General features: G+C 47.2%; 2 protein-coding genes across 2 annotated transcripts in view; both read left to right on the top strand.

The window, feature by feature from the left end:
- The window catches only part of LOC147114340 (dead end protein homolog 1-like), a 16,083-nt gene extending 12,500 nt beyond the window's left edge, over positions 1-3,583 (top strand). Inside the window, exon 5 of the mRNA XM_085995988.1 lies at positions 2,162-3,583. Coding sequence (XP_085852114.1) covers positions 2,162-2,226 — 65 coding nt within the window. The 3' untranslated portion in view covers positions 2,227-3,583. The remainder of the gene's footprint in view (positions 1-2,161) is intronic.
- An 18,668-nt stretch (positions 3,584-22,251) lies between these two features.
- On the top strand, positions 22,252-65,012 carry zmat2 (zinc finger, matrin-type 2). The gene is made up of 6 exons (XM_085995987.1): positions 22,252-22,376; positions 40,912-41,005; positions 46,485-46,608; positions 48,584-48,657; positions 53,808-53,953; positions 62,367-65,012. Exons 1-6 carry the CDS (start codon positions 22,359-22,361, stop codon positions 62,508-62,510), a joined length of 600 nt encoding a protein of 199 aa, XP_085852113.1. The 5' UTR covers positions 22,252-22,358; the 3' UTR covers positions 62,511-65,012.
- Positions 65,013-71,841: the final 6,829 nt, after the last annotated feature.

Here is a 71,841-nt window from a genome sequence, read left to right as displayed (position 1 = left end):
ACTGGCAAAAAAAAATTATACTTTTGGTCCACCGCCTTAATGGTCTAGGGGGAGGGGGAGAAAATGGAATAGACAGTGAAGAAGTCTTTAAACCTCTGAGTCAATGAGGGACTTCAGTTATGTGGGGAGACTGGAGAAGCTGAGATTGTTCTCCTTTGAGCAGAAAAGGTTAAGGAGAGACTTGATAGAGGTGTTCAAACATCATGAAGGTTTTATTGGAGAAACTGTTTCCACTGGTGGGTGGGTCGGTAATCAAGAGGACACCGATTTAAGATAATTGGTATGATTCAAACATGACTGAGTAACCTCATTTATCTTCTGAAGTGTTACAGCATATAGGGATAGGTGGAGGCCATTCAGCCCCTCAAGCCTGCTCTGCCATTCAGTTAGATCATGGCTGATCTGTCCCTGTACTCCATTTAACCTGTCTTTGATCCATAACCCTTACCTAATGGAAACTGGCATTCCGAGTCTGGAAAACTCCATTTGACCCAGCATGCACAGTCTTTTCGGGGGGGGGGAGGGGGAGAGAATTCCAGATTTCCGCTACTCATTGTGTGGAAAAAAGGGACTTCCTGATTTCACTCCTGAATGGCCTGGGTCTAATTATAAAATGGTGCCCCCTTTGTGCTGGATTCACCCACCAGAGGAAATCAATCCTCTGTTTCTACTCCATTAAATCCTACTACCAGTTTACACACCTCAGCCCCCCCTTGACCTTCTCGAAGGGGGCTGGAATACAAAGGGGAGGAAGTTGTGCTTCAGTTGCATAGCGCCTTATGCCAGGTCCCTCCCCCTCCCGGAGTACTGCGTTCAGTTTTTGGGATATATCAGGAAGGCTATATTTGGCCTTTGAGGGAGTTCAGCTTAGAGGGTTAAATTATGAAGACAGGCTGCACAACTAATGGTGTAACATTTGCAATTTTCCAATCCAGAGGTACAATTCCCGAGAGAGCTTTGGAAATGCACCTGAAAGTTCCCCACTTTTTTGCTTTAATACCCAATGGTGGAATCCCGTCAGGTCCTGGAAATTTGTCTTATCTTAAGTCCCATTATTTTCTCCATGACCAGTTTTATACTTGTATTAAATCCAATAAATTGCTCCCCTTGATTTATTTTTAGGTCCCCTTGTACAGCTAGCATTTGTCCTCCTAACTGAAAATGGATAAAATATACTTGTATTTTAACAAACCAGTCATTATTTATTTTCCATTATAGTGTTGTCCACATCTATTGTTAATGGGCCCACATTCCCCTGTACCACTTTCTGTCTCAATATATTCATAAAAATTTTCACTTAGCCTTGATATCCTTAAGTTTTTTTTAAAATATTCTCTTTTTGCACCTCCTTTGACTTTCTTTGTTGCTTTTTATAACTCTCCCAGTCTGCTGGATTTCCAAAGGTCCCTGCATTTGTGTAAAAGCTTTTAGACCAAGTTGCTGTTGAAACCTGGAGACTCCTTTTATAATGCTGCTGTTGTAACCAGGGAGCAAATCACTTTCCTGTAAAATCAGTATGACCCATTTGTGAATTTGGGTCGACACTGGTTTTAAGAACATAAGAAGCAGGAGTAGGCCAATATTTCCTCCCCCCCCCCCCCCCCCCCCCCCCCCCCATTTTTATTTGGGTGCGCGGTCCCTTTCGCGCATGCTCAAAATTTCACATTTGAGAAGCCGGTCCTGGGCCGCGCGAGACTGCAGTTTGAGGGCATGTTGGAGCAGGCCATTTGGCCCCTCGAGCCTGCTCCGCCATTCAGTAAGATTGTGGCTGATCTTCGACCTCAACTCCACCTTCCCGTCCGATCCCCGTATCCCTTGATTCCCCTAGTGCCCAAAAATCTATCGATCTCTGTCTTGAATATACTCAACGACTGAGCCTCCAGAGCCCTCTGGGGTAGAGAATTCCAAAGATTCACAACCCTCCGAGTGAAGAACTGTCTCCTAATCTCAGTCCTAAATGGCCGACCCCTTATCCTGAGACTGTGACTCCCCTGCCAGGGGAAACAACCTCTCAGCATCTACCTTGTCGAGCCCTGTAAAAAAAAATTATACGTTTCAGTGAGATCACCTCTCATTCTTTTAACCTTGTATGGAGAGAGACAGACAGAATAATGCATCCTTCTACAGTACATGCTATTAATGGTTTTTATTTCCATTATAGGTCATTCCATGGGTTTTGATGGCTTTAATCTCCCTGCTGCTTCAACTCTGGAAAACCAATTCTGAATGATTGAGTTTTACTGTGAACTACACCTGCACTTTTTGTTTTTTGAAATCTTTCACAAGTTTATTTATCACTGTTTGTTTAAAAGTATTTAAAGTCTGTGTTTGGTAAGTTTACCTATTCGTTGCGAGCTCTTCCGAGATGCTTTTTTTTTACGCTTAACCGGAATTGAGCGAACTTTGTTGAGCTACAGGTTTTGTACCAGCCGATGCCATGATGTGTTTGCAGTTTTGTAAGATAAAATTAAAGGTGAATAAAAGTTCACCTACAATGTGCCGATAAGAAGTCTTCGACAATTTAGGCAATGATTTCGGACACAAGAAAGAGACGTTGTTGCAGAATTTGTCGAAGAACTTTTCATTGAAGTCTCCCGGCATGTCTGAATTCTTGTTCCTAACTCGGTTTGACAGTGCCCGTCATCTACAAAATCTGACTGAACTGCTAACAATGGAGGATCTGAAGTATTTATAACTACCTCAAGTGCCTTTTTCCTCCCAGCGTATAAAAAGTGCCTAAGTTATAATTTGCAAGGGTTTATAGTTATTATCCAGTAATTCGAACTGAACTGACCAAATTGAGTAGTAATATTGTTGTAAGTTCTGTAGAAGGGTTTCGACCCGAAGCGTTGACTCTGTTTCTCTCTCCACGGATGCTGCCTGGCCTGCTGAGTTTTTCCAGCGTTTTCTGTTATTTCGGATTTCCAGCATCCGCAGTATTTTGCTATCGTAATATTGTTGTGCTTATTTCTAGCTTTGGAATTTAGTTCTTGTTTTACCGGGAATGTAAAATTTAGAAGGATTTCTGTTCACTTGTCTTCAGGGAGTTGCTGCATTTTATGTGTTCGCTGTAAGCGTAACATTATAAATATTGCATGGCGGTCCAGCGGTTATATTTTTAAAAAAAAACTTTATTTTTGATGTTTGGATGTGTGTTGCCTGATGGGACCTCGCGTGCAAGAACCTAAACGAAGCGAGAATGGATTAAGGTTTTGCTCCCGAGGTACGCATGTGATATTTTTCCGTGTCTGGCTGAGGAGCTCAATTTAGTGGGTCATTGGGAAGCAGTGACCCATTAAAAAGGTCTCTGGGATGATCCAGAGTTCCAGAATTTTAGGGCTGTGACCATCTCCAAAAGATTTTCATGAGATGCTCTTTACGGTACAGTGCGGAGGAGGAATCGACGGTTATGTTTTTATGGCTTGCGTGCAGGAATTAACATGGTGTACCGCCTGCCATCTTTCCAATTAATGGCTGTGATACGCTGGACTTTTTAACATGGGGAGTGGCGTAATCTCTAGTTAGTTACTTGGTATTTAACGCAGCGGCCTGGAATAACCGCATTGAGGCTTTAAAGGTTTTTTTTTTAAAATAGCCGCGAAGCTTCAACAGGTTTACTCCCCGGTTACCTCACCAGTTCTACCGCCATTTGGTACTTGACAATTATTCACGTTTATAGTTCTGCGCAATCAAGAGGGCACGAGCCAAGGTTTCTGGGGTGGTTCACAGCATTCATTTGCTGTTCAGCCATTTATTGCTGTCTGATTTCTCTTCAAACCCAACCGCACAGCACCCACCACTCCCACATCTCTTTTACAGGGGAGGGGGACAACTGTTCTGAAGGATGATGGCTCATTTATCATTTGACCCAGACCTGTTGAGTTGCACATTAGAGCTGCATTGAATCTCGTCCCAGTGAGACGCCATTCCGACTACTGCCTGTGCTGGTCTTGTGAAAGTAAGACTTGGCTTAAAAAGGTTTATTTGTCTGCTGAGGTTTTGGTCACTTTTTTGTTTGGCCTAAGTGGATTTTTTTTTTTTCATTTAATTTGCAACGTTGTGGGAAAACTTTTCAGGTTGACTGTGGTTTTTTTTTTTCACGTCCCGAGTTTTCTTTTGTGAAAAATTCTGTCAGAAGAAAATGTTGACTTTATTAAAACGATATGTTTCAAAAAGAGCTGTCTCTTGAGTTATGGTGAAGCGTTCCCGTGTGACCCTCTTGCAGTATCCACCTGTGTAAAGAAACCAAGGAAATGCTGGGTGGGAGGCCAGTCACCGTGGAGTCCAAGTGTCATAGTCTGCCTTCTCTCTTTAGAAGCAGACTGTCATAAGAACAAGGAGCAGAAGTAGGCTATTCGGCCCTTTTGAACCTACTCCGCCATTTAATAGGATCATCTTCTACCTCATCTCCACTTTCCTGCACTATCCCCATATCCTGTGATTTCCCTTAATATTCAAAAATCTATCGACCCCCTCTCTTGAATATACTCAACGACTGAGCCTCCACAGCTCTCTGGGGTAGAGAATTCCAAAGATTCACAACCCTCTGAGTGAAGAAATTTCTCCTCATCTCAGTCCTAAAATGGCCGACCCCTTATTGTGAGACAGTGACCCCTGGTTCTAGACTCCCCAGCCAGGGGAAACATCCTGCATCTACCCTGTAAGAATTTTGTATGTTTTAATGAGATCACCTCTCACTCTTCTAAACTCCAGAGAATGTAGGCCTAGTCTACTCAATCTGTCCTCATAGGACAATCCCCCATCCCAGGAACCAGTCTGGTGAACCTTCGTTACCCTCCCTCTGTGGTAAGTATATCTTTCCTTAGGAAAGGAGACCAAAACTGTACACAATACTCCAGGTGTGGTCTCACCAGGGCCCTATATAATTGCAGTAAGACGTCTTTACTCTTCTATGTTACTCAAATGTTATAACTCACCTCTCTTTAGAAGCTGACTTGTCCTGCTGTGTATTTCCACCACTTTTTGTGTTTAGTAATTTTTGAAAAAACACGCATTTAACACTGATCTCCTGAAACTACAAGAATAATAATGAATGAAACTAAAGGGAGAGTGTGAGAATATAAGAGGTTAAAAGTGGGTTAAGGAACGCCAAGCGTGGGCATAAGGAAACAATCCTAAAACCATCAAAAGGAACAGCAAAGAATTTTACAAGTCTATCAGTGAAAAAAAAAAAATCATTAAAAGTGAGAGGATTGTCAATTTGTAGAGTCACAGAATTTTACGATACACCAGGAGCCCATTTTTAGATGAGACGATAAACTGAGGTCTGCCCTCTCGGGTAAACGTAAAGATCCCACGGCACTATTTTGAAGAAGAGCAGGGGGAGTTCTCCCTGGAGTTGTGGCCAATATCCCTCCGTCAACATCACTTTTTAAATAAAAAAAACATTATCTGGTCATTATCACATTGCAGTTTGTGGGAGCTTGCTGTGCGCAAATCAGTTGCCGTGTTTCCTACATTACAACAGTGACTACACTTCAGAAAGTACTTCATTGACTGTAAAGTGCTTTGGGACATTCATGCCTGTGCTGGCTCTGTGAAGAAGCTCTCCAATTAGTCCCACTCCCCTGCTCTTTCCCCATAGCCCTACCAGTTTTTCCTTTTCAAGCATTTATCCAATTTCCTTTTGAAAGTTATTATTGAATCTGCTTCCACTGCCCTTTCAGCCAGCGCATTCCAGATCAGAACAACTCACTGCGTAAATTTTTTTTACCCTTGTCTCCGCCTCTGATGCTTTTGCTGGATCTTGTAAATGATGATTAAAAAATGGTGGAGGTATTTTATAAGTATATTGCATCGGTCTTTGCTAAAGAGAAGGATCTCCGAGAGGAGGTGAATCTGGAATTGGTTGAGTGCTATTTTGATGGCTAAATGGAAAATTTTACAGAAGTTAAGTTAAAGAAAGACCAAGCCTGTCTTCTGCCCCTCCTCAAAAACGAGCTCTTCGACCACCTCCACTAATTAATCTAGTATTGCTCGGCATTCATTTCCACTTCTGGTGAAGAGCCTCGGGCTGTTTATCACGTTAAAGGCACTATCGGCAAAAGACAACTTCTCATTTATCAGGACTCAGCCAGGTAAGTAGTAGGGTCCAAGTGAACGATTTGTCAGCTGTTACTCAGTGGGTAGCTCTCTCGCCTCGGAGTCAGAAGGTTGTGGGTTCACAGTCCCACTCCAGGGACTCGGCACACAAATAGCCAGGCTGACACTCCGGTGCAGTACTGAGGGAGCGCTGCACTGTCGAAAGGGCCGTCTTACAGAGGAGATGTTAACCCGAAGCCTTGCTCTCAGGTGGACGTAAAAGATCCCATTGTACTGTTTCGAAGAAGAGCAAGGGAGTTAGCAGCAGTTCCTGGCCAGTATTTATCCTTTAATAAATATCACTAAAACAGATTATCTGGTCATTATCACAGTGCTGCGCGCAAATTGGCTGCAGCGTTTCCCTACATTACAACAGTACTTCATTGGTTGTAAAGCACTTTAGGACGTGCTGAGGTTGTGAAAGGCGCTATAGAAATGCAAGTCTTTTTATTAGAATGGGCAATTGGCTCAGTTGGTACCACTATTGGCCCCACGGGATGTGACCATCGCTGGCAAGGCCAGCATTTATTGCCCATCCCTAATTGCCCTTGAGAAGGTGGTGGTGAGCCGCCTTCTTGAACCGCTGCAGTCTGTGTGGTGAAGGTACTCCCACAGTGCTGTTAGGGAGGGAGTTCCAGGATTTTGACCCAGCGACGATGGAGGATCGGCCGATATACTTCTAAGTCAGGATGGTGTGTGTGTGACTTGGAGGGGAACTTGGAGGTGGGGGTGTTCCCATGCGCCTGCTGCCCTTGTCCTTCTAGGTGAAAGAGGCAGTGGGTTTGGGAGGTGCTGCCAAAGAAGCCTTGGCGAGCCTTGGTATTGCTTTACACTAGTTGCTGGAACTGAAATGAAGGATGATTAAGGCCAGGGACAGTGGTTAGAATGTGGAACTTACTGCCACATGGAGTAGTTGAGACGAAAAGCATAGATGCGTTTAAGGGGAAGATATAAAAGTGCATTTGGGAGAAATGAATAGAAGGGTGTGCAGATAGGTTGAGAAGAGGGGGTGGGAAGAGGCTCTTGTGGAGCATTTGACCTGTTTGGCCAAATGGCCTGTTTATGTGCCGTACATTCTACATGAATGCTAGGTGATGGAGGTTGGTGAAGCAGGGTCATTGGACTCATCAAGATTCACTCCTTTGAAACATAGAAGATAGGAGCAGGAGTAGGCAATTTGGCCCCTCAAGCCTGTTCCGCCATTTAGTGAGATCATGGCTGATCATCCAAATTCAGTACCCGGTCCCTGCTTTCTCCCCATACCCCTTGATCCCTTTAGCCTTAAGAAATATATCCAACTCCTTCTTGAATACATTTAATGAATTGGCCTCAACTGCCTTCTGTGGTAGAGAATTCCACAGGTTCACCACTCTCTGGGTGAAGAAATAACTCCATCTCAGTCCTAAATGGCCTACCCCTTATCCTTAGACTGTGACCCCTGGTTCTGGACTCCCCCGCCATCGGGAACATCCTTCCTGCATCTAGTCTGTCTAGTCCGGTTAGAATTTTATAAGCTTCAATGAGAACCCCTCTCATTCTTCTAAACTCTAGCGAATATAAGCCTAATCGACCCAATCTCTCTTCATACGTCATTCCTGCCATCCCAGGTATCAGTCTGGTGAATCTTCGCTGCACTCTCTCCATGGCAAGAACATCCTCAGATAAGGCAACCAAAACTGCACACAATACTCAAGGTGTGGTCTCACCAAGGCCCTGTACAACTGCAGCAAGACATCCTTGCTCCTGTACTCAAATCCTCTCGCTATGAAGGCCAACATACCATTTGCCTTCTTAACCGTCTGCTGCACCTGCATGCTTACCTTCAGCGACTGGTGCACAAGAACACCCAGATCTCGTTGCACTTCCCCTTTTTCCAATCTATTGCCGTTCAGATAATTATCTGTCTTCCTGTTTTTGCCACCAAAGTGGATAACCTCGCATTTATCCACATTATACTGCATCTGCCCAAACACCCAACCTGTCCAAATCATACTGGCATTTCTCAGCATCCTCCTCACAGCACACACACCCACCCAACTTTGTGCCGTCTGCAAACTTGGAGATATTACATCTAGTTCCCTCGTCTAGATCATTAATATATATTGTGAATAGCTGTGGTCCAAGCACCAATCCCTGCGGTACCCCACTAGTCACTGCCTGCCACTCGGAAAAAGACCCGTTTATTCCAACTCTTTGTTTTCTGTCTGCCAACCAGTTCTCTATCCAAGTCAGTACCTTACCCCCAATCCCATGTGCTTTAACTTTGCTAATCTCTTATGCGGGACCTTATCGAAAGCCTTCTGAAAGTCCAAATACACCACATCCACTGGTTCTCCCTTATCTATTCTACCAGTTACATCCTCAAAAAATTCCAGTAGATTAGTCAAGCATGATTTACCTTTTGTAAATCCATGTTGACTTTGTCCGATCCTGTCACTGTTTTCCAAGTGCTCTGCTATTACATCTTTTATAATGGACTCTAGCATTTTCCCCACTACCGATGTCAGGCTTACCGGTCTGTAATTCCCTGTTTTCTTTCTACCACCTTTTTTAAATAGTGGGGTAACATTAGCTACCCTCCAATCCATGAAATCAGAATCACTTGTTCTAGTTTAAAATTAACCTATTTTAATGTATCTCACCCTTAAAGGTAAACGTATGCTAAATAGTCTTGCAATCCATATTTATTTTTTGATAGATCAATCTGATTGCTAACTTTTTATTACAATATTGACAACAATGGTTGGGGATATTCCATGTCTCACTGCAAAGTCCATCTGCCTCTGGCTTCTCTTCCTGGAGATTAAGAGAAAGGTTTAAGTGTGGAACGCTGTCACCGTTAGCAACAATGTTGATTGTTGCCTTTATCACTTCTAGACTCGCCTTCCAACTTCTCAAATCGTTTAAAACTCTGCGCCCTGAATCCAGTCCCATACAAAGCCCCATTCCCGTTGACGTACATTGTCTCCCAACAGATTGAATTTAAAGTTTTTGTCCTTGTCCACAAATCCTATCCACCCCCCCCCCCCCCCCCCCCCGCCCATCATATTGTCCTCTTGACCTCTCTCTGTTGTCTCTCTCTCTGGAGCGCCTTGGGATGTTTTAGTATATTAAAGGCGCCGTTAAAGGCAGCCTTCAGTCGCCTGAGGAAGAGAGTGTTTGAAGACCAGGACCTCAAATCCGGCGCTAAGCTCATGGTCTACAGAGCAGCAGTGATACCCGCCCAGCTGTATGCCTCAGAGACATGGACCATGTACAGCAGGCACCTCAAAGCACTGGAGATGTACCACCAACGCTGCCTCCGCAAGATCCTGCAAATCCACTGGCAGGATAGGCGCACCAACGTCAGTGTTCTTGCTCAGGCCAACATCCCCAGCATCGAAGCTCTGACCATGCTCAATCAGTTCCAATGGATGGGCCACATTGTCCGCATGCCCGATACGAGACTCCCAAAACAAGCACTCTACTCGGAGCTCCGGCACGGCAAGAGAGCCCCAGGTGGGCAGAGGAAACGCTTCAAGGACACCCTCAAAGCCTCCTTGAAAAAGTGCAACATCCCCACCGACACCTGGGAATCCCTGGCCCAAGACCACACAAAGTGGAGGAGAAGCATCCGGGAAGGCGCCGAACACCTCGAGTCTCTTTGCCGGGAGCAAGCGGAAGCCAAGCGCAAACAGCGCACCCACCCGCCCCTTCAACCACCGTCTGCCCCACCTGTGACAGAGACTGTAGGTCCCGCATTGGACTCATCCGTCACCTGAGGACTCATTTTTAATGTGGAAGCAAGTCATCCTCAGTTCCGAGGGACTGCCTAAGAAGGGAGAAGAAGAAGATAAATACAAGTTGTTGAGCGGGACCAGAGGCAGGAGAGGCGGGGATAAAAGGAGCGGGAGCGGAGGAGAGAGAGCAAAAAAATCAAGGAGTGATGTCACAGGACAGCAGGTAGGTGACTGGTGGGTGAATATTACTGTTTTTTTTCTCTCTAACCTAGGAGAGTGGTTTAAACTAGGACCGGGAAACTATAACGTATTGTATTACATTCATAGCTTAACTAGTTAAACTAATTAATATAACTAAAATAATCATTGAATAAAGACTTTAACTAATTAAATAAATGAAACAAGGCTGGACTAAGATATGGCAGGGCAGGTTGTGTGTCTGGACTGCAGTATGTGGGAGTCTGTGGACAGCGAGACTGTCCCGAGCGAACACTCCATCTCGAATCTCTCCGGCTCAATGTTATTGACCTGGAGGGCAGGATTTTCATTGGGCCGTGGAGGCGTGTGGGGAGTTAAAATCTTGTAATCGGGGGGCACAAACCCATCCCGCCTCCATGCCAGTTTCAAAGGAGGCGGATACCCGAGCTGTGCTGGGAGCCTCCTCCCCGAGGCAGGAAGGGGATTAGTGCCAATTAACTGCCTGTTAACAGGCAGTTTTTAGCCTAATCCCTATTTTTATTGCTGAAGTGTGGGATTCCCGACTTCTCCAAACCACGCCAAGTTAGCGAGGCGGACCGTCGGGCTGAAGGACTTGGAGGGTTTGAGATGTCCAGTGTTCAGGTGAGTGATGGGTGCATGAGTGCAGAGGTAAGTGTGTTTGGTGTGTGTAAAGTGTTTAAAGAAGTTTTACTTACCTTTACAGCCTTCCTTCCTTCAGATCTCAGGAGGCCCTCATCTCACCGGCACAGAAAGCAGAATGGCCGCAAGCTGTCATAAGTTGCAGCATTCAGTTTTCTGTTCTGGAGAGATCTCTAAATCAGCCTGAGAGGAATGAATTAACTTAGAGTACAGATTGTCAGTGTTTGACAGCTTTAAACAGCTGTGAAATGCTGATATTTCATCTGTCAAAAGCTCTTGACAGATGAAATGTCAATCTGTGATGTCACCTGTTGCCGGGTGGCCCTTAATTGGCCTGCTGAGCCCGCTGGGCAGGCTCAACAAAGTCAATCAAGTGAAAATCACGTGGGTTGGTCATAACTCGATGGAGGCGGGACTACAACCCCGAAAGTTGTAGTCCCGCCTCCTACACGCCTCCAGCATCAAAATCCAGCCCGGAGTGTGAGTTAGAGACACTCCGACACATAAGGGAGGGGGAGGAATTTCTGGACAATTTTATCCAGAATACAGTCACATCCCAGAGGAAAGCACAGGTTCAGGAAAGGGAGGGTGTGACCATTAGGGAGCTGGGTGGTAGGGATTTAGGAGAGGTTGAGAAGGAGGTCCCGCAGACACTGGTCCTGTCCAACAGGTACGATGTACTCACTACCTGTGAGGACATGGAGAAAGACTGCAGGGAGGACAGCCACAATGCAGACCAAGGCACCGTGGCTCAGAAGGCTGTCCAAGGGGGGACAGAGCAGAATAGAAATGTGGTAGTGATAGGGGTCTCTATAATTAGGGGGATAGATAGCGTCCTCTGCAGCCAAGAACGAGAATCCCAAAGGGTATGTTGCCTACCCCGGTGCCAGGGTAAGGGATATCTCATGGTGGCTGGAGAGGAACTTGGAAAGGGAGGGGGTAAATCCAGTTGTCGTTGTCCATGTTGGAACAAACGACATAGGTAGGAACAGGGAGGAGGTCCTGCTGAAAGAGTATCAGGAGTTAGGCTCTAAATTAAAAAGCAGGACCTCGAGGGTAATAACCTCTGGATTATTGCCTGAGCCACGTGCAAATTGGCATAGAAACAGACAGATCAGGAGAATTAACACGTGGCTAAAGGGCTGGTGTGGGAAAGAGGGGTTCCTGTTCATGGGACACTGGCACCAGTTCTGGGACAGGAAGGAGCTGTACTGATGGGACGGGCTCCACCTCAACCAGTATAGAACCCGTGTCCTAGCGGCAAGGGTAAATAGGGAGGTGGCAAAGGCTTTAGACTAGTAAGATGGGGGGAGGGATCTACAAGAGACGTAAGCAGCCTAAATATAAACAAAACAGGAAAAGTGAGCATAGGAAAGAATAAAGTAATGGAGGACATTGATGGCAAGGGAATAAATAGAGTTATAGGACAGGAGTCTAAAAAGTTGGTTATACATAAAGTGAGAGGAAATCCTATTAAAAATGAGTTAAACTGTCTGTACAGCAATGCACACAGTGTCTGTAATAAAACAGGGGAGCTGGAGGCAATCATGCGTTGCAAGAAACGAGATACAGTAGGGATTACGGAGACATGGCTACAGAAAAATCAGGACTGGGAATTAAACATTGCAGGGTATAACATATTTAGATAAGATAGAGAGGGAAAAAGGGGGAGGTGGAGTAGCTGTACTTATTAGGGATAACATAATGGCAGTAGAAAGAAGTGTCGCAGCTATCAGCAAGACAAAAATAGAATCCATATTGATAGAGATAAAAGATAATAAAGGATTAATCACACTAATAGGCTTAGTCTACAGATCACCTAATAGTGGAAGGGAGGTGGAGGAAGAAATATGCAGACAAATTAGGGAAATTAGTAAAAAACATAGAATAATAATCATGGGGATTTCAACTACCCTGATATTAATTGGACAGAAGAGGTTGGTAAAGGGGATAAGGGAATGGAGTTCCTACAATGTGTACAGGACTCCTTTCCAACCTAATATGTAAAAAGTCCAACAAGGGTGGATTCACTATTGGATCCAATAATGGGGAATAAGAACATAAGAAATAGGAACAGGAGTCGGCCATTTGGCCCTTCGAGCCTGCTCAACCATTCAATGAGACCATGGCTGATCTTCTGCCTCAATTCCATTCACCGGCCCTATCGCCATATCCCTTGACGCCCTTACTAGTCAGAAATCTATCGCGCCCTGTTTTGAATATACCCAATGACTGAGCCTCCACAGCCCTCTGGGATAGAGAATTCCAAAGATTCACCACCCTGTGTGTGAAGAAATTTCTTCTTATCTCAGTCCTGAATGGTCTACCCTTTATTCTGAGACTGTGACCCCTGGTTCTAGGCTGCTCAGCCAAGGGAAACATTCTCCCAGCATCCATCCTATCAAGCCCTGTAATAATTTTGTATGCTCCAATGAGATCCCCTCTCATTCTTCCGAATTCTGAATGAACCAGAGCAGCTAAAAGAAGTTAAAGTAGGGGAACATCTAGGCAATAGTGACCATAATATAATACACTTTAAGATGATAAGGACATAAGTATGATGAAAACCAGGTTAATAGATTGGATAGGGGCTGATTTTGAGGGGCTGAGAGTAGAGCTTGGGAGGGTGAAATGGGCGGCGGTGTTGGCAAGCAACGATGAAGAACAGCAGTGGGAGACATTTGGGATGGTGAAGAGCAGAGTACAGGAACAATGTGTTCCGCTGGGGGGAAGGAGCAGACTGGACACTGGTGAGACTCCATGGATGGGTGGAGCCGTGGTGGAACGGTTGGGGGGTGGGGAGAGAGGTGTGCAGTTAATGCATGGACAGCGGGGGAGTGCATGGTAGGGGGGGGGGGGGGGGGGAGTGCGGGGAGATTGGGAGAGAAGTCAGGGGAATGGTTGGGAAGGCAGGGAGGATCTGTGAAGTTGAATTGTCGGGGAGCACAAGAGAAAGTGGTGGGGTATTTTGCAGGCACATCGGAAGGGGAAGGAGGGTTGGGATGGGAGGGGGACCATTGGGGGGGGGGGGTGGACGGGATGGTGCCACGGGTGGCGACGGAGAGAGGGCAGGAATGTTGAATGGCTATTTTGCTTCGGTGTTTGCCGGGGAGGTGCAGCAGGTGGACAAGGCATTGGATGATGAGATTGGTGTTGAGATGGGGGCATTTGGAGTGAAAAGAGGGGATATATTGGATGGACTGGTTGGGCTCGGGCAGGATGGAGCCCCTGGTCATTGATGAAGCGGCTGAAGATGGTTGGGCCTAGGATGCTGCCCTGAGGAAACCCTGCAGCGATATCCTGGGGCTGTGATGATTGACCTCCAACCACCACAACCATCTTCCTCTGTGCTAGGTATGACTCCAGCCAGTGGAGAGTTTTCTCCCCCGATTCCCATTGACTTTAGTTTTACTAGGGCTCCTTGATGCCACACTTGGTCAAATGCTGCCTTGATGTCGGCTGCAATGAGGTCGGGAGCCAACTGGTCTTGGCAGATCCCAAACTGGGCATCAGTGAGCGGGTTATTGGTGAGTAAGCACCGCTTGATAGCACTGTCGACGACACCTATAACTATAATAACTAGAGAGTACAGCAGTTTGTCAACAACTAGTTACACAAACTGTTAAATCCGTGAATCTTGAGGTATGGTGTCCGTTAGTAAATAGAGAGAGACTGCAGAGGAACAACCAACAGGTGTTTACTGGATGAGGGTTACTCTAAACTAACAGTACAGATCCCTACTCAGGGTTTATATACAGGTGTGGTCACTGCCGGTACTACAGTATACAGGAGCTGTAAAACGTAGTTCTCCCCTTAAAGGTACATACACAATTCCCTTTTAGATTAACAGTACCATAACATTCATTTAACAATTAACACTTTTAACATGCAACATTAACTGAAAATAGTCCATTTATAAATTCAGTCATTGGGGCGGCTTCCTGATCCTTTCTGGATAGCGCCTTTCCTGAGTGTCTTGCTCTTGGTGCGGAGGCGATTCTGGCCCCGTCGTCGGTTGGTTCATCAGCTTCCGATGCTACTGTTTCTGGGGTAGATGCTACCTGTATGTTGGGTTCATCACCAGGTGCGCGAGACATGGGGTTGACTCGTTCCTGTGACTCTAGGATCTGGTCAACATGGCATCTCACAATGTTCTCCCCAACATCCACTGTGTACATTAGTGGCCCCTGCCGTGTGCATATCGTTCCTGGTTGCCACTTCTCTGTTCGGTAGTCGCGGGCCAAGACTGATTGCCCTACATTGAAGCTCCTTGTCGGCTTCTCATTGATGTGCTGGAATTACTTATTCTCAACATCTCTTCGTACATTTGGTCTGAGCAAATCCAGACGAGATCTCAACCTTCGGTTAAAGAACATCATGGCCGGGGTCTGGTTGATGACTGCATGTGTCGCATTTCTGTAGGCTAACAGGAAATTGTCCACTTTATGCTGCAGCGAAATGTCGTCATCACACATGGCCCTTACTGCCTTTTTAAAGGTTTGTACGAACCTCTCAGCCAATCCATTTGTGGCTGGATGATACGGGGCGGCTGTGTAATGCCTTACCCCATTCCTTTTCATAAATTTCCAAAACTCTTCGGACACAAACTGTGGTCCGTTATCAGAGCAAATCTGCTCTGGCAAGCCGTTCCTGGCAAATATGGTCCGTAGGACTGCAATCGTTTTCTCCGTGGTGGTGGAGGACATTTTGATCACCTCAGGCCATTTTGAGTGCGCATCCATGGCTATTAAAAACATTGAGTCCATGAATGGACCAGCAAAATCAATATGCACCCATTGCCATGGAGATGAGGGCCACTCCCATGGGTGTAGAGGGGCATGTGGTGGTGCATTTTGGACCTTCTGGCATCCTGAGCAGCTCTTTGTCAGGTCCTCGATTTGCTGATCAATTCCCGGCGACCACACATAAGCCCTAGCAAGGCTTTTCATTTTCACCCCTCCCAGATGGCCTTCGTGAAGCTCATTGAGCACTCTCTCCCTTAACTTGGGTGGAATTACCACTCGGGATCCACACATCAAGGTCCCCTGGCATACTGACAGCTGTTCTCTTCTGGATGAGAATGCTGGCAACAGTGAGTCGCCATGTGTTGGCCATCCCTTCACCGTCAAATCATATACCCGAGACAGTGTCGGGTCATTTCGGGTCTCCTTCTCTATATCCGCGTTAGTTACTGGCAAGCGTTCAATTATAGTCGAATAAAATATTTCGACAGGGTCCACTGCTGGTGCTTCCTCCGCAGTAGGCAGCGGCAGGCGTGATAGCCCATCAGCGTTTCCATGCTGTTTCGTGCCCTTATACTCTATTTCATATTGGTTCGCCCCTAGAAAAAGGGACCATCTTTGTAGCCGTTGCGCAGTCATCACCGGAACGCCCTTCTTTGGATTAAAGATGGAGACAAATGGTTGGTGGTCAGTCAGCAAGGTGAACTTCTGCCCGTGCAGATAGTGGTTGAACTTTTTCACTCCCCACACTAGGCTGAGGGCCTCCCTGTCAATCTGGGCGTAGTTACGCTCGGCTGAGGTTAGTGACCGAGACGCAAAGGCTACTGGCCTCTCCAAGCCGTCCGGGAATTTGTGTGACAGCACCGCTCCAATACCATAGGGTGATGCATCACACGCCAACCGAATTGGTAGTGCTGGATTGAAATGAGCCAACACCTCTTTTGATGTGATCAATTCTTTGCACTTCTGGAAAGCTCGTTTACATTCGTCATTCCACTTCCATGGTACCCCCGTTTGCAGTAGGGTGTTCAGTGGGTGTAGTACTGTAGACAAATTCGGCAAGAACTTATGGTAGTAGTTCACCAGCCCGAGGAACGACCTCAGTTGTGACACATTTTCCGGTGCTGGAGCCTTGACTACTGCCTCAATCTTTTCAGGGGACTTATGTAACCCCTCTTCATCAATAACGTGGCCACAATACGAGATCTGCTTCTGGAAAAACTCGCATTTGTGGCGATTTGCTCGGAGCCCATATTCCTTCAATCTAGTGAGCACCTGCTCCAGGTTGGCAAGGTGAGCACTGTCATTTTCGCCCGTGACCAGGATGTCGTCCAAATAACACTGGGTCCCTGGAATCCCTTGCAGGACTTGATCCATTGCCCTTTGCCAAATAGCCGGAGCTGATGCTACCCCGAACACCAGCCGGTTGTATTGGTAGAGACCTTTATGAGTGTTGATCGTGAGGTACTGTTTCGAGGCTTCTTCTACCTCCATTTGCAGGTACGCCTGGGCCAGATCAATCTTAGTGAAGCGTTTCCCTCCAGATAGCGAGGCGAAAATATCTTCAATCCGCGGAAGCGGATATTGTACCATGTGAAGGACTGGGTTCACTGTCACCTTAAAGTCCCCACAGATGCAAACCTTCTTTGGTTCCCCAGGCGTATTACTCAACGACCTCTTCATTACAGGAACGATGGGTGTAGCCCACTCACTCCAGTCCACTTTGGACAGTACTCCAGAACGTTCCAAACCTTCCAGCTCTGCTTCGATGGCTGGGCGGATCGCATAAGGCACCGGTCTGGCCTTCAAAAACTTTGGGCTCGCATTTTCCTCTATTTTGATCGTCGCTGTTATGCCTTTTAGTGTTCAGAGTCCCTCCTGGAACACTTCTTGTGCGTCAGTTAGCATTTTTGACAGTCGTCCAGGTGTGACGTCGTCATCCTTTTTGGCATCTACCGTCAGTGCTTGTATGGAATGCCAATCTAATTGTATCTTCCGGATCCATTCACATCCTAGTAGTGGTGGTCCTCCATCTGGCAATACGTATAGGTCCATTTTTGGTGTTTCCTTGCCGTTGTATATCACGTTCACCCTTATTTTTCCTTTGCGGTAGACTTTTTGCCCCGTGTACGTCTTCAAGACAATCTCTGTATCTCTCAAGGGTATATATGAGAATAGCCGCTTGTAGTCCCTTCGGTTTATGACTATTAGGGCTGATCCGGTGTCCAATTCCATTTTCACTTGGACTCCGCTTATCTTGAGCGTGACCCAGATAGTTTGGTGATCCTCCATTTTGGTTACATTATGTAGTTTCAGACAACCCAGCTCCTTGCTTCCGAAGTCTGTATCACTTTTCTGTTCGTCTGAACTACTCTCCGTCACCTTATGTACCTTTTTGTACTTCTCCTGTGGAGATTTCTTGCTGCTGGTTTTCTTTCCCGACCTGCAGACTCCTGCTATGTGTCCTACTTTTCCACACTGTCTGCACACTTGGTCCTTGAACCAACAATCCTTATGGTCATGTGTTGTTCTGCCACAGCGATAGCACTTTACTGCTCCGTATGACATTTCATTTGTGCCATTCTCTTGCGGTCTCCGTTGTATCTCTGCAGCGCCCCGTGCGGCTGCTTCGTGTGATACTGCCATGCTGAAAGCCTTGTCCAGTGTAAGATCCTTTTCTGATAGAAGCCGTTTCTGGGTTCCTTCACTTTGAAGCCCACACACAAACTTGTCCCTTAAAGTATCTGCTAGTCATAGAAACATAGAGATAGGAACAGGAGTAGGCCATTCGGCCCTTCGAGCCTGCTCCGCCATTCAATGAGATCATGGCTGATCTTCGTCTGAGATCATAGCTGATCTTACCAGTTCAGTACCCCGTCCCCGCCTTTTCTCCGTAACCCTTAATCCCCTTAGCCTTCAGAAATATATCCAATTCTCTCTTGAAAATATTTATTGAATTAGCCTTCACAGCCCTCTGTGGCAGGGAATTCCACAGGCTCACCACTCTTTGAGTGAAGAAATTCTTCCTCATCTCTGTTTTAAATGATTTGCCCGCTATTTTTAGACTGTGGCCCCTGGTTCTGTGCTCCCCTGCCATTGGAAACATTCTCTCTGAATTCAGCCTGTCCAGGCCTGCCATAATTTTATATGTTTCGATGAGATCCCCTCTCAATCTTCTAAACTCCAGTGAGTACAAGCCCAAACTATTCAATCTCTCCTCGTAGGTCATTCCCGCCATTCCAGGTATCAGCCTGGTGAATCGCCGCTGCACTCTTTCCATGGCAAGAACATCCTTCCGCAGATGGGGCGACCAAAACTGTACACAATACTCCAGATGCGGTCTCACCAGCACCTTGTACAGCTGTAGTAAGGTATCCCTATTCCTATACTCGAACCCCCTTGATATGAAGGCCAACATACCATTTGCCTTCTTAATCGCCTGTTGCACCTGCATGCTCTCCTTCAGTGACTGGTGCACAAGAACACCCAGGTCCCTCTGCACTTCCCCATCTCCCAATCTATTGCCATTTAGATAATAATCCACCCTCCTGTTTTTACCCCCAAAGTGGATAACCTCGCATTTATCCACATTATAGTGCATCTGCCACGTATCCGCCCATTCCCCCAACCTGTCCAAATCGCACTGTAGCCTCCTGACATCCTCATCAGAGCCCACCCCTCCTCCTAGTTTAGTGTCGTCAGCGAATTTGGAAATATTGCATCCAATTCCCTGATCCAGATCATTTATATATATTGTGAACAGCTGGGGTCCCAGGACAGATCCTTGCGGCACCCCGCTGGTCACTGCCTGCCACTCCGAAAACGAGCCGTTTATTCCAACTCTCTGTTTTCTATCCGCCAGCCAGTTCTCTATCCACGTTAATACTTTGCCCCCAATCCCATGAGCCTTGATTTTGCATGATAATCTTTTGTGTGGAACCTTATCGAAGGCTTTCTGGAAGTCAAGGTACACCACATCCACTGGCTCTCCCCCATCTATTTTACCAGTTACTTCCTCAAAAAATTCCAGCAGATTAGTCAAACACGATTTACCCTTTGTAAATCCATGTTGACTCTGTCCGATCCTTTCCCCATTTGTCAAGTGCTCCGCTATTTTATCCTTAATAATGGACTCTAGCATTTTGCCCACAACCGATGTAAGGCTTACTGGTCTATAATTCCCTGCTTTCTCTCTACCCCCCTTTTTAAATATTGGGGTAACATTAGCTACCCTCCAATCCACGGGTACTGTTCCCGAGTCAATGGAGTTCCGGAAGATGATCCTTAGAGCATCTGCTATCTCCAGGGCCACCTCCTTAAGTACCCTAGGATGTAGTTTATCAGGCCCCGGGGATTTGTCGGCCTTCAGTCCCCTCAACTTACCCAACACCATATCCCTAGAGATACTAATTTCTGTCAGCTCCTCCCTCTCATTAGTCCCTATGTTTGTCGATATTCCTGGGAGGTTATTTGTGTCCTCCTTTGTGAATACAGAACCAAAGTATGAGTTTAATTGGTCTGCCATTTCCTTATTCTCCATTATATATTCTCCCGAATCGGACTGCAAGGGACCGACTTGGGATTTTACCAGTCTTTTCCTCCTGATATACCGATAAAAGCTTTTGCAGTCTGTCTTTATGTTTGCTGCAAGTTTACTTTCATATTCTATTTTCCCCTTCCTGATTAATCCCTTTGTCCTCTTTTGCTGTATCCTGTACTGCCCCCAATCTTCCGGTCTGGTGCTTTTTTTTGCCAGTTGATATGCCCTTTTTTTTGATTTTATGCTGTCCCTAATTTCCCTCGTTATCCACGGTTGAGTCACCTTTTTAGGTTTATTTTTATGCCAAACCGGTATAAACATGTTCTGGAATTCTTCCATTCTATCTTTGAATGCTTGCCATTGTCTATCCACTGTCAATCCCCCCAGAAACACCACCCAATCAATCTTACCCAATTCCCGTCTCATACCCTCGTAATTCCCTTTATTTAAGTTCTGGACCTTAGTCTCTGATTCAATTTCCTCACTCTCCATCTCGACTGAGAGCTCGATCATATTATGATCGCTCTGACCCAAGGGGCCTCGTACAAGAAGATTGCTGATAAGTCCCTTCTCATTGCACAATACCCAGTCTAAAATGGCCTGATCTCGAGTCGGCTCCTCGACATATTGGTCCAGATAACCGTCCCGAAAACATTCCAGGAATTCCTCCTCCTCAGAATTTTTACTAATTTGGGTAGTCCAATCAATATGTAAATTAAAGTCACCCATGATGACAGCTGTGCTCTTATCGCACGCTTCTCTAATTTCCCTTTTTATGCCTTCCCTCACCTCCATATTACTATTTGGAGGCCTATATATCACACCCACTAACGTTTTCCTCCCCTTGCTATTTCTCATTTCTACCCATACAGATTCCGTTTCATCCGAGTTAATATCCTTCCTTTCCATTGCATTAATCCCCTCCTTTACCAGCAATGCTACCCCACCTCCCCTACCTTTTTGCCGATCCTTCCTAAATATTGTATATCCCTGGATGTTAAGTTCCCAGCCTTGCCCACCCTGCAGCCACGTTTCTGTAATCCCAATCAAATCCGTCAATTAGTCCCGTTACAAATTGGCAGTGTTTCGATAGCTTGCGCAGTTCCGTTAAATACTCAGCATTACTTTTGTCTTTATGCTGGTTCCTTTTGTGAAACTTAAATCTTTCTGCTATCAGCAGCGGTGTGGGATTTAAGTGGTCCTGTAGGATTGTCACTATGCTTTCAAAATCCTTTTCCACTGGCTTCTCTGGGGTTACTAGGTTTCGCAGTAAACCATACGTTTTTGCACCCATGGAATTCAACAATACCAGTGCTTTCCTGGCATCAGGCACTTCATTCGCCTTGCAGTACACTTCTATGCGTTCTACATATGTCGCCCAATCTTCGACTTCATTGTCGAACGCTGTGACACTGCCACTCTTCGGCATCCCTGGGTGTGGTTAGACTGGTAAAAAAAAATGGCGTCTCCCGTGCTCTCCCTTCTTCTCCGCTGCGGCTCAGCCTCTGAACACCGGCTGCGCGCTCTGCTCACCCCTCCCGCGCGCCTCTCTCGCCGACGCCGCTCGGGCCTGAACACCGGCTGCGCGCTGTGCCCTCTTACCCCTCGACGCTGCTCGGCCTTTTTCCCAAGCCCAGCTCTCCACAGCCTCCTCTGCGATGCTGAAGTCTTCTCCGGATGGCCGACGCCCGTATTCCTGGAATCGGCCTTCTTCTACAGAGTTGCAGGTAGGTTTGAATCCACTCGTCGCCACTGTTAAATCCGTGAATCTTGAGGTATGGTGTCCGTTAGTAAATAGACAGAGACTGCAGAGGAACAATCAACAGGTGTTTACTGGATGAGGGTTACTCTAAACTAACAGTACAGATCCCTACTCAGGGTTTATATACAGGTGTGGTCACTGCCGGTACTACAGTATACAGGAGCTGTAAAAAGTAGTTCTCCCCTTAAAGGTACATACACAACACAAACGATAGCAAAATACTGCAGATGCTGGAAATCCGAAATAACAACAGAAAATGCTGGAAAAACTCAGCAGGTCAAAATGTGTTTTATACAGTAAAGCAATTCATAAAACCATCTTTTAAAAGGAAAGAAACAGGGTTAAGGTTCTGAGGAAAGGCCATCGACCTAAAACTTTAACTCTGTTTCTCTCTCCACAGATGCGGAAGTTTGACACCGGAACGGGTCCTCCCACTCCTGCAGGGGGCGCTGTGGTTTCCGAAAGGGTCCTTGCAGTTGTCGGGGAGACTCTTGCCGTTTGCTTGGTGTCGTTGGCGCGGTTTACGGCAGAGAGGCGCGGCCGCGGCCCCGCTCGGTTTACGGTAGAGAGGCGCGGCGGGGAAGGTTCCGCACGACAGTTTTGCGGCGGCGACCGGACAGGAGAACGGAGCGACGATGGCGTCGGGGAGCGGGGTGAGTGAGTGACCGGGTGTGGGGAGGGTAAATGGCGGCCCGGGCTCTGCGATGGGCCGGGGACTCGGGGCCTGAGAGCCTTGGACTGCGGGTTAGCGCCGGGCCCAAGGCCTCGGGCAACATCCACCGGGACCGATAAATGGGGAGGGGGCGATAGATGGAGGGGGGAGATAGATGGAGATGGAGGGGGAGATAGATGGAGGGGGAGGGGGTGATAGATGGGGGGGATAGGGGGAGGGGGTGCTAGATGGAAGGGGAGGGGCGATAGATGGAGGGGGAGGGGGCGATAGATGGAGGGGGAGGGGGTGATAGATGGGGGGGATAGGTGGAGGGGGAGGGGGGGATAGGTGGAGGGGGAGGGGATGGGGGGATAGATGGGATAGGGGGAGGGGCGATAGGTGGCGGGGGTGGAGGGGGAGGGGATGGGGGGGCGATAGATGGGGCTGCCAGAAGGGAGCGGAATAGATGGGGGACAGGGCACGAAATGGACAATAAATGAGGGGGTCTGCAGCGATGTGCCCTGTAAATTGTGTGTGCACGGTCCCTTTAAATTTACTGGGCTCCATCTTTTCCAGCGGCAACGGCTTATGAGCGGTCTGTGCGGGACCTCCCGGTTGATGCACGACTGCGCAGCCAAGGGGGAACATCGGCAGGGAGGGAGGGGAATGGAAGGTGATCGAAGGGGGAGGGAGGCTGCAGGAAGGGAAAGAATGATAAATGGGTGAGGGGGCTTGCAGGAAACGAGAGGGAATAAATGGGAAGAGAAATAAATCGGGGAAGGCAATAAATAAGGTGCGGGTGATAAAGGGGAAAGGGCCACGATTAATTTTCTTTGTGAAATGTTATCAGGAAAGGCTCACCAGGCTTGGGGTTCTTTTCTCTCGGAGTGAAGGCTGATATTATGAAGGGGTTCGATAGGGTAGACGGAGAGAAGATGGGGGTGGGGGGAGTCCTAAACTAGGGACCATAAAAATAAGATAGTCACTAATAAATCCACTAGGGAATTCAGGAGAAACTTCTTTACCCAGAGAGTGGTGAGAATGTGGAACTCGCCACCACAGGGAGTGGTTGAGGCGAATAGCAGCGATACATTCAAGGGGAAACTGGATAAACACATGAGGGAGAAAGGGATCGAAGGTTGTGCTGATGGGGTGAGATGAGGAGGGTCGAGAGGAGGCTCGTGTGGTCCAAATAACCTGTTTCTGTGCTGTATGTTCTCTGTAATAACCATGCTATGGAAAGGCAAATCATTGAACATTTTCAGTTTTTGAATTATTTGTGTGATTCGAATGAATCTCGTGCATTGTTATTTATCACATATACAAACGGAAGAAAGAACAAACTTGCGTTTACATAGCTCCTCCGGACGTCACAGCGCTTCTCCCTCATTACTGTTGTCGTGTTGACAGATACGGCAACCGAGTAGTGCACAGCAAGATCCCACAGAAAAAAAATAGCCCTCAATATGTAAGTGGGGGGGTAAAAGGTCAAATGTACCCATGTCAACTTCCGTATTGATGTCAAAAAATGATACTTGCAAGGAAAATGAAACTTTTTTTTGGTGGGGGGGTGCTGGGGGGAATCCCAAAAGGACTCCTGAGCCTAGTTTTTTTTTAAAAAGAGGGATTTCTTTTGGAAGTGAAGAAATGCTCAGGTTTATCTGTAAATATATATCGTACTCGCTGCGTTAATTGCAAGAAAAAGATAATTTTAAGGGGCGTGATGTTGAGATTTGGCTTCGGCCCCACCCCTTAGTTGAAGGGTTTTACCATCGTTCCCGCTAAGCTGCACGGCGGCGTGGGCGCGTGGCGGTCTGGAGGTCCCACACAGGTCGCTCACCGGCTTTTACATCGAAGAAGCCGTGCGCGAGAGAAAATTAGAATGGGCCGCGCAGCCAGTTAAAGGGGCTGCGCACCTAAAATATAAAAGTTAGAGGGAACGTTGGTTTTAACCCCTTGTATTTAGATGGTGTAAGGCTGAATCCTTGAGTTGTGCGTCAGCAGAATTCAACAAGTATCTTTTGTCTCAGAAGTTTGAAAAAACAATTAAGCACATTCCAGATTTTATCATCCCCAACTCCTGCAAATCGGAAGGTTTAGGATGAACATGTAAATCGGTTATTTCACCTGCCTTGTAGTTCCCGGCACGGGAATTTTTCACAGAAGCTTAGAGAATGTGCGAGAGTATTCTAAAATTCAGGAATGCAGCTTTGCAGTTAGATTTTGGAATTGTCCGGTTAAAAGCAGCCCGCTTGATCGGCTCCCGCCCCCCCCCCCCCCCCCAAACCACCACCTTAAACATTCACTTCTTCCACCACCGACGTACCGTGGCTGCAGTGTGTACCATCTACAAGATGCACTGCAGCAACTCGCCAAGGCTTCTTCGGCAGCACCTCCCAAACCCGCGATCTTACCACCTAGAAGGACAAGGGCAGCAGGCGCATGGGAACACCACCACCTCCAAGTTCCCCTCCAAGTCACACACCATCCTGACTTAGAAGTATATCGGCCGATCCTTCATCGTCACTGGGTCAAAATCCTGGAACTCCCTCCCTAACAGCACTGTGGGAGCACCTTCACCACACGGACTGCAGCGGTTCAAGAAGGCGGCTCACCACCACCTTCTCAAGGGCAGCTAGGGATGGGCAATAAATGCTGGCCTCGCCAGCGACGCCCACATCCCGTGAATGGATAAGTTTAAAATAAAAAGTTGTTTGGTGCGGGTCAGCCTGAAGCAAGTAACAATCCAGTTAATTTCAGGGAAGAAAAAGTTTGACTGCAAACATGCTCACAACATTCCAAAGGTTTTTGACTGGAAACGTGCCCAGCCTGGAGGAGATGATCCTGCAAATATTGTTTTTTGATTAAGGCTCAATTTGAGTGTTGCTGCGTTTTCAGCTGCCTGTTTACTGCACGGTGCGTTCTCCCTCAAAACAAGCTGCATTACTCAGACAGATCTTGATAAGTTTAATGTTGTCAAGGCAAGCTAGACGTTTTCTATTTAAAAAAAAAAAAAAAAAAAAAGTTCTCCTCCTATGGGCACTGATTTTCAGGGAGTGTCCAGAGGAGAATGTCCTTCCTACATAGATACATAGAAACCTAGAAGATAGGAGCAGGAGTGGGCCATTCGGTCCCTCGAACCTGCTCCGCCATTCAATGAGATCATGGCTGATCATCCAAATTCAGTACCCTGTTCCTGCCTTCTCCCCATATCCCTTGATCCCTTTAGCCTTAAGAAATATATCCAACACCTTCTTGAATATATTTAATGAATTGGCCTCCACTGCCTTCTGTGGTAGAGAATTCCACAGGTTCACCACTCTCTGGGTGAAGAAATTCCTCCTCATCTCTGTCCTAAATGGCTTACCCCTTATCCTTAGACTGTGACCCCTGGTTCTGGACTCCCCGACCATCGGGAACATCCTTCCTGCATCTAGTCTGTCCAGTCCTGTTAGAATTTTATAAGTTTCAATGAGATCCCCTCTCATTCTTCTAAACTCCAGTGAGTATAAGCCCAATTGACCCAATCTCTCCTCATACGTCATTCCTGCCATCCCAGGTATCAGTCTGGTGAATCTTTGCTGCACTCCCTCCATGGCAAGAACATCCTTCCTCAGATAAGGCGACCAAAACTGCACACAATACTCAAGGTGTGGTCTCACCAAGGCCCTGTACAACTGCAGCAAGACATCCTTGTTCCTGTACTCAAACCGCCTGCTGCACCTGCATGCTTACCTTCAGTGACTGGTGCACAAGGACACCCAGGTCTCGTTCCTGATCTGATAGAAAGCAAGAAAAGAAAGACATACATTTATGCAGCGCATCTCACGACTCCCAAGACGTCTCGAAGCGATTTACAACCAGTGAAGTACAGTGCAACCAGTACGGTAGAAGAGTGGTTACGTTACTGGACTAGTAATTCAGAGGCCGAGACTAATAATTCACAGAACGTGACTTCAAATCCCACCATGGCAGTTTGAGAATTTGAATTCATCTTTTTAAAAAAAAAAAAAAAAAAAAAAAATTTGAAATAATAAAACTGGGAAAAGTGACCATGAATCTGCCGGATTGTCGTAAAATCCCAACTGGTTCACTAATGTCCCTTTCGGGAAGGAAACCTGCCGTCCTTAGCCGATCTGGGCCGATCAGCCCCACCCCTACATGGTTGACTCTTAACTGCCCTCTGAAGAGGCCTAGCAAGCCAGTCAAAGGGCAACTAGGGATGGGCATTAAAGGATGACCGTGCCAGCGATACCCGCATCCCCGAGAACGAATCATTAAAAGAAACCCGAGGAATGAGTTCACAAAATTAATGCAGGCATCACTGGGGTACCAGTTTGTTGAACAGTCGGTTGAATATTCTAGGATGATCTGAGATTCAAATATTTTTAAGGATTTAGCAGATGAGGGGAGCATCCTGTGGATTTTAGTGGTTGAGGAAATGCGAAGTTGGGGCTCAGTGGTTTTGTTTTGGTCATAAGTGCCTGTCTTATCTCTGGGTTTATTCGGCTGCTACGCACTTGGAAAGAAATTGCACTTAAGACAGCCACGCTCCTTGTGTTTAATTCATTTCGTCTCAAAGTGCTCTTGGCAAGAACCACAAGTAACTGTGTGTCACACAGCACAAAATGCTCAATTTCCATCACCCATCGTGTGGAAAAAGTGCTTCCTGATTTCACGCCTGAATGGCCTAGCTCTTAATTTTAAGATTGTGCTGCCTTGTTCTGCTATCTTCCCCCCCAACAACCCCCACCAGATGAAATATCTTGCCTGTGTCTGCCATGAGAAGGTGGTGGTGAGCTGCCATGAGAAGGTGGTGGTGAGCCGCCTTGAACCGCTGCAGTCCGTGTGGTGAAGGTGCTCCCACAGTGCTGTTAGGGAGGGAGTTCCAGGATTTTGACTCGGCGACGATGAAGGAATGGCGATATATTTCCAAGTCAGGATGGTGTGTGACTGGGAGGGGAACTTGGAGGTGGTGTTGTTCCCATGGGCCTGCTGTCCTTGTCCTTCTAGGTGGAAGAGGTCGCGGGTTTGGGAGGTGCTGCCGAAGAAGCCTTGGCGAGTTGCTGCAGTGAATCTTGTAGATGGTACACACTGCAGCCACGGTGCGCCGGTGGTAGAGGGAGTGAATGTTTAAGGTGGTGGATGGGGTGCCAATCAAACGGGCTGCTTTGTCCTGGATGGTGTCGAGCTTCTTGAGTGTTGTTGGTGCTGCACTCATCCAGGCAAGTGGAGAGTATTCCATCACACTCCTGACTTGTGCCTTGTAGATGGTGGAAATCTTTGATGAATCAGGAAATGAAAGACTCGCCACAGAATACCCAGCCTCTGACCTGCCCTTGTAGCCACAGTATTTATGTGGCTGGTCCAGTTAAGTTTCTCGTCAATGGTGACCCCCAGGATGTCGATGGTGGGGGATTCGGCGATGGTAATGCCACTGAATGTCAAGGGGCGGTGGTTAGACTCTCGCTTGTTGGAGATAGTCATTGCCTGGCACTCGTGTGGCGCGAATGTTACCTGGATAAGTACCTGAACGAAAATTTTTTTGCAGGGCTGCGGCGAAAGGGCAGGGGAGTGGGACTGGCTGAGGGTGCTCATGCAGAGAGCCGGCAAGGGCTCGACGGGCCGAATGGCCTTCCTCCATGCTGTAACGATTCTATGATTTAGACTGGGAACAGAGTTAGGGTAAAGGGGTGTTGCTGGGACTGGGGAAGGGTTGGAAGTGGTGTATGCAGGGGGTCAGTGCTGGGTCCCTCCCTTGTTCTTGCTTTTGACGACACAAACTTGCACGGTCCCTGGCGAAGGCTCCTGGCAGACACGGACGACGTTTTTGTTTCAGTATATCGACAAAGGCCGCACTCCTCCTGTGCCTGTGTTAATGAGCTCAAACACAAAGTCAAAAATGCTTGCAGGTTTATTAAAGATTAAATGTTAGAGGGGCGCTGGAAAGGGAAGGGAGGCTGCAAGAAGTGAGGGGGAAGAAATGGGGAGGGGAGGGGACGGAACGTGGGCGATAAATGGGGAGGGAAATAAATCTGGGAAGGCAATAAATAGGGTGCTGGAGATAAAAGGGAAAGCCCACAATTAATTTTCTTTATGAAATGTAATCAGGAAAGATTGAACAGGCTGGGGCTAAGGCTGAGGGGTGACCTGATAGAGGTCTTAAAATTATGAAGGGGTTCGATAGGGTAGATGTAGAGAAGGTGTTTCCACTTGTGGGGGAGACCAGAACTAGGGGCCATCAATAGAAGATAGTCACTAATAAATCCAATAGGGAATTCAGGAGAAACTTCTTTACCCAGAGAGTGGTGAGAATGTGGAACTCGCTACCACAGGGAGTGGTTGAGGCGAATAGTATAGAGGCATTTAAGGGGAAGCTAGATAAGCACACAAGGGAGAAAGGGATAGAAGGATATGCTGATAGGGTGAGATGGAGTGAGGTGGGAAGAGGCTCGTGTGGAGCACAGACCAGTTGGGTAAATGGCCTGTTTCTGTGCTGTAAATTCTATGTATATAAGAAGGTTATGCTGATACACATTACTCATGGCCAACACTGAGGTTACAAAGGATGTTTTGCCGTAGAAGATACACACATTACAGTTGGGTGACCTCACCCCTCCAGATGCCTCCCTTCCTCTTCTCCCCTCTATGGTCGCCTTATCTGAGGAAGGATGTTCTTGCCATGGAGGGAGTGCAGCGAAGATTCACCAGACTGACACCTGGGATGGCAGGAATGACGTATGAGGAGAGATTGGGTCGATTGGGCTTATACTCGCTGGAGTTTAGAAGAATGAGAGGGGATCTCATTGAAACTTATAAAATTCTAACAGGACTAACAGAAAAAGCAATAATCCTGAGGATTGGGAGCAGTTTAGGATTCAACAAAGGAGGACAAAGGGATTAATTAAGAAAGGGAAAATAGAATATGAGAGTAAGCTTGCAGAGAACATAAAAACTGACTAAAAGCTTTTATAGATTTGTGAAGAGAGAAAGGTTGGTGAAGTCAAGCGTAGGTCCCTTGCAGTCAGAATCAGGGGAATTTATAATGGGGAACAAAGAAATGGCAGACCAACTAAATACATACTTTGGTTCTGTCTTCACAAAGGAGGACACAAATAACCTCCCAGAGATGCCGGGGAACATAGGGTCTGATGAAAGGGTGGAACTGAAAGAAATCAGTATTTGTAGGGAAATGGTGTTAGGAAAATTGATGGGACTGAAGGCCGATAAATCCCCAGGGCCTGATAATCTACATCCCAGGGTACTTAAGGAAGTGGCCCTAGAAATAGTAGATGCATTGTTGGTCATCTTCCAGAACTCGATAGACTCTGGAACAGTACCCATGGATTGGAGGGTAGCTAATGTTACCCCACTATTCAAAAAAGGTGGTAGAGAAAAAGTGGGGAATTATAGACCGGTAAGCCTGACATCGGTAGTGGGGAAAATGCTAGAGTCCATTATAAAAGATGTAATAGCAGAGCACTTGGAAAGCAGTGACTGGATCGGACAAAGTCAACATGGATTTACAAAAGGTAAATCATGCTTGACTAATCTACTGGAATTTTTTGAGGATGTAACTGGTAAAATAGATAAGGGAGAACCAGTGGATGTGGTGTATTTGGACTTTCAGAAGGCTTTCGATAAGGTCCCACATAAGAGATTAGCGTGCAAAATTAAGGCACATGGGATTGGGGGCAAGGTATTGACTTGGATAGAGAACTGGTTGGCAGACAGAAAGCAAAGAGTTGGAATAAACGGGTCGTTTTCCGAGTGGCAGGCAATGACTAGTGGGGTACCGCAAGGATCGGTCCTAGGACCCCAGCTGTTCACAATATATATTAATGATCTGGACGAGTTAATTGGATGTAATATCTCCAAATTTGCAGACGACACAAAGCTGGGTGGGAGGGTATGCTGTGAGGAGGATGTCGTGAAACTCCAGTACGATTTGGACAAGTTGGGTGATTGGGCAGAAACATGGCAAATGCACTATAATGTGGATAAATGTGAGGTTATCCACTTTGGTGGCAAAAACAGGAAGGCAGATTATTATTTGAATGGCAATAGATTGGGAGAAGGGGAAGTGCAAAGAGACCTGGGTGTTATTGTGCACCAGTCGCTGAAGGTAAGCATGCAGGTGCAGCAGGCGGTTAAGAAGGCAAATGGCATGTTGGCCTTCCTAGCAAGAGGGTTCGAGTACAGGAACAAGGATGTCTTGCTACAGTTGTACAGGGCCTTGGTGAGACCGCACCTTGAATATTGTGTGCAGTTTTGGTCGCCTTACCTGAGGAAGGACGTTCTTGCCATGGAAGGAGTGCAGTGAAGATTCACCAGGCTGATACCTGGGATGGCAGGAATGACGTATGAGGAGAGATTGTGTCGATTGGGCTTATACTCACTGGAGTTCAGAAGATTGAGAGGGGATCTCATCGAAACCTATAAAATTCTGTCAGGCCTGGACAGACTAGATGCAGGAAGGATGTTTCTGATGGTCGGGGAGTCCAGAACCAGGGGTCATAGTCTAAGGATAAGGGGTAAGCCATTTAGGACAGAAATGAGGAGGAATTTCTTCACCCAGAGAGTGGTGAACCTGTGGAATTCTCTACCACAGAGGGCGGTGGGGGCCAGTTTATTAACTATATTCAAGAAAGAGTTGGATATATTTCTTAAGGCTAAAGGGATCAAGGGATATGGGGAGAAGGCAGGGACCGGGTACTGAATTTGGATGATCAGCCATGATCTCATTGAATGGCGGAGCAGGCTCGAGGGGCCGAATGGCCTACTCCTGCTCCTATCTTCTATGTTTCTATGGTTTTACCCCATTCATACTGTTTCTAGCTGCACGACTCCATAGGCATCTGCGTCCCAGAATCCTTCACACACTTTCGGTACCAGTCCCTATCAAGATGCCCCTACGCCTGCTAAGGCATTAAATAAAAGAACTGAGTGTCCAGTTGGGGGAGGGGGAATCGTAAAGCGAATCTAAATGTAAGCAGTGAGTGACCTGGTCCAGAAGCAGGCTGCGTGTGACCTCGGTACAGACACATTTTCAGCCTTTTTTTTTACAGTCTTTCCACTTTAGGCTTTTTAAGCTACAGAAATAATCGAAAATGGAATACAGTATGAGAATATAAGTAATTATTTAGTATAAAATGGTCACCCTTACCATTTCTCAATCTTAATCTCCAACAGCAGGTTGATGGAATAGGCAGACAGGTGGGAGGTGCAGTTTACTGTGGAGAAACACGCGATAATACTTTTTGGGTGGAAACATAAGAACTGGCAATGTTACAAGTTTTGGGTCTGCCTCAGATATTCTCTTGGTTACAATGGTACTGGTCATTCCTGTAAGTGGTCTTAGTGTCTTGCACTGCTTAATGGCTAACTGTACGTCATTGTAACCCAGGGCTGTAGCACAGAGCATGCTAAATAGTACAATTTTAAAGGGGGTACAAGGAAGAGAGAGACCTGGGGGTGTTTGTGCACAAGCCTCTGAAGGTGGCAGGACAGGTTAACGAAGCAGCGAATAAAGTATATGGGATCCTGGGCTTTCTAAATAGAGTACAAAAGCCAGGTATTTATGCTGAACCTATATTAAACACTAGTTTGGCCCCAGCTGGAGTATTGTGTCCAATTCTGGGCACCGCACTTTAGGAAGGACAAGAAGGCTTTCGATAGGGTGCAGAAGCGATTTACTAGAATGGTTCCAGGGATGAGCTATTGCAGTTACGGTGATAGGCTGGAGAAGCTGGGATTGTTCTCCTTGGAGCAGAGAAGACTAAGAGCAGATTTGATAGAGGTGTTCAACATCATGGGTTTAGATAGAGTAAATAAAGAGAAACTGTTTCCTATGTCTGAAGGGTCGATAACCAGAGGACACAGATTGAAGGTGTTTGGCAAAAGAACCAGAGGCGACATGAGAATTTTTTTCAACGAGTGGTTAGGATTTGGAATGCACTCCTGATAGGATGGTGGATTCAGCTTCAATAGTAGCCTTCAAAGGGAATTGGATAAATATTTGAAGGAGAAAAATAGCAGGGATATTGGGAAAGAGCGGGGGAGTGGGACTGACTGGATTGCTCTTCGAAAGAGCCGACCTTCTATATTGTGCTATTCTATGATGTGACCTGGATCTCTCGTCCTTTGCCCTAGCGTGCGTTTCTCCAGTCCTTGAGTAGGCGGGCTGGCGAACAGTTAACCTATTTTAGCTTACAGATGGCTCGTGAACAGGCAGACAGTCAAAGCAAATGCCACTTCTTCCACTCAACTGCACTTCACCTCTCCTCTTACAATGAGAAGAAATAATAAACCACAAGCCTCGTCCCTTTTTCGTAGGACCACTAACTTGTTTTTGTCACCTCTGAGTCAGAAAGGTACAAGTCCCACTCCAGTGACTTGAGCACAGATATTGAGGCTGACACTCCAGTGCAGTGCTGAGGGAGCGCTGCACTGTCGGAGGCGCCGTCTTTTAGATGAGATGTTAAACCGAGGCCCCGTTTGCGCTCTCAGGTGGATGTAAAAGATCCCATGGCACTACAGGAAACTTTGGTTTATTCGGAGGTTAACTGTCCGGAATGCTCGAGCCACCAGCAAAAATCAGCAGCCGTTTCGTTAGGTTTTTTTTCTTTTTGTTGCTTTTTTTTCACCAGTCAGGCTCTGCAAGGCCCTGCTAAGCAACAGGGTTTGTTGCCAGATACGGAGCTCAGAATCACCGTATGTTTCAACATTAGCGCTGGTTTGTCCGGCAGTTTTGATGGGACGGCAACAGCTCGGTCCCGTCAGTGCCGGATAGCACAAAGTTTCCTGTATTTCAAAGAAGAGCAGGGGAGTTCTCCCCGGTGTCCTGGGCCCAATATTTATCCCTCAGTCAACGTCACTAAAACAGGTTATCTGGTCATTATCGCATTGCTGTTTATGGGAGCTTGCTGTGCGCAAATTGGCTGCCGCGTTTCCTACATTACAGCAGTCACTACACTTCAGAAAGTACTTCATTGGTTGTAAAGTGCTTTGGGACGTCTGGTGGTCGTGAAAGGCGCTATAGAAATGCAAGTCTTTACTACTGTACTTTGCAGACAGCTTCTAATGCAAAAACTGACCTACGTTTTGGCTTCCAGCTCCTGCCCGCCAGCCCAAGCGCCTCTTGTTCCCTTTATTCACTTATTCACTGGAAGTGGAAGGCCTGGGGCTTCCCAAATCCTTCCCTGTTCAGGGATTCGCCAGTAAGCCTCACGACCAAACCGGCTGCCCCCTCTCTCCCAAGAGCATATTCTCAACGGACACTTTGTCGCCTTTTCTGAATCCTAATCTACATTTCCCAGCTCTGTTGTTCTGTGTGTTTAATCCCGCGAGCATTGAACTTGATGCCATGAATTACATGAAGATATCTCCTGTGGAGGCAGTCAGAAATCCCGAATACGACGGGTATACAATCCATAGAAAGGTGCTGGAGAGACTGTGGGTTAAAATAGATAATTCCCTTTAAGAGCAGCTAGATAATGCCATAAAAAAGAACCGCAGCACTTCAGGATTTATAAATAGGGGCATAGAGTACAAGAGTAAAAATAAGTAATTGTGGGCTTCCAGATGTTGCTCCTAGAGCTTTGGATGATACCTCATTGTGCACAGTTCCTTATTGATCCTGTGCTGTAGCCACAGAGCAGGACGATTGTGCACAGTCCCTTGTACAATTCAGCAGCAACAGTACATTGCCTGTCGCATCTTCACAGAGCCTGTTACCTGAGCAACCCAACTTCCCCCTCCCTTTCCACAGGGTCAGAAGGAGCTACAGCTCCACTTTGCGTGCACCCCAGGATCGTTGGGCTCGGCGGTGATGTCCGCAGGTTCTTTGACCATGGGCAGCATCGCAGTGGAACCACTGCTGCTCTTACCCCTGCTCCCGGCCGCACAGAATCACACAGCACAGTGTAGGACGTGCGGGATTACCCCTCGCCCATCCCAACAGGTTACAGAGTTCGGACTTGAGACTTACAAGAAATTACACCAGACACACGGGGTTCTGCCTTTAACCTTTTATTGTTCCAAAGACAGATTCAAAACCCCAACCACTGTTCCAGCAGTCCACCAATAATATTACAGGAAATCAGACATACACCCATCCGCCGATGATCGGTCCAGTGTTGATTGTAGGTCCCCGTAAGCGAAAAGACTGGCCTGGCCCCTCCTTCCGACTGCAGCCTGATCCTCCTCGGCGAGATGACCAGCCAAACCGCCTTCTTCCGACTGCAGTGCCGATATTCTTTAGCCACTGTGTTTTATACAGCTTTCCTGGCCTTTCGCAGTAAATCAATCTTTCAGAGATAGTGAAATGTTCCTTTTAATGTTGGTTTGAGCTGTCAAAAGTTTACATTAACTCATGGTGCTTCAGCCAGTTGCACCCTATTCACCACCTTAAACATTCGCTCCCTCCGCCACCGGCGCACCGTGGCTGCAGTGTGTACCATCTACAAGATGCACTGCAGCAACTCGCCAAGGCTTCTTCGACAGCACCTCCCAAACCCACAACCTCTTCCACCTAGAAGGACAAGGGCAGCAGGCGCATGGGAACACCACCACCTCCAAGTTCCCCTCCAAGTCACGCCATCCTCACTTGGAAATATATCGCCGATCCTTCATCGTCGCTGGGTCTAAATCCTGGAACTCCCTCCCTAACAGCACTGTGGGAGCACCTTCACCACACGGACTGCAGCGGTTCAAGAAGGCGGCTCACCACCACCTTCTCAAGGGCAACTAGGGATGGGCAATAAATGCTGGCCTTGCCAGTGACGCCCACATCCCATAAAAAGAAAGAAATAAAAAAAACCTGTGTGACTATCCTATTCACAACCCAAAATTGTTCATTCACTCCTAAAGTGTACAAAAGTAGCAGAAAACCACTTGATTAGGTTCACGAGTTACGTCGTATTCTGCATTTCAAAACTTCAGTGGTTTGACTTCTCCCCTTTAACCTCAGAAAAGTCACCAGAGACACCATGTCTACAATACTAAGGGGGTTTGTTTCTCTCTGTTGTCTCTCACTGCCCCCTGCAATCACAACCATGGTCCCTGCCTCATCAGTGAAAGGCTGCTTGTTACCTTCACCAATTTTATTTCACTTTTTGAAAAACCTTTTGGCCTGGCAAAGTATTTCAAGAAATATTAAAATTAAGGGTCTGTATATACTTTCTACAGTCCCCCCTCAAGTAACTGTCACCAGAATTTTTTTGAGTTACAGTTACACGAAATCATCCTGCGCTTTCTGCAGTTACCTGACTACTTCTTGTTGCTTGCGCCGTCTCTTGACACGACATGTTAGTGTTAACAGGTATAACACAATTATCAACTGAATGATGACCAGTACGTGGGAAATAATCCTTATTCAAGGATGAACCTCGATATTCATGCCGATACTAGATGCAGGAAGGATGTTCCCGATGGCGGGGGAGTCCAGAACCAGGGGTCACAGTCTAAGGATAAAGGGTAAGTATTTAGGACTGAGATGAGGAGGAATTTCTTCACCCAGAGAGTGGTGAACCTGTGGAATTCTCTATCACATAGAAACATAGAAGATAGGAGCAGGAGTAGGCCATTCGGCCCCTCGAGCCTGCTCCGCCATTTAATGTGATCATGGCTGATCATCTAAATTCAGTACCCGGTCCCTGCCTTCTCCCCATATCCCGTGATCCCTTTAGCCTTAAGAAATATATCCAACTCCTTCTTGAATATATTTAATGAATTGGCCGCTACTGCCTTCTGTGGTAGAGAATTCCACAAGTTCACCACTCTCTGGGTGAAGAAATTCCTCCTCATCTCTGTCCTAAATGGCTTACCCCTTATCCTTAGACTGTGACCCCTGGTTCTGGACTCCCCGGCCATCGGGAACATCCTTCCTGCATCTAGTCTGTCTAGTCCTGTTAGAATTTTATAAGTTTCAATGAGATCCCCTCTCATTCTTCTAAACTCCAGCGAGTACAAGCCCAATCGACCCAATCTCTCCTCTTACGTCATTCCTGCCATCCCAGGTATCAGCCTGGTGAATCTTCGCTGCACTCCTTCCATGGCAAGAACGTCCTTCCTCAGATAAGGCAACCAAAACTGCACACAATACTCAAGATGTGGTCTCACCAAGGCCCTGTACAACTGCAGCAAGACATCCTTGTTCCTGTACTCAAATCCTCTCTCTATGAAAGCCAACATACCATTTGCCTTCTTAACCGCCTGCTGCACCTGCATGCTTACCTTCAGCGACTGGTGCACAAGGACACCCAGGTCTCTTTGCACTTCCCCTTCTCCCAATCTATCCACAGAAGGCAGTAGAGGCCAATTCATTAAATATATTTAAGAAGGAGTTAGATATATTTCTTAAGGCTAAAGGGATCAAGGGATATGGGGAGAAGGCAGGGACAGGGTACTGAATTTGGATGATCAGCCATGATCTCATTAAATGGCGGAACAGGCTCGAGGGGCCGAATGGCCTACTTCTGCTCCTATCTTCTATGTTTCTATATTCCTCCACGACGAATTGTACTCGACTTTAAGTATTTCCGTCCTTATCTCATGATTCTTCTGGGTCAAAACGTAACAATGTTTTTGAGACTGATTAATACGCTTCATGAACCCGATCTGGTCCTCGGGCAGGGGTGGTATGTTGTATCCAAATCTAGCAACACATTGGAGCAATGCTCTTTTAACTCATCGTTTCTATTAATAATCAGTTGGCCATGTGAATATACATTTAATGACACCCGCGCACCAATCCGTACAGGTCGGACCGGAGTAAAACAAAATGTTCCCCTCGCAATCGGACAGATCAGATTACCGTACTGGTATTCCTGGTGTATGGGGCTTCAGCCAGTTGCAGTAATGTTTCCCATTCTACACCCTTCTTCAATAATCTCAGTAAGGGGCCCACTGTAGCTGCGTAGTTCTCAATGAATTTCCTACAGTAACCTGCAGTGACCCAAAAACGATTGGCGAGCAGTTACCGAGCCTGGTTGGGGTAACTCCTGCACCGCCTTCCGGTTAGCCTCATCTATCGCGCGTTCCCCTGGTCGAATAGTGAGTCCCAGAAACTGAACCATCCTCTTCCCCTATCTGTGCCTTCTTGGGATTAACCTTAAATCCGGCTGTTTTAAGCAATCCCAACAACTCCTCCAACAGTTTCTCATGTTCTCCTTCACTTTCGGAAAACAACAGTAAATCGTCTACATACTGTTATCAGTCGATCTGGGCGACTGAACTCCTTTCTGTATGCTTCCATGCACTGATGAAAAATAGAGGGGCTGTTATGGAATCCCTGTGGAAGGCAAGTCCATGTATACTGTTGTCCTTTAAAGGGGAAGGCAAATTTGTACTGATCCTCGGGGTGCACCGGGACGGACCAAAACCCATTGAATGTGTCTAGGACCGTAAATACCGTGGCATTCCTAGGGATGTTACCAATCAGATCTACAGGAAACTTTGGTTTATCCGGAGGTTAACTGTCCGGAATGCTCGAGCCACCGGCAAAAATCAGGAGTCGGTTCAGTAAGTTTTTTTTCTTTTCGTTGCTTTTTTTTCACTAGTCAGGCTCTGCAAGGTCTCGCTAAAGCTGTTGCTTAGCTACAGAGACGCTTGCAAGCTACGGCCAACTGTTTAGAAGCTGTCAACAGGGTTTGTTGCTAGATACGGAGCTCAAAAGCTTCCGTATGTTTTAACATTAGCGCTGGTTTGTCCGGCAGTTTTGATGGGACGGCAACAGCTCGGTCCCGTCGGTGCCGGATAGCACAAAGTTTCCTGTACTACGGCTGCTACTGTAGGGGCACAAGCAGGGATGTTCTTGTTCAACACCCTATAATCGATGGTCACTCGCCAGGAGACATCCGGCTTCTTTACTGGCCATACAGGAGAGTTTACGTGTGTAGCCAAGGATCTCGCGACTCCTTATTCCACAAGGGATGTTAAAACCTTTTCCAAGTCTCTCTGCTTCTTTGGGGAAGGTATATTGTTTCTGTGGGCGGAGCATGGGCTCTCCTTCTACCCCTGTCACCCTCCCACAGTCGTGCTGATGCGTGGCGAAAACCTCTCTGTTAGCTTTAACTACAGCTGTGTACCTTCCTGGCACTCTTGCTATGAAAGTTTGTAAATCGTAGGGACCTGTCGGCGTCACTACCCAAGCCTCTCCATGTCTTGGAGGTATTACTACCACTTCGTCGCTACACTCCATTCCTCCCCACAGGCAGTCGTTGTGCATGTCTACCATCACATTGTGCTCTAACATCCAAGCCTAGGACCCCCAATCCCGGTTGATCCCACTTCATTAATATACATGTCCACTTAGTTTGGAGGGGTCCTACTTTAAAATTTAGGGGTTTAGACACCGCCCCAGCCATTGAATTGCCCGTGAAACCACCTAACACATATGGTTCCCTACTCGACCAAGGTGATGTCATCGGGGAGGGGGAATGTACCACCGTGCTAGATGCTCCAGTGTCAACCAAATAATCTCCCTCCTTCCCCTCAACAATGATGTCTACCATATTCGTCGTACCTGAGCGGACACAGGTACTCGGGCTGGGCGCGGCCTCTTCATGCCTGTGTCTCTCCACAGTCTTTACCCTGGGCAGTGTGAATTTTCCCCTGAGATTGCCTTTTCTCCCACCCTTCCAAGCATTCCTGCACACATTTAGAAATTAGTCTAGCTGTTTTCTCGTCGTCCACCTCGAGGGGGGCCACGTTAGGACCATTTCTTGATTCAATTTTGTTCTTACGGGGCTTCCAGCACTCCCGGATAAAATGGCCCTTCCCTCCACAGTTATAACACATCTCCTTTTCAGTGAAACCCTCGTGTTGCCACCTTTTAGGGATTGTTTCCTTCACCTTGCACACCTTGCCCTTTGGTTTGTTAATTGTCCCTGTGTTTCTTTTATCGAGCTGTCTTTTTTCAAACACCAAAGTTAGTTTCCTTAAAACCCTTTCCTCAGTGTTATTTGCGTCTGTGGGATCCAAGTCTGACATGACTGACTGTAAATATGGCAGACTATGAGATATCAGAACCCGGAGCCAGAGATTTCTGGGTTGCCCCAGTAAATCGGCTCGCACTCCCACTCCCCCACCCGTTGCTTCCAATTACGTGGGCCACATAGTCTGTCGGCAAACACTGTGGGTAGTTCATTGGGCCCCTGTTCTATCTCTGCCATAGCCTTGAAGGGATCCCCTGTTCCTACCCCCATCGCCTGAGCAACCCTTAATTTTAAATTCTCATACGTCCCATTACCAATCTTCATGTCAGGTGGGAGGCTGCTAAATACCTCCGGACTAAGAATAAATAATAATAACTTCTTTTCTTCATCCTCGTCCATTTCAAGACTACTTGTTACATTCACCAATTTTATTTCACTTTGAAAACCCTTTTTGCCTGACATTGGATGTGAATGTAAAAGGTATGATCAGTAAGTTCGCAGATGACATGAAAATTGGTGGGGTGGTAAATAGCGAGGAGGGAAGCCTCAGGCTACAGGACGATATAGATGGGTTGGTCAGATGGGCGGAACAGTGGCAAATGGAATTTAACCCTGAAAAGTGTGAGGTGATGCATTTTGGACGGACTAACAAGGCAAGGGAATACACAATGAATGGTAGGACCCTAGGAAAGACAGAGGATCAGAGGGACCTTGGTGTGCATGTACATAGATCCCTGAAGGCAGCAGAACAGGTGGATAAGGTGGTTAAAAAGGCATATGGGATACTTGCCTTCATTAGCCGAGGCATAGAATATAAGAGCAGGGAGGTTATGATGGAGCTGTACAAAACGCTGGTTAGGCCACAGCTGGAGTACTGTGTGCAGTTCTGGTCGCCACACTATAGGAAGGATGTGATTGCTTTGGAGAGGGTGCAGAGGAGATTCACCAGGATGTTACCTGGGCTGGAGCGCTTCAGCTATGAAGAAAGACTGGATAGGCTGGGGTTGTTTTCCTTGGAGCAGAGAAGGCTGAGGGGGGACCTGATTGAGGTATACAAAATTATGAGGGGCATAGATAGGGTGGATAGAAAGGAACTTTTTCCCTTAGTAGAGGGGTCAATAACAAGGGGGCATAGATTCAAGGTGAGGGGATTTGAGGAAGAACTTTTTCCCCCAGAGGGTGGTTGGAATCTGGAACTCACTGCCTGAAAGGGTGGTAGAGGCAGGAACCCTCACAACATTCAAGAAGCATTTGAATGAGCACTTGAAATGCCATAGCATACAAGGCTACGGACCAAGTGCTGGAAAATGGGATTAGATTAGACAGGGCTTGATGGCCAGTGCGGACACGATGGGCCGAAGGGCCTCTTTCTGTGCTGTATAACTCTATGACTCTAAAGCATTTCAAGAAATATTAAAATTAAGGGTCTGTATATACTTTCTACAACAGCAGGGGGCCATTGTGCCTGTACCGGCTCTTTGCAAGAGCTATCCAATTAGTCCCACTCCCCCACCACCCTTTCAGGCAGCGCATTCATTAGAGCGTGTGTTTTTTTTTGTCCCACTTTCTCTTTCTAACCCAGCTGTCCTCTCCCCGCAGACGAAAAATATGGACTTCCGTAAGAAGTGGGACAAGGATGAGTACGAGAAACTGGCCCAGAAGCGGTTGCAGGAAGAAAGAGAGAAGCGAGATGGTGAGTCGCTGTTCTGGAATGGAACCTCGCCCCGAATGGGTTTGTGCGCGTCGGAAAATCTCGAGGGGGCAGAGTGTGCAGTGACTCTGTCGCCTAAAATGTACTCTTCATGTTGCTCTGTCAGAAACACACAGGAAGCTTTGCCATATGTTTCCCATTCAGTTAGTAGGGAGTCCATTTAAAGTGGGGTACGTTTTGATGGCATCAAATTTTAATTTGTAAAGTCAAAATTAATAATGGCCCAGAAATTCGGGTCGGGGGCTTCCCGCGGGTGCAAGCCCCCGTCCTGCACTTACCTTGCGCGCCGGCGGTTGAGCTGTAGGGCCCCGTGGAATTCCGCTCCGGGGCCTGACCCAGCTGCTGGCGTGCTGTGCTTGTGTGTCCTGGGGGCGTAGTTAGTGCGATGCGTCCCCTGGGATCACGTGAGCCATGGGCAGCCAATCGGAGGAGGGAAAAGCCCATTCATAAGATTGACAGGAAGAGCTGTGAAAACTTATGAATACTACGGGCCCCAAAATAGCAGTAAACCTTCAAATAAATTTTTTAAAAATCACACTTTTTAAATAAACTATAGATTACATTAAATAACTATTTTAAATAATAATTTCAATTTTTGAAAAAAATAATTTTATAAAAAAAGGGGCTAAAAATAAACTTACCTTTCTTTAAAGTATTTAAAAATAATAAACCTGTGGAAAAAATATTTTAATTTTAATCAATTGACCACTTAACCTTGTAAAAGGCAGGCCTTACGCCTGCTTTTTAAATGTGTAAATCCTACAGGCTTAACCTCTCGTGAAAACCTGCAAAAAAAACCTATGTTCAAAGCGCACGCGCAGCCTCCCCGGCGCGCGCGTTCGACCTCTGAATCCCTTCGTTCATAGGATCGGAAGTGTCGGTTTCCCGTGCATGCAGGAAACCCGCACTTCCATTCGGCCTACGGGTGAGTACCCCGTGCGTACTCACCCGGGGAGAGCCGAATTTCTGGGCCAATTTTTTTTTTAGATTTTGCATTGGAGATATTCGAGGATGGCCTGCTTTCAGGAGGTTTTTTTTTAGTACAAACTTGGATTACTTTGTAACATTGCTGCTATTCAACTATAAAAGTCTTGTTGATGCATGGAACATAATCCTGGAGTTTGGGAATTCACGATATGATTGTACTGTTATCAATTTCCAACAGTCTAAGCATGTTGTGACCATCAGTTCTGCAAAGGGTGCTTAGTCACCAAAAAGGAGTCATTCCGATCCCTCACTGAGTTTATCCAGGGAGGATCTGAGTCTCACTGAGCAGCCTGTGCTGAATCCACTGATCTTAGCTGAGGGGTTGCAGGCAGGCAGCTGCAGAATAGGATCTGGTGCAACTGTGATGCTTCCACAGTGGAATAGCACTCCCAATATCCACACACGAAAATAACCTGTCGCCCCATTCTCAAGTGTCACAGATCATAGAAATTTACGGCACAGAAGGAGGCCATTTGGCCCATCGTGTCCGTGCCGGCCGATAGAGAGCTCTCCAACCTAATCCCACCTTCCCAGCTCTTGGTCCGTAGCCCTGTAGGTTACGGCACGTCAAGTGCATATCCAAGTACTTTTTAAATGTGATGAGGGTTTCTGCCTCTACCACCCTTTCAGGCAGTGAGTTCCAGACCCCCACCACCCTCTGGGTGAAAAAAGTTCTCCTCAAATCCCCTCTAAACCTCTGACCAATTACTTTAAATCTATGCCCCCTGGTTATTGACCCTTCTGCTAAGGGAAACAGGTCCTTCCTATCCACTCTATCTGGGCCCCTTATAATTTTATACACCTCAATTAGGTCTCCCCTCAGCCTCCTCTGTTCCAAAGAAAACAACCCCAGCCTATCCAATCTTTCCTCATAGCTAAAATTCCCCAGCCCAGGCAACATCCTTGTAAATCTCCTCTGCACCTGCTCTAGTGCAATCACATCCTTCCTGTAATGTGGTGACCAGAACTGCACGCAGTACTCTAGCTGCGGCCTATCTAGTGTTTTACACAGTTCAAAAATAACCTCCCTGCTCTTATATTCTATGCCTCGGCTAATAAAGGCAAGTATCCTGTATGCCTTCTTAACCACCTTATCTACCTGTCCTGCTGCCTTCAGGGATCTGTGGACATGCACTCCAAGGTCCCTCTGATCTTCTACACTACTCAGTGTCCTACCATTTCTAGTGTATTCCCTTTCCTTGTTAGCGCTCCCCAAATGTATTATCTCACACTTCTCCAGATTGAATTCCATTTGTCACTGTTCTGCCCACCTGACCAGTCCATTGATATCTTCCTGCAGTCTACAGCTTCCTTCTACATCATTAACCACACGGCCAATTTTTGTATCATCTGCAAACTTCTTAATCATACTTCCTACATTCAAGCCCAAATCATTGATATATACCACAAAAAGCAGAGGACCCAGTACTGAGCCCTGCGGAACCCCATTGGAAACAGCCTTCCAGTCATAAAAACACCCTGTCCACATCCGCGCATTTGGCAGCACGGCCAGTGGAATTGTGGGGAGCAACGTTCCTGCTAAGCTGCGCAGCCACGCAGCCATCTGGGGGTCCCGCGCAGTCTGGGATCGGCTTTTCAAATGAGAGATTTCGCACATGTGTGTGAAATTTTGAATGGGCCACGCAGCCCGTTAAAGGGACCGCGCACCCAGAAAAAAATGCTTAAAGGGAACATTGGTGGGGACCATTGTTCCCTTCGAGCTGCACGGCGCTCTGGGGCTCCTGCGTAGGTGGCTCACCGGCTTTTAAATGGGAAAAACCGTGTGCGCGCGTTTTTTTTAATGGGCCACGCAGCCCCTTAAAGGGACTGTGCACCCCCGAAAAAATTAAAGGGAACATTGGTGGGGACCCTGGCTGTGTTCTCTTCCGCCCACCCCCTCTCCCCCGACTGCATAGTCTTCGGGTGCTGATGTGAATTGTAGTGTCCCACTGCCACACTGGTTGAACTTGGCACGGACCGGGGGATTGAACTGAGACCTTCTGGTCTGCGTAGCTTAGTGCCACAACACAAAAGTTTAAGACATTGCGATATTTAATATATTAATTTTTCTCCATTTTCTTATTAAACTTTTAGATTCGGTCCAATTTATTTTATTCCCCCGTTTCCTTATTACAGTATTCGGGGCCGCCCAACCTCACAGGCAGTAAAATGTTAAAACACGCGCCTTGTTCGTTTGTAATGAACGGCTGCAAGGAGCGGGATAACGCAGGCTCGAAGGGCGTGTAGACCAAGCATGCAAGCCAGGGCGCAGAGTTCAATGATTGAATGGGAGGCGAAAGTGTGTGGTGTGGGCAAAGCTGCATTTTAATGATTGAGAAAATAGCAGCGTGGGCAAGGGCCTCCAGAAAACTGAGGAGGATGGGGAAATATGAAAGAGAATTTCAAATTAAGATCGTGCCTTGATATATAACAGGGGTGGGGCGGGGGGGGAAGTATACACATCTGATAGGATAATATGCAATGATAGAATGTGACGGTGTGTGAAATATAGCGGGAATTAAAATTCGACAAATGAAACATTTAGGGTTGTGACTTTTGTTTGTTTTTAAAATCATTTTTTCAAAAACCAAAATCCATTGGTTAATCACTTGGAGCAGGTGCACTGGGGAAGTTTCCAGTTTTGATCCCTGATCCTTGTCGAGGTGGCTGGAGGAATGCTGCATTTGGCTTCAACGCCAGCTTCGACTGGGCAGCGGGGTGGGGAGGGAAGTCCATTCGGTGTTCCCGCTCCCGATCGATATCCAGTAACCCAAGGTGGAATTTTGTCAGTCGAAAAGGACTGGATCAGGTTTGGATCTGATGCCCCGAGACTCTCGAGACCCGGCAGAGACTGCATGGCTCCGTGGACTGTCACTGAGCCGCATAAGGCACGAGCGGAGGTCAGAGATAAGGCTGCAATATTGTCGTCCCAATTCTGCGGCCTTAGTGGAGCCTCGCCAGTTGTGCCTGTGTCTACAACAACTTTATATAAAGCGCCTTTAACATAGTAAAACGTCCCAAGGTGCGATTATCAAACATAATTTGACACCGAGCCACGTAAGGAGATATTAGGACAGGCGACCAAAAGCTAGGTTTTAAGGAGAGATTTAAAAGAGGAAAGAGGGGTGGAGGGGTTTAGGGAGGGAATTCCAGAGCTTGGGGAAGGCAGCTGAAGGCATGGAGTCGCATATAGGCCAGACCTGGTAAGGACAGCAAATTTCCTTCCCTAAAGAACATTAGTGAACTGGATGGGTTTTTACAACAGCCCCACCATTACTGATATTAGCTTTTTATTCCAGATTTATTTAATTAACGGAATTTAAATTCTCCAGCTGCCCTGGTGGGATTTGAACTTGCGTCTCTGGATTACTGGTCCACTATGCTCCCGTTCCCAGTTTTATGAGGGGAAACAATTAGGATGTGGTCCCAGGTTGCATTTAGAATCTACTCCGGATTAATTTAGGCTTTTGTCCGAACATGGACTTCTACTTGCAATACATGACCATATATCATTTACTCACTCATCCCACTTCCCAATCTGTGAATTATATCTTCAGAAATAACAGCAATCAGTCAGCACCTGAAGGAAGAGGCTCGTTCAACGTTTTGGCGAGGACACTTTAGGAAGGATATCAAGGCCTTGGAGAGGATGCAGAGGCGATTTACTAGAATGGGACCAGGGATGAGGGACTTCAGTTACATGGAGGAACTGGAGAAGCTGGGATTGTTCTCCTTAGAGCAGAGAAGGTTAAGGGGAGATTTAATGGAGGTGTTCAAAATTGCGAGGGGTTTTGACAGAGTAGATAGGGAGAAACTGTTTCTCGTGGCAGGAGGGTCGGTAACCAGAGGACACAGATTGAAGATAATTGGCAAAAGGACCAGAGGGAGATGGGGAGAATGTTTACGCAGCGAGTTGTTACAATCTGTAATGCACTGCCTGAAAGGGTGGTGGGAGCAGATTTAATAATTTTCAAAAGGGAATTGGATATATATTTGAAAAGAAAAAAATTGTAGGGCTATGGGGAATGAGCAGGGGGAGTGGGACCAATTGGAGAGCTCTTTCAAAGAGCCGGCACAGTCAGAATGGGCCGAATGGCCTCCTTCTGTGCTGTATGGTTCTATGATTTCCATCATTGAGACTCTGACTGTGATGCTGACCATCCTTCCCTGAAACGTTAGCCTATTTTCTCAAGTACTGACTGACCTATGTCATTCTCTAATTTCTGTATTAATTTCAGATTTCCAGCATTTTGAGAATAACTTTGAATAAACAAATGTGTGTGTGTGCTTCTTGACAGTTGTCTAATTCAGTTTTCTCATGTTAAGAAATTTGCAGGGAAAGGTAAGACTGGAGATGTATATTTCCGTACCCACAAAGGGAACGATGCCCGATCTTGCCACTTTTATTGCAGGAGGTATTTTGAAGTAACACGTAGCTCGTTCCACATCTTAATGCTTTATGTTTTTGTTTTAGCAAAGCCTCCAGTACCCATCAAACGTGAGCTGCTGCGTCACAGAGATTATAAAGTGGATTTGGAATCGAAATTGGGCAAAACCATCGTCATCACAAAGACAACGCCCCAGTCTGAAATGGGAGGGTGAGTGCTCTGTTTCTCTCTCCAGTTCCTTTTTTTCCTCCTCTGAAGATACTATCTCTTGCCGAGTGGGGGTGGGGGTGGCGGGTGGTGGGGGCACTGTTCCACCAGTACTGGCCTGCCCTACCCCCACTCTGGTGCCTCCGCCAAATGTCCATTCTTCACGTGCTGGCTGACCTGTATTCCCTGTTGTTATTTTGCAGATATGATTTACAGGTTGGGAATTGGGATAAATGAGTCCTGTATTGCACGTGGGCTACATGTCAGCCGTGGCTCAATGGACAGCACTCTCGCCTCCGAGCCAGAAGGTTGTGGGTTCAAGTCCCTAATCCAGAGGCGTCCTAGTTTTGATAATTGAGGTTTTATTCCAATAAAACCTAGGTAAAATTTGTTAAATGGATCTATAGTGGACCACGAGTACGTTGTAATAGAGAGAACAGACTGAACACACGAGTCTTGCACACCCATGCAGCAGGGATGGAACGCCATTATTTGAGAAAAGTAAGAGAGAACCCAGGAAATTATAGACTTGTTAATCTAACATCTGTTGTGGGGAAGTTATTGGAATCTATAATTAAGGACAGAGTGACTGAGCACTTGGAGAAATTTGAGCTGATTAGAGTAAAGCCAACATGAATTTGTAAAGGGTAGGTCATGTCTAATAAACCTAATTGAATTTTCTGAGGCATTAACTAAAGCAGTAGACAGAGGAATGTCTATGGATGTGGTTTATAGGGACTTCCAGAAGGCATTCGATAAGGTTCTACATAAGAGACTGTTAACTAAAATTAAAGTTCATGGAATTGAAGGCAAGTTTATTGACCTGTTTAGGAGCTTGGTTAGGCGGTGGAAGACAGAGAGTAGAGATAATGGGTATGTACTCGAATTGGAAGGAAGTGACTAGTAGGGCCCCACAAGAATTTGTGCTGTGGCCTCAACTATTCACTCTATTTATTAATGACTTAGCGCAATTAAGAGCCATATATCCAAGTTTACCGATGACACAAAGATTGTTGGTATAATAAGTAGTGCAGCCGGGAGCATAAAATTACAAAGGGACATTGATCGATTAAGTGAGTGGGCGAAACTGGGGCAAGGGGATTTCAACGCAGGTAAGTGTGAGGTCATCCATTTTGGACCAGAAAGGATAGATCTGAATATTTTTGAAATGGTGAAAAGCTGGGAACAGCGGAGGTCCAAAGAGATTTAGGAGTCCATGTAGACAGATCACTAAAGTGTAGTAGTCAGGTACAAAAAATGATCAAAAAGGCTAATGGAATGTTAGCCTTTATAACTAGAGAGCTAGAATATAAAGGGGAGGAAGTTTTGCTACAGCTGTACAAAGCCCTGGTTAGACCACATCTGGAGCACTGTGTACAGCTCTGGGCACCGCAACTTAGAAAGGATCTATTGGCCTTGGAAGGAGTGCAGCGCAGATTCACCAGAATGTGACCAGAGCTCCAAGGATTAGATTATGAGGAGAGATTACACAAACTAGGCTTGTATTCCCTGGAATATAGAAGGTTAAGGGGTGATTTGATGAGGTTTTCAGGATTTTGAAAGGAATTGATAGGGTAGATAGAGGGAAACTTTTTCTGCTGGTGGGAGAGTCTAGGACAAGGGGACAGAACCTTAAAACCAGAGCCAGGCCATTCACGAGAGAAGTTAGGAAACACTTCTTCACGTAAATGGTGGTAGAAGTGTGGAACTTACAAAAAGCAGTAGATGCTGGGGCTCAATTAATAATTTTAAATCTGAGACCGATTGATTTTTGCCAGCCAAGTGTCTTTAAGGGATATGGAGTTAGGATGCAGATTAGCCATTGAATGGCAGAACAGGCTCAAAGGGCTGAATGGCCTCCTCCTGTTCCTATGGATCACAAGACAGCATAACTGTAAACTACTTTGGCGAAAGAGCGATCCTTTCTCACTGTCTTTTTTTTAAACAAGCTTATTTTGTGTATGGTTTCTTTCGGCAGATATTACTGCAATGTCTGTGACTGTGTAGTGAAGGATTCCATCAATTTCCTGGATCACATCAATGGCAAGAAACGTAAGTGAACAGTACGGCAACGGGTAGCAGATGACCGCGGTGTAGCTGTAGTTAATTGTGTTTATTGGAGAACCTGTTAAGTGTAACCTGTCCTACTACAGGAAACTTTGGTTTATCCGGAGGTTGTATGTCCGGAATATTCGATCTAATGGGAAAAATCAGGAGCCGTTTTCTGTAAGTTTTTTTAGATCTCGTTCTTTTTTTTTTTCCCCAGTCAGCCACTGCAAGGTCTGTAGCTATAGCAACAGCTTCAGCTACAGACGCTTGCAGCTGCAGCTGACTCTTTAGAAGCTGTTGCTAAGCAACAGTGTTTGTTGTCAGATATGGAGATGAAAACCTCCGTATGCTTCAACATTAACTTTGTATGTCCGGCAGTTTTGATAGATCGGCAACACGCCGGTCCCGTCGGTGCCGGATATCACAAAGTTTCCTGTACACAATTGTACAGAAAGTTACTGGGTCTGTTTGATACACTGGTGACGATACACTGTAGGGGAAAAGAGTACACTCAACATTGTGCAATGCTCTTAATTCAGTAGCAGGGTTGGTAACCAGAGAACACCGATTTAATTGGCAAAAGAACCAGAGACGAGATGTGAAATTTTTTATGCTGCGAGTTGTTGTGATCTGGAACGCGCTGCCTGAAAGGGCGGTGGAAGCAGATTCAATAGTAACTTTCAAAAGGGAATTGGATAAATACTTGAAGTGGAAAATTTTGCATGGCTATGGGGAAAGAGCGGTGGGGGAGGAGTGGGACTAATTGGAGAGCTCGCTCAAAAAGCCAGCACAGGCAGGATGGACCGAATGGCCTCCTTGTGTGCTGTATCACTCTATGATTCTATGATCACCTAAAATTGCCCCCACCAGCAAGGACAGGCCTTGAATCCACAGTGCTTTACCCTAGTGCTATAAAGCTCAGAGTCTGTCACCAGCTACAACCAAGATGTAGAAGGACAAAGTCTGTATCTTTGAGGCTGGTGTGGTTCAGTACAATTCTGGTGACACCGCCACCTCCTGACTTTTCAAAGTCAATTAAATTCTTTGAACTACGCTTATTTTCAGTGATATTTTTTCACAACGAGTTTGTTGGTACGCCGAAATAAAATGGTATTCTATATCTTAACTGTAAGAGCGGAGTATGTTTGTGTTGGGAGAGGCGGGGGAGGGGAGGTCACGGTGATGGGAGAGGCAGGGGAGGTCACAGCGATGGGAGAGGCGGGGGAAAGGTCACGGAGATGGGAGAGGCGGGGGAAAGGTCACGGCGATGGGAGAGGCGGGGAGGGGTCACGGCGATGGGAGAGGCGGGGGAAAGGCCACGGAGATGGGAGAGGCGGGGGAAAGGTCATGGAGATGGGAGAGGCGAGGGAAAGGTCACGGAGATGGGAGAGGCGGGGGAGGGTCACGGCGATGGGAGAGGCGGGGGAAAGGTCACGGAGATGGGAGAGGCGGGGGAAAGGTCACGGAGATGGGAGCGGCGGGGGAGGGTCACGGCGATGGGAGAGACGGGGAGGGTCATGGCGATGGGAGAGGCGGGGGGAGGGTCACGGCGATGGGAGAGGTGGGGGAGGGTCACGGCGATGGGAGAGGCGGGGGAGGGTCACGGCGATGGGAGAGGCGGGGGAGGGTCACGGCGATGGGAGAGGCGGGGGAGGGTCACGGCGATGGGAGGGGGGAGAGGTCACGGTGATGGGAGAGGCGGGGGGGAGAGGGTCACGGCGATGGGAGAGGCGGGGGAGGGTCACGGCGATGGGAGGGGGGAGAGGTCACGGCGATGGGAGAGGCGGGGGGGAGAGGGTCACGGCGATGGGAGAGGCGGGGGGAGAGGGTCACGGCGATGGGAGAGGCGGGGGAGGGTCACGGCGATGGGAGAGGCGGGGGAGGGTCACAGCGATGGGAGAGGCGGGGGAGGGGAGGTCACAGCGACGGGAGAGGCGGGGGGAGTGTCACGGAGATGGGAGAGGCGGGGGAGGGTCACGGAGATGGGAGAGGCGGGGGAGGGTCACGGAGATGGGAGAGGCGGGGGGAGGGTCACAGCGATGGGAGAGGCGGGGGGAGGGTCACGGCGATGGGAGAGGCGGGGGGAGGGTCACGGCGATGGGAGAGGCGGGGGAGGGTCACGGCGATGGGAGAGGCGGGGGAGGGTCACGGCGATGGGAGGGGGGAGAGGTCACGGCGATGGGAGAGGCGGGGGAGGGTCACGGCGATGGGAGGGGGGAGAGGTCACGGCGATGGGAGAGGCGGGGGGAGAGGGTCACGGCGCTGGGAGAGGCGGGGGAGGGTCACGGCGATGGGAGGGGGGAGAGGTCATGGCGATGGGAGAGGCGGGGGGGAGAGGGTCACGGCGATGGGAGAGGCGGGGGGGAGAGGGTCACGGCGATGGGAGAGGCGGGGGAGGCGGGGGAGGGGAGGTCACAGCGACGGGAGAGGCGGGGGGAGTGTCACGGAGATGGGAGAGGCGGGGGAGGGTCACGGAGATGGGAGAGGCGGGGGAGGGTCACGGAGATGGGAGAGGCGGGGGGAGGGTCACAGCGATGGGAGAGGCGGGGGGAGGGTCACGGCGATGGGAGAGGTCACGGCGATGGGAGAGGCGGGGGGAGGGTCACGGCGATGGGAGAGGCGGGGGAGGGTCACGGCGATGGGAGAGGCGGGGGAGGGTCACGGCAATGGAAGAGAGGTCACAGTGATGGGAGAGGTGGGGGGAAAGGTCACGGTGATGGGAGAGGCGGTCGGGGGGTCACGGCGATGGGAGAGGCAGGGGAGGGTCACGGCGATGGGAGAGGCGGGGGAGGGTCACGGCGATGGGAGAGGCGGGGGAGGGTCACGGCGATGGGAGAGGCGGGGGAGGGTCACGGCGATGGGAGAGGCGGGGGAGGGTCACGGCGATGGGAGAGGCGGGGGGGTCACGGCGATGGGGGGTCACGGCGATGGGAGAGAGGTCACAGTGATGGGAGAGGTGGGGGGAAAGGTCACGGTGATGGGAGAGGCGGTGGGGGGGTCACGGCGATGGGAGAGGCGGGGAGGGTCACGGCGATGGGAGAGGTCACGGCGGGGGGGGGTCATGACGGGGGGAGGGGTCACGGCGAGGGAGGGGTGTGGCCGTCACATCCCATTTGCTGCCCATCCCTCCTTGCTCTCGAGAAGGTGGTAAGCCTCCGCCTTGAATACAACTGAGTGCCTTTCATAAGGCAGTTAAGAGTCAACCACATTGCTGTGGGTCCGGAGTCACATATAGGCCAGGCCGGGTAAGGACAGCAGATTACTAATTACTAGTTCCTAAAGGACATTTGTGAACCAGATAGGTTTTTACAACGATCCAGTGGTTTCATGGTCATCATTACTGATACTAATTTTTTATTCCAGATTTTTATTTAATTAATTGAATTTAAATTCCCCGGCTGCCGTGGTGGGATTTGAACTCATATCTCTGGATCATTAGTCCAGGTCTCTGGATCACTAGTCCAGTAACATTACCATAATGCTACCGTCTAGTGACCGAGAGTGGTGTGTTCCACGTCATGAAAGAAAATATAGGATCTCCTGTAAATTAGGCTGCACTTTCACTTGACAATTTTGGTTGTTTTTGCCAAGGGTTTTATAAAAGGTCCCATCATTTTGCAGGTCAATCAGGTCACCCCATAACCTTCCCAGCTCTAACAAAAAAACAACCCCTCGCTTCGAGTGACTCTTCACAACTGTAGCCCCTCATAGAATCATACAGCATTGAAGGAGGCCATTCGGCCCATCGTGCCTGTGCCTGCTCTTTGAAAGAGCTCTCCAATTAGTCCCACTCTCCCCCCCCCACCTCCCCCCCCACCCCCCGCTCTTGCCTATTAGCCTGGCAAATTTTTCCCCTTCTAAGTATTTATCCAATTCCTTTTTGAAAGTTACTATTGAATCTGCTTCCACCGTCCTTTCAGGCAGCACGTTCCTGATCGTAACAATTGCTGTGTCAATACATGACATTTGCACAGGCGATAGACTGAGCCTTAATTTGCCCGGTTGTGGATTGATGAGGGCTTTAGAGGGTTTGAACTCTGTTACTGTGACCGCTTTCCCATTTGTAAGGGGATCAAAATGGCCAGTTAGTGAAACTGGAGTTGAGGAAATTCCTTGCCTTTTTAACATGGTACAGGAAACTTTGGTTTATCCGGAGGTTAACTGTCCGGAATGCTCGAGCCACCGGCAAAAATCAGGAGCCGTTTCGTTAGTTTTTTTTTCTTTTCGTTGCTTTTTTTTCACCAGTCAGGCTCTGCAAGGTCTCGCTGAAGCCGTTGCTAAGCTACAGAGACGCTTGCAAGGTACGGCCGACTGTTTAGAAGCTAAGCAACAGGGTTTGTTGCCAGATACGGAGCTCAAAATCTCCGTATGTTTCAACATTAGCGCTGGTTTGTCCGGCAGTTTTGATGGGAGGGCAACAGCTCGGTCCCGTCGGTGCCGGATAGCACAAAGTTTCCTGTATATAGGAGATGGGTAAGAACAGGAGTAGGCCACTCGGCCTCTTGAGCCTGTTCTGCCATTCAATTAAATCATGGCCGATCTGTATCTTAACTCCATCTACCCGCCTTGGTTCAGTCACCCTTCATACCCTTACCTAACACAAATCTATGAATCGCTGTTTTGAAATTTTCAATTGACTCCCAGCCTCAACATCCTTTTGAGGGGGAGAGTTCCAGATTTCCACTACCCTTTGTGTGAAGAGGTGCTTCCTGATTTTACTCCTGAATGGCCTGGCTCTAAGTTTAAGTTTGTAGCCTCTTGTTCTGGACTCTCCCATCAGGGGCAATAGTTTCTCTCTATCTATCCTATTGAATCATTTTATCACTTTACACACCTCGATTAAATCAGCCCTCAACCATCTAAACTCAACAGAATACAAGCCATGTTTACACAACCTGTCCTCATAATTTTAACCATTTAAGCCCCGGTATCATTCTGGTGAATCTGTGCTGCACCCCCTCCAAGGCCAATATAGCCTTCCTGAGGTGCAGGGCCCGGAACTGATCACAGTGGGATGCAATTAACACGTATCCTTGTTTCCCCCCCCTGCCCCCCACCCTTTAACGTATGACTTTTGCACTTGCGAATTGTGCCTGTGGGTCAAAGAATTCTCTTATCGCACCCAGTTTGACGACGCTATCTTTGCTTGGCAGACCAAAGGAACCTGGGCATGTCGATGAAGGTCGAACGCTCGACGCTGGACCAAGTAAAGAAACGTTTCGAGATCAATAAGAAGAAAATTGAGGAAAAACAAAAGGAGTACGATTTTGAGGAGCGCATGAAGGAACTCCGGGAGGAGGTGAGACTCGCAGGGGGATGAGGGCAACTCAATTACATTTGTCTCGGGTATGGCTATTTTACATCATGTTGCCATAGCAACAGAGAAAGCTAGTTGTCCTGAGCTAATAATCATCCTTCAACCACCATCACTATATTAAAAAAAAACACAGGTTATCTGGTCATTTATCTCATTGCTGTATGTGGGAGCTTGATGTGCGCAACTTGGTTGCCGCATTTCCTATATTACAACAGTGACTACACTTCAAAAGTACTTCATTGGCTGTAAAATGCTTTGGGACGGCCTGAGGCTGCAAAAGGCGCTATAGAAATGCAAGCTCTTTCTTTTCTTTGTTCCCTACTCTTGAGTACTCGAACTGAACATGGCGAGAACATGGCAGATGGAATATAATGTGGAGAAATGTGAAGTTATCCACTTTGGTAGAAAAAACAGAAAGGCAGAGTATTTCCTGAATGGTGAAAGATTGGGGAATGCAGATGCTCAAAGGGACCTGGGTGTCCTTGTACATGAGTCACTGAAAGTGAATGTGCAGGTGCAGCAAGCCATTAGGAAGGCCAATGGTATGCTGGCCTTCATTACAAAAGGATTTGAGTACAGGAGTAAAGAAGTCTTACTCCAATTATATAGGGCCTTGGTGAGACCACACCTGGAGTACTGTGTATAATTTTGGTCTCCTTACCTAAGGAAGGATATACTTGCCATAGAGGGAGTGCAGCGAAGGTTCATGAGATTGATTCCTGGGATGGCGGGACTGTTGTATGAGAAGAGATTGAGTAAACTAGGCCTGTATTCTCTTGAATTCAGAAGAATGAGAGGGGATCTCATTGAAGCATACAAAATTATTACAGGGCTTGATAGGGTGGATGCTGGAAGAATGTTTCCCTTGGCTGGGGAGTCTAGAACCAGGGGCCACAGCCTCAGGATAAAGGGTCGGCCATTCAGGACTGAGATGAGAAGAAATTTCTTCACACAGAGGGTGGTGAATCTTTGGAATTCTCTACCCCAGAGGGCTGTGGAGGCTCAGTCATTGGGTATATTCAAAACAGGAGTCGATAGATTTCTGACTAGTAAGGGCATCAAGGGATATGGCGATAGGGCCGGTGAATGGAGTTGAGGCAGAAGATCAGCCATGATCTCATTGAATGGCGGAGCAGGCTCGAGGGGCCGAATGGTCTACTGCTCCGATTATGTTCTTATGAATCTTAACTGTTCTTTGACGAAAGGTTTACTGTGATGCTGACTGGTTTTATTGGAGCTCCCTCGATGGTCCAGTTGTCCAAAGAAAAGAAAGAACTTGCATTTCTATAGCGCCTTTCACAGTCTCGGATCGTCCCAAAGTGTTTTACAGCCAATGAAGTACTTCCTTTGAAGTGTAGTCACTGTTGTAATGTAGGGAACACAGCAGCCAATTTGCGCACAGCAAGCTCCCACAAACAGCAGTGACCAGTGCTGAGCTAAGCTGTACAGAAAGGTCTTGGCTCCGATCCCTGCTCTGTGCTCAGTTGGCTAATCTTGCTCGCTGAGCAATCTGCCGTAGTTTCAGCTCCTGATTGTCATCCAGTGCATCCTACTGGAAAGTGCACGTGCGCAGATATTGGGTAGAGACCAGATTGGGAGATATTCGCAGAATTATAGAAACTCACGACACGGAAGGAGGCCACTCGGCCCGCCGTGCCTGTGCCGGCTCTTTGAAAGCGCAGTCGTGCTCAATCCCACATCCCCGTTTTTTGTCCGTAACCCTGTACGTTCCACATCCTCAAGAACCTATTGCAATGACTCCCGTGATGGAATAACTTGCTTGACACTCACTTGGGAAGAGTGGTGACTGGGTTGATGCCAGTGTAGCCAAATTCCCCAACATGAGTCTGTGCCCCGCAGGAGAGGAGGAGAGAGAGACTTGGACCAGAGTATTATCCTGAGGCTTATTGACTAATGTACCGGTAATGAACTGGAGCATAGTAATACAGTGTCAGCAGTGGGCAGCACTCTCGCCTCTGAGTCAGAAAGCTGTGGGTTCAAGTCCCACTCCAGAGACTTCATCACAAAAATCCAGGCTGACACTCCAGTGCAGTGCTGAGGGAGTGCCGCACTGTCGGAGGTGCTGTCTTTGGAAGAGATGTTAAACCGAGGCCCCGTCTGCTCTCTCAGGTGGACGTAAAAGATCCCATGGCACTATTTTGAAGAAGAGCAGGGGAGGTGCTTATCCCTCAATCAACATCACAAAAACAGATGATCTGGTCATTATCACAACTCTGTTTGTGGGAGCTTGCTGTGCGCAAATTGGCTGCTGCGTTTCCTACATTACAACAGTGACTACACTTCAAAAGTACTTCATTGGCTGTGAAGCACTTTGGGACGTCTGGTGGTCGTGAAAGGCGCTATAGAAATGCAAGTCTTTCTTTAAAGAACTGCTTTAAACACAGAAAGTACACAACTGTTACATAGATACATAGATACATAGAAGATAGGAGCAGGAGTAGGCCATTCGGCCCTTCGAGCCTGCTCCGCCATTCAATGAGATCATGACTGATCATCCAAATTCAGTACCCGGTCCCTGCCTTCTCCCCATATCCCTTGATCCCTTTAGCCTTAAGAAATATATCCAACTCTTTCTTGAATATATTTAATGAACTGGCCTCCACCGCCCTCTGTGGTAGAGAATTCCACAGGTTCACCACTCTCTGGGTGAAGAAATTCCTCCTCATTTCAGTCCTAAATGGCTTACCCCTTATCCTTAGACTATGACCCCTGGTTCTGGACTCCCCGGCCATCAGAAACATCCTTCCTGCATCTAGTCTGTCCAGGCCTGACAGAATTTTATAGGTTTCGATGAGATCCCCTTTCAATCTTCTAAACTCCAGTGAGTATAAGCCCAATCGACCCAATCTCTCCTCATACGTCATTCCTGCCATCCCAGGTATCAGCCTGGTGAATCTTCGCTGCACTCCTTCCATGGCAAGAACGTCCTTCCTCAGGTAAGGCGACCAAAACTGCACACAATACTCAAGATGTGGTCTCACCAAGGCCCTGTACAACTGTAGCAAGACATCCTTGTTCTTGTACTCGAACCCTCTTGCTACGAAGGCCAACATACCATTTGCCTTCTTAACCGCCTGCTGCACCTGCATGCTTACCTTCAGCGACTGGTGTACAAGAACACCCAGGTCTCTTTGCACTTCCCCTTCTCCCAAACTATTACCATTCAAATAATAATCTGCCTTCCTGTTTTTGCCACCAAAGTGGATAACCACACATTTATCCACATTATAGTGCATTTGCCATGTTTCTGCCCAATCACCCAACCTGTCCAAATCGTGCTGGAGTTTCATGACATCCTCCTCACAGCATACCCTCCCCCCCCAGCTTTGTGTCGTCTGCGAATTTGGAGATATTACATCCAATTCCCTCGTCCAGATCATTAATATATATTGTGAACAGCTGGGGTCCTAGGACCGATCCTTGCGGTACCCCACTAGTCACTGCCTGCCACTCGGAAAACGACCCGTTTATTCCAACTCTTTGCTTTCTGTCCGCCAACCAGTTCTCTATCCAAGTCAATACCTTGCCCCCAACCCCATGTGCCTTAATTTTGCACGCTAATCTCTTATGCGGGACCTTATCGAAAGCCTTCTGAAAGTCCAAATACACCACATCCACTGGTTCTCCCTTATCTATTTTACCAGTTACATCCTCAAAGATTTCCAGCAGATTAGTCAAGCATGATTTACCTTTTGTAAATCCATGTTGACTTTGTCCAATCCAGTCACTGCTTTCCAAGTGCTCTGCTATTACATCTTTTATAATGGACTCTAGCATTTTCCCCACTACCGATGTCAAGCTTACCGGTCTATAATTCCCCGCCTTTTCTCTACCACCTTTTTTGATTAGTGGGGTAACATTAGCTACCCGCCAATCCATGGATACCGTTACAGAGTCTATCGAGTTCTGGAAGATGACCAGCAATGCATCTACTATTTCTAGGGCCACTTCCTTAAGTACCCTGGGATGTAGACCATCAGGCCCTGGGGATTTATCGGCCTTCAGTCCCATCAATTTTCCTAACACCATTTCCCTACAAATACTGATTTCTTTCAGTTCCACCCTTTCATCAGACCCTATGTTCCCCGGCATCTCTGGGAGGTTATTTGTGTCCTCCTTTGTGAAGACAGAACCAAAATATGTATTTAGTTGGTCTGCCATTTCTTTGTTCCCCATTATAAATTCCCCCGATTCTGACTGCAAGGGACCTACGCTTGACTTCACCAATCTTTTTCTCTTCACATATCTATAAAAGCTTTTACAGTCAGTTTTTATGTTCTCTGCAAGCTTACTCTCATATTCTATTTTCCCTTTCTTAATTAATCCCTTTGTGCTCCTTTGTTGAATCCTAAACTGCTCCCAATCCTCAGGATTATTGCTTTTTCTGGCCAATTTATATGCCCTCTCCTTGGACCTTATGCTATCCCTAATTTCCCTTGCTAGCCACGGTTGGGTCACCTTTTTTGTTTTATTTTTATGCCAAACTGGGATGAACAAATTCTGTAGTTCATCCATTCGGTCTTTGAATGTTTGCCATTGCCTATCCACCGTCAACCCTTTGAGTGCCATTCCCCAATCAATCCTACCCAACTCGCTCCTCAGACCATCATAGTTTCCTTTATTTAAATTGAGGACCCTAGTCTCCGAGTCAACTACTTCATTCTCCATCTTAATGAAGAATTCGATCATATTATGATCGCTCCGACCCAAGGGGCCTCTTACAACAAGATTGCTAATGAATCCTTTCTCGTTACATAATACCCAGTCTAAGATGGCCTGATCTCTGGTTGGTTCCTCGACATATTGGTCCAGGAAACCATCCCGTAAACACTCCAGGAATTCCTCCTCCACAGTATTGTTACTCATTTGGTTAGCCCAATCTATATGTAGATTAAAGTCACCCATGATGACTGCTGTGCACTTATTGCACGCTTCTTTAATTACAGTCTTTTACAGTTACATCAGCAACTGTAAAAGAAAAGCTGGGTTAATTTTTCGAATGGAGACCCTCCCAACAGAACCTGAAGTGCTCGCCTGTCTTTTCTCTTCCAGATGCTGACAGACCTGTTGTATACTTCCAACAGTTCTGTTTTATTTGTTTTGTGATTTCTGGCATTTTGCAGCCTTTCCTTTTTATATCCATCGCTTCCAAAATGATGTTTCCACTTGACGGGGTGGGGGGGGGGGGAAGAGACCAAGAAAGACCATGACAAGGGGCCATAAATATAAGATAGTCGCTTTTAAATCCAACAGGGAATTCAGGAGAAACTTCTTTACCCAGAGGGTGGTTAGAATGTGGAACTCGCTACCACAGGGAGTGGTTGAGGCAAATTGTATAGATGCATTTAAGTGGAAATTCGGTAAGTACACGAGGGAGAAAGGAATAGAAGGTTATGCTGGGAGGATGACTCCAGAAGGTGTCTGCGGCAAGACAGAGTGAGTTTGTTAGCAGTTCCCCCTTTGTCATAATTAATGGCAGCTCTTGTATTATCGGTTTTGAAGGCGTGAGGATTACAGAAAATAGAAACATAGAAGATAGGAGCAGGAGTAGGCCATTCGGCCCCTCGAGCCTGTTCCACCATTTAATGTGATCATGGCTGATCATCCAAATTCAGCCTTCTCCCCATACCCCTTGATCCCTTTAGCCTTAAGAAATATATCTAACTCCTTCTTGAATATATTTAATAAGTTGGTCTCAACTGCCTTCTGTGGTAGAGAATTCCACAGGTTCACCACTCTGGGTGAAGAAATTCCTCCTCATCTCAGTCCTAAATGGCTTACCCCTTATCCTTAGACTGTGACCCCTGGTTCTGGACTCCCCGACCATCGGGAACATCCTTCCTGCATCTAGTCTGCCTAGTCCTGTTAGAATTTTATAAGTTTCAATGAGATCCCCTCTCATTCATCTAAACTCTAGCAAATATAAGCCCAATCGACCCAATCTCTCTCCATACGTCATTCCTACCACCCCAGGTATCAGTCTGGTGAATCTTCGCTGCACTCCCTCCATGGCAAGAATATACGTCCTCCAATAAGGCGACCAAAACTGCATACAATACTCAAGGTGTGGTCTCACCAAGGCCCTGTACAACTGCAGCAAGACATCCTTGCTCCTGTACTCGAACCCTCTCGCTATGAAGGCCAACATACCATTTGCCTTCTTAACCGCCTGCTGCACCTGCATGCTTACCTTCAGCGACTGGTGCACAAGGACACCCAGGTCTCGTTGCACTTCCCCTTTTCCCAATCTATTGCCGTTCAGATAATAATCAGCCTTCCTGTTTTTGCCACCAAAGTGGATAACCTCGCATTTATCCACATTATACTGCATCTGCCCAATCGCCCAACCTGTCCAAATCACACTGGAGTTTCTCTGCATCCTCCTCACAGCACACACGCCCACCCAGCTTTGTGTCATCTGCAAACTTGGAGATATTACATCTAGTTCCCTCGTCTAGATCATTAATATATATTGTGAATAGCTGGGGTCCTAGCACCGATCCCTGCGGTACCCCACTAGTCACTGCCTGCCACTCAGAAAAAGACCCGTTTATTCCAACTCTTTGCTTCCGGTCTGCCAACCAGTTCTCTATCCAAAATAACAACAGGAAACGCTGGAAAAACTCAGCAGGCCAGGGCAGCATCCGTGGAGAGAGAAACAGAGTTAACGTTTCAGGTCGATGACCTTTCGTCAGAACTGGAAAAAAAGCAGGAAATGGAAAGCAAGTTTAGGGGCTGGGAAAAGGGGGAGGGGATGAAAGAACAAAAGGGAAGGTCAGAGATAGGATAGAAAGCAGGAGAGATTGAGAGACATTGAGATATTCAAGGCAAGGGGAGGTGGAAATGGGACAGGTTAAGGAACAAAGGATGGCTCTAGATGGGGTGTGAATTGTGCTGGCAGAATGAAGGACAGCTGCCGTCAAGAAAAAACAAAAAGTGTGGTTTAAAAAAAAAAAAGAAGAAAATATATATATGTGATAGGGGCCGAGGTTATGATCTGAAATTGTTGAACTCTATGTTGAGTCCAGAGGGTAAAGTGCCTAATCGAAAGATGGGGTGCTGTTATCTAAGTCAGTACCTTACCCCCAATCCCATGTGCTTTAACTTTACACGCTAATCTCTTATGCTGGACCTTATTGAAAGCCTTCTGAAAGTCCAAATACACCACATCCACTGGTTCTCCCTTATCCTACCAGTTACATCCTCAAAAAATTCCAGTAGATTAGTCAAGCACGATTTACCTTTTGTAAATCCATGTTGACTTTGTCCGATCCTGTCACTGTTTTCCAAGTGCTCTGCTATTACATCTTTTATAATGGATTCTAGCATTTTCCCCCACTACCGATGTCAGGCTTACCGGTCTATAATAATATTACGAGTGCCTGTGTGTGTCTAGGGGGTGGAGGGGGAGAGCAGAGATTCTAGTTCACTGTACTGAAGGACCGAAGGCCTTTTTCAGCAATCTTACCGACCTCTTTCAAACACCTCATTTCTAGCGGCTAATTGTAGGACCTTGCCTCTGCTTGCCACTAAGATCCAGTGAAGCAAAACTTGCATTAACCAGTCCTGGCTTCTCGCCTTTTACAAATGCAGAGGCAAAAGGAGATAAAATGGGTTTCCCTTCCCTCCCGCAATTAGCGGTGGTGGGAACATGGCGAGTTGTGCAATTGGATTCGATTCAATTTGGCCATTTTGTGTGCTGAGAAAATAACCGAGAGCGCTGCCGGATTATCGTAAAAACCCAACTGGATCGCTAAGACATTGGATTTGTGCTTTTTGTGGAACCATGGATGAAATCGCAGAGTGTAATTTACTTGCCCCAACCCCCACCCTCACCACCAAAAAAAAAACATTGGTGATCCTAAATAGACAGAATGCCATTTCCAAAACATCCATAAACCTGCCCTCGTCTGTTGAATCTCCCGTTAGATTACCCACCCCTCTTACTTAGCTTTTTTTTCTCTCTCTCTGTTTAATGATGAGCATTTTAAATTTCTCATCCTTGTTTTCACATTCCTCCATGGCCTTGCCCTATCTCTCTAACCTCCTCCAGCCCTACAACCCTCCTGTGATCTCTGCGCTCCTCTAATTCTGGCCCCTTGCGTACCCCAGATTTTTGTCGCTCCACCATTGGTGGCCGTGTCTTCAGCCGTCTGGGGCCCTAAGCTCTGAATTTCCCTCCCTAAATCTTTCTACCTCTCCCTCTTTTAAGACGTTCCTTAAAAACCTGCCTCTTTGCCATGTCGCCTGTCCTAATATGTGGCTCGGTGTCAAATTTTTGTCTGATTGCGTCCCTGTGAAAAGCCTTGTGGGGGTGGTGGTGTTTTGCTACGTTCAAGGCGCTATATAATGCACATTGTTGTTGTTGCTGTAGGAAGAAAAAGCTAAGGCATACAGGAAAGAGAAACTGAAGGAGAAGAAGCGGAAAGCGGAGGAGGAGCTGACGTTTGAGGAGGACGACGAGATGGCGGCAGTGATGGGATTCTCCGGCTTCGGTTCATCAAAGAAGAGCAGCTGACCGACGCGGGACATCCTTTGACTAACTTTTCTCTTCCCCTTGCTCCCCACTTTTATTTCTCCCTCCCGCCCCCCCCACCCTCCACCCCAATGGAGTGTGATGTGCATAGCGTGAATGAAGATGTGTTTGTTAATAAAGGATTCTTCTGTTAAGAAAAGTTACAAAGACCCATTTCTCCAAGACCTTTTCACAGAAATAGTTTCAGATGCATTCAGAATGTTGCGTTGCTTTTGGTTTTAGCCGTTCCACGTTTTAGGAACGGGAAGGAGGAGGCCATTCAGCCCCTCGAGCCTGTTCCGCCATTCAGTTAGATCATGGCTAATCTGTATCTCCCGTTTGCTTTGGTTAAAGATGGTGTGGTGCGGTGCGGTTTCTCTGCGGGCTCGGTGAGCAGGTAACTCTGCTCTGCAGGCAAATAATGTCCTCGCTTCGATTCCTGATCTGTGCCGGGGTAGCTGATCACAGCCGGGGCACCGTGAGGGGTGCTACAGTTGGGCTCAGCACCCCTTGGGACAGGGAAGGGGCAGGGTTCCCACACCTGATTGTTATCTGGTGAAGCTTGCAGAAAGTACGCAAGTGTGGACAGCGTCAGGTTCACCTGTGACACGGCCCTTGTGGCTGAATATGCGCTGACACATGAAAAATGGCCGCTTTGGTGAGACGCTGGAGGGCAACTGACCTTCACGGGGCAGTACCCCAGCACGGAAATCAGCGACTCTGGGAAAGGGGGGGGGGGGGGGGAAACTAAGAAAGGTTGTGGAAAAATACTAATTTGTTTTTATTAAATAACCTCCGTTTCTGATAGAAACATAGAAACATAGAAGATAGGAGCAGGAGTAGGCCATTCGGCCCCTCGAGCCTGCTCCGCCATTCAATGCGATCATGGCTGATCATCCAAATTCAGTACCCTGTCCCTGCTTTCTCCCCATACCCCTTGATCCCTTTAGCCTTAAGAAATATATCCAACTCCTTCTTGAATATATTTAATGAATTGGCCTCTACTGCCTTCTGTGGTAGAGAATTCCACAGGTTCACCACTCTCTGGGTGAAGAAATTCCTCCTCATCTCTGTCCTAAATGGCTTACCCCTTATCCTTAGACTGTGACCCTGGTTCTGGACTCCCCCGCCATCGGGAACATCCTTCCTGCATCTAGTCTGTCTAGTCCTGTCAGAATTTTATAAGTTTCAATGAGATCCCCTCTGATCCAGGTGAACCGTATAAATCCTTTATTATGGCAACTTATGGCTACCCAGTTGACCCTCCGAGGCAATTCAGACTCTCCCAACAGTTCAGATCATTGAAAATTGTGTCGTTCTGTGTCTGTGAGGGAGTCACCCGCCAGGGAGAGATTTAAACAACGAGCTACAGGAATGAAGTTGTGAAGTCCCTTTTAACTGCACGGGTTTTTCTAAGCCTCTCAAACTCGCTGCTGTCTGTGCTTTTCCACGACATTTGCAGGCTCTGTAAAGTTTGAGCACTGAAATGTTAGCGTTGCACATCTAACCACTAAAATTGACGAGAAGCTTCTCCTTGTGGCTCGATGGGTGAATGAGTGTGTGGTACTGAACTGTGGCGGCCAGCTGATAGCGGGATTTAAATGGCTGCCCATTAAGTTGGCCGACCTCAATCAGGGTGAAACGGGGAGGCACTGCAATTGACTTCCATAACTCTGGGTTAGATGGAGGTTGAAAGAAATAAAAATCAGACTGGGTTCCTGCTCCTCATTAACGTGCGTGGACTCCTGGTGTGAAATGGATCGCTCTTTCCCTCGTAGCCCTGCAATTTTTTCTTTTCAAGTATTTATACAATTCCCTTTTGAAAGTTACTATTGAATCTGCGTCCACCGCCCTTTCAGGTAGTGCATTCCAGATCGCAACAACTCTCTACGTTAAAAAAAAAATTCTCCTCTTCTCTTCCCCCGCCCCCCCTCCGGTTCTTTTGCAATTGTCTTTAAAGACTTGCGTGTCCTATCACCCTGTTCCAGCTTGGAAATGTTTTTTGAGAGAGATCTTCAAGCGAACCATTGCTTGGGACAGTGGTCCTCTGTAAAAGCAGTGTGATAGGGGCAGGGGGGAGGAATACATCAGTAATGTGACCGTCACCTCGCTTTGTTTTTTTGTTACTCCCAACGTGGAGGGAGCGTGAAGACTTGCAAAAGCCACAAGCTGTCCAAGGGCTTAATGTTTTGAGAAGTGAGGGTTCGCGCCCTGAGATTATTCAGGCCGCCAGCCTAAAGGTAATTTATGTACCAAATTGACCAGAAAGCGAGATGGCGAGTGTATCTGAAGAACAGTTTGAATGCAGCGAGCGAGGTGTTCCCTTTATAGGTTTCCTTTGTGTGTTGTGTGTGCTGTGCTTTGAAGTCTCTACCTGTGCTTTACTTTTTTTCTTCCAGTCGACGCTTTCAAATACAAGAGATTATTTTTTTTCTTATTTTGTGCGATTTCCATTAAAAGTGCTTGGCGTCCGTGACCTGTTTTTTAATTAAAGATAAAACAGAATTTTAGAATCGTTGAGTTTTTTTTATATGGTCTCCCTCGAGCAGAAGGCAAAGCAACTTGATTCTATTTCGTCTTATTGAAAATCTGGCCTTACCCTTACCCTCCCCTTCCCCTTTCGATTTTCTCCCACTGTCTCCTGAAAGAAAGACTTGCCTTTATATAGTGCATTGCAGGACATCCCAAAGCATATTATACTCCCCCCCCCCCCAAAATGTACTTAATTGGCGGTAGTCACTGTTGTAGGAAATGCAGCAGCCAATTTGCACACGGCAAAGTCCCCTGGAATCCGCAACCCTGAGATTAAGGGCTGGATTTTCATTGAAGAGGCAGGACGACAACTTTCGGGGTATAAGTCCCACATCCATCGAGTTGTGGCCAACCCACGCGATTTTGACTTGATTGACCTTGTTGAGCCCGCCCAGCGGGCTTAGGCCAATTAAGGGCCACCCGGCAACAGGTGACGTCACAGGTTGATATTTCATCTGTCAAGAGCTTTTGACAGATGAAATATCAGCGTTTCACAGCTGTTTGAAGCTGTCAAACACTGACAATCTGTACTCCAGGTTAATTCCTTCCTCTCAGGCTGATTTAGAGATCTCTCCAGAACAGAAAGCAGAGGCTGCAGATTTTGACAGCTCACGGCCATTCTGTTTTCTGTGCTGGTAAGATGAGGGACTCTTGAGACCTGAAGGAAGGAAGGCTGTAAAGGTTAGTAAAACTTCTTTAAACACTTTATACACACACCAAACACACTTACCTCTGAACTCACGCACCCATCACTCACCTGAACACCGGACATCTCGACCCCTCCAAGCCCGACGGCCCGCCTCGCTAACTTGGCGTGGTTTGGAGCCATCGGGAATCCCACACTTCACCAATAAAAATAGGGATTAGGCTAAAAACTGCCTGTTAACAGGCAGTTAGTTGGCACTAATCCCCTTCCTGCCTCAGGGAGGCGGGTCCCAGCGTGGGTCGGGTACCTGCCTCCTTTGAAACTGGCATGGAGGTGGGTTGGGGGCGGGATGGGTTCGTGCCCCCCCCTGCTTTCAAGATTTTAACCCCCCACACGCCTGCAATCCCGCCTCCACGGCTCAATGAAAATCCTGCCCTAAGAGTCTCTTGCTCAGTTGACTGAGCTAGCTGGTTACTGACTGCTGGTCTCTCCCAGAACCCATATATGAGCAGGTAAAGCGACAGCTGATGTGTGGTTGGGAAAATATCCAGCTTTTTCCTGGGTGAATGACCTTCCTTATCCCTAATCCCTATGTCTGAGGGGAGACCTTATATTGAGGTGTACGAAATTATGAGGGGCCTTGATAGAGTGGATCGGAAGGACCTATTTCCCTTAGCAGAGAGATCAATAACCAGGGGGCAGAGATTTAAATTAATTGGTAGAAGGATTAGAGGGGTGTTGACAGCTTTTTTCACCCAGAGGGTGGTGGGGGTCTGGAACTCACTGCCTGAAAGGGTGGTAGAGGCAGAAACCCTCATCACATTTAAAAAGTACTTGGATATGCACTTGAAGTGCCGTAACCGACAGGGCTACGGACCAAGAGCTGGAAAGTGGGATTAGGCTGGATAGCTCTTTGTCGGCCGGCACAGACACGATGGGCTGAATGGTCTCCTGTAAATTGCTCTGATTCACCTGCTGAATCCATTGTCCAGAATGGGGAAACTGGCAATCTTGGCTAGGCACCTGATTCTCCTTTAACCAGAAAAAGGTGTTGTGCCTTTGTGTGCTGCTAAAAGCAAAGCCTGTTTGGGGGAGGGGGGCTGGGAAGGTAGCAACACGTTGCAAGTGTGCTGCTTATATAACCATGATGATGTCACCCTTCAAATGCTTTTTAATTCTGACTTTTCCCCCCCTTGGCACCGGATTGAGCTCAGAGGTTACTTCGCTTTCACTTCAGCCAACCCCAACCAGGTGGCTGCGAGTTTGTGGTGGCCTAACCTCAGGCGTTACCCGGCGTTTTGTTGCTGCCTTTTGCAGAGATATATTCAAAAATTCAACCTTTTTTATTATATAGTTAAACGCTTTCAATGATTCAGCGTTTTAAAGTAAATGTAAATACGCTGCATGATTTTTCGGTGTAGAATAATTAGGTGATTTAATGGCCCAGAAATTTGGGTCGGGGGCTTCCCGCGGGTGCAAGCCCCCGACCTGCACTTACCTAGCGCGCCGGCCGTTGAGCTGTGGGCCCGCGTGGGATTCCGATCCTGGGCCTCCTCCAACTGCCGGCGCGCAGTGCTTGCGTATCCCAGGGGCGCAGTTAGTTTGATGCGTCCCCTGGGATCACGTGGGCCATGGAGAGCCAATGGTAGCAGGGAATGCTTCATTCATAAGTTTGACAGGAAGAGCTGTCAAACCTATAAATACTATAAGCCCCAAAACATAACTAAAACTTCCAATAATTTTTTAAAAAAACATCACATTTTTAAAATAACTATAAATTACATGAAATAACTATTTTAAACAATAATTAACAATTTTGAAAAAATTAATTACATTTTCTAACGGGGCTAAAAATAAACTTACCTTCCTTTAAAGTATTTAAAAATAATAAACCTGTGGAAAAAATGTTTTAATTTTACTTAATTCACCTCTTACCTTGTTAAATGCAGGCCTTGTGACTGCTTTTTAAAAGTGTAACTCCTGGAGACTTAACCTCCCGGAGAAACCTGCAAAAAAAACCTAAGTTTGATGCGCACGCGCTGCCTCTCCAGTGCATGCATTCGACCTGTGAACCCCTTCTTTCAAGGAAATGGAAGTTCTGGTTTCCCGCGCATGCGCAGTGCATGCACGAAACCGGCACTTCCGTTGGGCCTACGCATGAGAACCCAACGCGTACTCACCCGTGGGGACCCAAATTCCTGGGACTATAATCTATTTCGCCGAGTGCAGATTATTTGGGGTGTATTTCACAGAGGGGGTGTCACCGACTTTGGAAATTCAGGTGTTGGGATCGCCAGCTCATTGAGTCAGAGCCAAGGTTAATTTTGTGAAATTTAAATTTCCTGAACTTCGAATGGGCCCAACCCCCAAAATAGGGAACTTGAGATCCTGAGGAATTCAGAATCCTGAGAAATCACCCAAAATAAATGCTCCCTAATCCTTCTGCTTATATCAATATTTTTTTAAATTTAATCTTTTATTTTTCCTGCTGCCTGATTCTGGGATCCTGCTCAGAGTCCGCCAGCTGTTCGCCCCCTCACCTAGCTGACCCGAGTTGGCGGCGTGCTCCTCCCCCGTGCTGCATCTATTTTCCCCCTTTTCTATTCCTGCCAGTGACTCCTCTCTTTTTCAGGCAGGGACTGGTTGTCGTGAAATAACAACAGAAAATGCTGGAAAAACTCAGCAGGCCAGGCAACAACCGTGGAGAGAGAAACGGAGTTAACGTTTCGGGTCGAAACCCTTCTACAGAACTGAGGAAAAAACGGCCGGAAGTGAAAAGATTAAAAGGCAGTTTGGGGGCTGGGAAATGGGGGAGGGGATGAAAGAAGAGACACTAAGAGATATTCAAGGTGAGACGAGATGGTAATAGGACAGGTAAAGAGACAAACGATGCTGCGGTGCTTTGTACTGGTATCAACTTTCCAGGTGAAATCGCTGGTAGTCTCGTATTCATTCCCGAGCGTCTGTGACCATAGGGGCCACCCACAGCTGAGATTCCAGCATGGACATGATGGGCCAAATGGCTTGTTTCCCTGCTGTGATTTTCAACTCATGAGTGAACCAGTTGGCTTTTGATGACAGTTCAACAGCTAATGGTGACTTTTTACTTCATTTTTAATTTGTTCATGGGATGTGGGCGTCGCTGGCAAGGCCAGCGTTTATTGCCCATCCCTAATTGCCTTCTTGAACCGCTGCAGTCCGTGTGGTGAAGGTGCTCCCACAGTGCTGTTAGGGAGGGAGTTCCAGGATTTAGACCCAGCGACGGTGAAGGATCGGCCGATATATTTCCAAGTCAGGATGGTGTGTGACTCGGAGGGGAACTTGGAGGTGGTGGTGTTCCCGTACGCCTGCTGCCCTTGTCCTTCTAGGTGGAAGAGGTTGTGGGTTTGGGAGGTGCTGTCGAAGAAGCCTTGGCGAGTTGCTGCAGTGCATCTTGTAGATGGTGCACACTGCAGCCACGGTGCGCCAGTGGTGGAGGGAGTGAATGTTTAAGGTGGTGGATGGGGTGCCAATCAAGCGGGCTTTTAATTTCCTTTGTACTTTTAAAGTGAATTTAAATTCTTAAACTACCATGAAATCATAGAATGATACCACACAGGAGGAGGCCATTGTGTCTGTGCCGGCTCTTTGAAAGAGCTCTCCAATTATAGAAACATAGAAGATAGGAGCAGGAGTAGGCCATTCGGCCCCTCGAGCCTGCTCCACCATTCAATGAGATCATGGCTGATCATCCAAATTCAGTACCCTGTCCCTGCTTTCTCCCCATATCCCTTGATCCCTTTAGCCTTAAGAAATATATCTAACTCCTTCTTGAATATATTTAATGAATTGGCCTCAACTGCCTTCTGTGGTAGAGAATTCCACAGGTTCACCACTCTCTGGGTGAAGAAATTCCTCCTCATCTCTGTCCTAAATGGCTTACCCCTTATCCTTAGACTGTGACCCCTGGTTCTGGACTCCCCCGCCATCGGGAACATCCTTCCTGCATCTAGTCTGTCTAGTCCTGTTAGAATTTTATAAGTTTCAATGAGATCCCCTCTCATTCTTCTAAACTCCAGCGAGTATAAGCCCAATCGACCCAATCTCTCCTCATACGTCATTCCTGCCATCCCAGGTATCAGTCTGGTGAATCTTCGCTGCACTCCCTCCATGGCAAGAACATCCTTCCTCAGATAAGGCGACCAAAACTGCACACAATACTCAAGGTGCAGTCTCACCAAGGCCCTGTACAACTGCAACAAGACATCCTTGTTCCTGTACTCGAACCCTCTCACTACGAGCGAACGAACGGAGGAATGAATGATTTAGCGATGCCAGTAGGACTGGCGTATACGGGTTCTTTCTTGGTTTATAAAATAGTGGCCGTTTGTACTGTAAACATTATTGATTTACCTGTAAAAATGTATTATTGTATTTATATTGTTGACCATAAAGCTGTTTTTGAGGCTTTATCCTTTTTATTGTGGTCAATGAATGTAATGGATTTACTATGTCATTGATGAGTTGTATAAGTACTGTTTACTTGAATGTTAAAATTTAAAAAAAATAAACCCCGGGGGGACGCGGGCTGCTCACAAAAAAAAAATTCCCTGTTCTGAATTACAGCTCAGTTTGGGGGGAAGGGTCGCTACAATCGAGTTTTCGGAGGAATAAATCCCACTGCTGATCCCTGCCCAGTGCACCTGTGCAGAGGACACTCGCTGTCTCGGCTCCTGCAGGAACAGCGACCGCCTGGGTGAGGCAGCAGAGAGCAGCTCAAGTCACCGGGCCGGGGGGGCGACCACAACAACAAGTCCCAGCCTGAAAAAGAGGAGAGGAGTCACTGGCAGGAATAGTAAAGGGGGAAAATAGATGCAGCACGGGGGGGGAGGAGCACGCCGCCAACTCGGGTCAGCTGGGCAAGGGGGGCGAACAGCTGGCGGACTCCGAGCAGGATCCCAGACTCAGGCAGCAGGAAAAATAAAAGATTAATTTATAAAACATATATTGATATAGGCAGAAGGATTAGGGAGCATTTTCTTAAGGAATTCCTCAGGATCTCAAGTTCCTATTTTGGGCCCATTCGAAGTTCAGGAAATTTAAATTTCACGAAATTAACCTTGGCTCTGACTCAATGAGCTGGCGATCCCAACACCTGAATTTCCAAAGTCGGAGACACCCCCCTGTGAAATATACCCCCAAATAATCTGCACTTGGCAAAATAGATAATAAATCACCTAATTGTTTTATACGGAAAAATCATGCAACATATCTACATTTACTTTAAAACTACGTTGAATCATTGAGAGCGTTTAACTTTATATTTAAAAAAAGGTTGAATTATTGAATATATCTCTACAAAAGGCAGCAACAAAACGCCGGGTAGCGCCCGTGGTTAGGTGCCCATCTGGCTGGGGTTGCCTGAAGTGAAAGCGAAGCAACCACTGAGTTCATGGCGGCGCCAGGAAATAACACAGAATAAAAAGCATTTGAAGGATGATATCATGGTTATATAAGCAGCAAGGGGAGGTTTTATATTATCTGACGAAAAGTCACCAGCTTGAAAGGTTAACTCTTTCTCTCTCCACAGACGCTGCCTGACCTGCTGAGTGTTCCCAGCATTTTCTATTTTTCTATTTCAGATTTCCAGCATCCGCAGTATTTTGCTTTTGAATCTGTGTTAGGTGTTGGTTCAGGGATCATTGTTGGGCAGGACACCGGGGAGAACTCCCCTGCTCTTCTTCGAAATTGTGGCCATGGGATCTTTTACGTCCACCTGAGAGGGCAGACAGGGCCTCGGTTTAACGTCTCATCCGAAAGACGGCACCTCCGACAGTGCGGCGCTCCCTCAGCACTGCACTGGATTGTTAGCCTAGATTTTTGTGCTCAACTCTCTGGAGTGGGACTGTGAACCCACAAACTCCTGACTCTGAGGCAAGAGTGGAGGCACCAACCCTTTGTGGTAAAGTTGTAGCCAGCCTCCACTTATATATTAAATGTAAAAGGTTGATTCTACCCTCTGAGGCCTCTGCACTCCTCCAGTTCTGGCCTCTTGAGCATTCCTGATTTTAATCACTCCACCATTGGCGGCCGTGCCTTCAGCTGCCTGGGCCCTAAGCTCTGGATTTCCCTCCCTAAACCTCTCCGCCTCGCTACCTCTCTCTCCTCCTTTAAGAC

The sequence above is a fragment of the Somniosus microcephalus genome, chromosome 8, assembly GCF_052327205.1.
Source record: "Somniosus microcephalus isolate GS21.2 chromosome 8, FLI_Smic_1.0, whole genome shotgun sequence".
NCBI classification, from domain to species: domain Eukaryota; kingdom Metazoa; phylum Chordata; class Chondrichthyes; order Squaliformes; family Somniosidae; genus Somniosus; species Somniosus microcephalus.
Note: the sequence above shows the minus strand (reverse complement) of the source record. Positions and strands in the feature narration are given on the sequence as shown.

Coding starts and splice junctions, on each gene's coding strand:
- zmat2 (XM_085995987.1), top strand. Junction 41,006..46,484: donor AGAAAGAGAGAAGCGAGATG/GTGAGTCGCTGT, acceptor TTTTTGTTTTAG/CAAAGCCTCCAGTACCCATC. Junction 53,954..62,366: donor TGAAGGAACTCCGGGAGGAG/GTGAGACTCGCA, acceptor TTGTTGCTGTAG/GAAGAAAAAGCTAAGGCATA.